Raw genomic sequence first — 72,089 nt, forward strand, 5'->3', positions numbered from 1 at the left:
ATGTGTGATATATCAAAGGTCGGAGGTCTCATTTATTGATATATCAGGTCATATAATAATATAACAAATAAATGTTATTCTTTGTAATCTTTGTAAAATTTCAAATTATTGTCATTGTCAAAAAAATTGTTTTGTGTATCAAAAAAATAAAAGGTGCATTCTGGTATCTCATTTGATGTCTGATGTCTCTGAAATCAAAGCTGATGTCTTTTTATTAATAATAAAGTTCCACACCTTAACAATTATAAATATTATTTTGTCCCTTTCTCATATTGTGATTTTTTTAAGATTTTTATAGATTTTTTTTTTAGTGAGATTTTAATTTTAAATTTAAAATCATCTCTTTTCCCATCTCTTTTATTCTTTATCTTTCAGCATTCTTTTTCCCATGTCTTTTCTAGCAGATTTCCCAAACTTTGCTTTGCATTTCCAAAACTACTGATCAAGTAACTCTCTCACATTGTCACTTTCTCTTCAAAGGTTCTCTAGACCCAGAGAAGTTCCTTGTTTTTTGTGTTTTCCTGTTTTTATTTTTGTACTGATCTCTGATCTCACTACAGAAATCAGTCATATTTAATTCACATACTGACTATCTAGTCTTTGTATATTGAAACCATTCTTTGTTTTGTATTATTTTTTTTTATATATTTTGATCAAAATATCAAAAAAATGCTTCCATATTTGTGAATTTAATACCTGCCCCCTTTTATCCTTTTTATATATATTTGATTATTCTCTTGTGTTTTTTGTTTTGTGTGTGGTATGTTTTGTACTGTTTGTCTTCCTCTCCCCTCACCAGTAGTCACTTCAGCTTATGCATTCTACCACTTCCTGTAAAATTAATAAATGTTCCAGTTCTCTGTTTAGCATGTTTATCTCTTCAGCCAGGATAGATGTGTTGTTACCCTCACTAGGGATTAGTTTATGCAATTATTTCCATGTGTCTTCCTTCTCCTTTACTATGTTGGACAGAATTCATGTTAGTTCTCATTCATGCCATGGGCCCACTGTGCTATTTTCACACCCAACACAACCACAAAAAACAATACACCCACCCCTTCTCATTGGTGCTATCAGATATTATCAAACAAAACTCATTCTTTAAGTGTCCCTGCTGTTTTTTTTCCTCCAGTTATACCAAGTCCATTTCCAAAAGCCTTATCTATCCTGTCTTTGGTCCACTCCCATTGACAAAATTACTAGGGTGTGTTTCTTTCTAATATGAGTGTCTTAGTCACTCTAATGTGCTGCACTGTAGCCAAACGTTCGCTTTCTACATTTGTGTGCCAACAATATTTCTCTTGCATATCCATATATGATTGTCTTGCTTCCCTCTATTGATGTTTATACTGTTCAGTACTGCACTGTATCACGACATGCTCTGTACAGGCATTACTCACTGTAATCACCATATCACTGTTGTTGGGAGAAGTGCCTGTCACATTCAGAGATGTCTTAGTTCCTGACTGTGTTCTATTATTTTCTGCACTCATTTCCTCTTGCTTCCATAGGCTGGAATTACCTGCATATGGCTTATTATGTGCATCTTTGGTTTCTGTTATACTTGAGGATCTCTCAGCCTTTTATGAGTGACGTCTTGCTGTATAATCTGCTTTTTCCCTTATGTGGCCTTTTCCCTCACAAACCATACATATGAAACCCCTTCTATTCTTTTGAGCCTTTTTTGTCTTACACTCCATTTCCTTGTACATTATAATGTGCTTCAACAACTTCCAGGAAGTTTTATCTCTTTTTTCCATTTCTTCTTTATAAAACTGCTATGCATTTCCTATGTCTATATATCCATTTATTGTATTCTAAGCTGTTACCATTAGAGTAGTCCTGTAAGCCACTGTCAAGGGGAAGCTTAGTTCTGTTAACCTTCACTTCAGGTACTCTGTTTTATTGTGATGTTGATACATGTCTGCCGAAAAGTCCTGCAGAAATTTAATATCAGATTGTTGCCATAGTAATCTTCTGTTTTTCCTGCTTTGTTGAATAATCCATTCATTTGTGATGAAGGAGGTAAGAGCCAGAAGCATGTCTAGGATTATCCTCCTCTATTTCCCTCCTTCAGACCCTTTAAATGCATTATGTTCTTAAAAGAAAGTTTGGTAGTAATCTTATCACCTCTTTGACCATGTTTTCCACACAATCTGCCTGTTGTTAAGTATTTACGCTGTCTGTGATTCAAATAATTTGCATTTTACATCTCTAGCTTGTATTTTATAACTCATCCACTTTCAGCTGCAGCATATGTTTTGGCACTTATTTCATTTCCTCTGCTTATTCTTTTTTGCACTGACCTTGCATGTTATTAAGCATGTCCTAAGTGTGCACATGCATGTATAGCAGAACGGTAGGTCTCCATGACATGGCCAATCACAGAAAGGAGCCCATACAGCGCTATCAGCTTCTCTTCAAAATTAGCCTCCTTAAACCAAGTAAGTAATTTGTTTTCATTTGTTGTAGTGCTGCTTCTTCTTTGTCTTCAGTTTTTGTTATCCAGCTCTATTACAACTACTGTTATTTTGAGGACTCGCTGTGATGGTGGTTAGAGAGACAAATGTATGCAACCATTTCATGACCATGCCCTTCCACATGCAGTTTAACTAGCAGAAGATCATCTTTCAGCTACTATAAGAATGAATACATGTGCATATTTATTATGTGCATTTGATTTATGGGCTTATATATAATTTGTAGATTATATTTTAGCAAACATAGAATCATCCTTTGCAGTCCTGGTATAACTTGACAATACTCTGCAGTCTCTTATGGTCACTCTCATCTTGCACCATTTTGTTAAAAATATTGGGTCTATATTATATGCTGGAAGAGACTTTTCTCCGAGCATATAATGATTGACACATAAAGAGCGAATGCTCTAAAGCACGAATGGCTACGTCCATGAATTTTTTCCTTGGGAAAAAATTAATTTGGCCGTTATCAAGAATTGCCCTTTTCCCCCAACATAGAGCGATCTTGGAGTTGGTATATTTAGTTAGGGGGGGGTTGAAGCTCCCCACTTGATTAGTGTTTTGAAGTTTGTGTTTTATGTGTATGTCCCCGGGAATTTTTTCCCAAGGAAAAAATTTGTGGACATAGACACTCACACTTCAGAGCATTCGCTCTTTATGTGTCAATGATTATATATTTGAAGAAAAGTCTCTTCGAGCATATAATATAGACACAAAATATTTATTTATTGGTTTAGTCATTCATTATTTTCTTTCAGTTATACATTTTTATTTTGTTGATTGAAAGAGGAGAAATACAAACTACACACAAGTCCTTTGTTGGGCAAAAGATTCCAACAAACCCTGTGACTAGACTGTCCAACACTTCACCTACCCCTTAAAATCACATACAGCCTGAGTTAAAAAGAAAGGTTACCCAAGCCCACAAAAGCATTTGAGGGATAACCAAACTTGCCTTTTAGCTATTTTATTTATGACATGGGTTCACAATCTGCACTTTCTAGAAATTAATACTCAGCGTCTTTCTTCTACAATGGGTTTTTGTTGGGTGGTGTAGTGGTACAGTGGTTAGTGTTGTCACCTCACAGCAAGAGGTTCTCCAGTCTGATTCTCAGCTAGAGAGCCTTCTGTGTAGAGTCTGCATGTATTCCTTGCACTCATGTGGGTTTCCCCTGGATGCTCTGGTTTCCTCCCACATTCCAAAGATATGCACCTGGAGATGTTCTCCTTGAGATTCCATTGAAAATGGGGTCTCTCCCAGTCAGACTTTCCTGGTAAACAAATATTAAACAAATAAATAAATAAACATCTGTGATTTGTATATGCTGGCACATCTGATCTTTTAATTCTGTCATTCTTTCTTTTGAGAACATCAGTCTTACTGTTCTTCAAATTCCAAAGGCCCCTCAGAAGACAGTATAATGTTTTTTTAAATTCATTTTCATTATGGGGAACTACTTTTACAAATTTAGAAATGATAATGAAAAACAAATCCTTTCCATCACAATAGTAATTGTTTTAAAACTGCCAGACTGCTAGTCCTACCCTTTTCTATATTCAATAATACCCTCTGTGGTAGGTGTCTTGGGAAATAACAGACCTTCAGGGTAAAAGAAGGCCTAATGCTTATGGATTTAGCCCTCATAGCACCCTTGGGTAGTCTGTTGTTTCAAAATAGTATCCAAATTGTTTGGCAGTATTGTTTATGTACAGACAGGGCCAACTACATTAAGCAGCAGAAAATTGCAAATTGCAACAAGATGCATGAAAAAGCTAAATATTTGGTGGGTGATGAAGGATTCAAGTGGGATCCTAGGAAAAATCAATTTGCTATTCATAATATCCTGGAGAGAAAGAAGTGTAGATTGTGCCTGGTATAGTTTGTGTAGCACTTTGTTTAGCTCATTCATTTTCTCACATACTCTTCACTAATTACTTACACTGTGGTATTTATTGTGTTACGTCTATGTCATCTTAGTGCTGTAATTGTCATAATCAGTGTGATAAAATAAACACAGCAGGAAATATGAAATGAGGAATGTACTATAAGTGTATACTGTCAAATAGAAATGCTTCAGTATTTTCAAGAACAGTATTGAGTTTTTGCTAAAAAAACCCTTCAACAAGTTAACCCATTTTAACCCATTTAGACTTTAACAACTACTGCAGACCATTATGTGTATTGTTCCTAGTCAGCCACTGTAGCTAGATTGCATGTGCATATAAGTACTGAACATGTGCAAGAACAGACCCATTTTTGTACAGTCAGCCAGAGTGAATACAGGCATGAATGGAGATACACATTCAAGTGTATTTGAAGTAATGATTGAATTAATTAGCTTAAATACATGTTCCAATTACATTTCTTGACATGTTTATGTACAATAAATATTTTGAACCCATACAATGCTTTATCATCTCTTTTGAATACATGAGACAAGTAACATGGTGCCAGAAGTGGGATCCAACTTTGAAGCAACACACAGGCCATGAGCCATGTAGTTAGAAGTGGAGGAATATACTGGAGTAAACTCACAAAGAGGTCAGCAGTTATCAAAGGTACTTAAATTTGTTTAAAAGATTTTCCAGTTGCCGAATGTGTAGGGAAGCATTTAAAACATTCAAAATAATTACAGAGACAAATGAAATGTCTGAAATTACAACATACTGATAAAAGTATTAGAAATATACTTTGGAAATTCTTTAAAGTATAATAAAAGGTAAAAACAATGTATTCCTTTGCAATGTACTACTTTTTTGCATTTATTAAAGCTATTGGAAGTGTCTGAAGTTTCTGGAAAGTTCACAGTGTCAAAGTGAAGCCTTTTCAAAGAGATTATTGTGCATTTGAGCATAATTACAAGTACCTGGTCTATGCTTATGTAAACATATTTTGCTGTGATGGCAGAGGGATTTCACAGGCATGGACCGCTGGTGTTTGATAACAATATTACTGGGAACTGGTTTGTGTTTGAACAAGAATATGATATGTTCATGCAGGCTGCATTTTCTGATAAAGACACATGTACAAAGATATTCATACTTCTTAATTTAGCAGGCTCAGAAGCCATTGAGAAGGAATGCTCATTTGTGTATGCACCTGCCATGTTTGCATAGGAGTGGGGACAGCCATATTGTGATGCAGGCTGAAATGCAAGAAGACCCTGAGTGCTTAATACGTAAATTTAGAGAAATGAGTAACCCTCAAACAAATATTACAATGGAAAGGCATATATTTTACACAAGAAATCAAAAGCCTGGTGGATCTATAGTAGCATATATTTCTGACTTGAGAAATAAAGCAAAAATGTGCAGATATGGTGATTTGCGAGATGAGTTGATAAAAGACAGGCTCATGTGTGGTGTTAATAATGATGCAGTGAGAAAGGTTTTGCTTCACGATAGTGATTTAATGTTGTGGAATGCCATAGAGATTTGTCAAATATATGAGCTTACAGAGAAGCACACAAATATGCTTACAAATGTGATAAGAATGCATACAGTGACTACCAGTATGAATGTTGATAGTGTACTTCAAAAAGCTAAGATGAAAAAGCAATATAAACCAAAGATAGTGCCACCACCTAACCCTAACCATAAATGAAAGATGTTGTTTGCTGTCCCAGATCTTATTGTTAATTGTCATAATTGTGGAGGTAACCATGAACCAAAATGAGAAAAGTGCTTAGCTTTTAGTCAGCAATGTCACAAATGTAAAAAGTGGAATCATTTCAAAAGGCTCTGTAAATCTAAAGTGGCACATACTTTTATTAAAAGAGAGCATCCAAAGAAGCAAGTAGATCAGATAGAAAGCCATGAACAAACTTTCTATGTTGATGGTGTCTCTGTGATTGATGAAATTGTTAATACATTAGACTATCACTTGTTGTTAAAGGGTGAAATATTTTGTGCTGTTTGGACTAATGGAAAACCTGTAGAGCTTAACGTAGATACTGGATCCAAGTACGGTGTAATATCAGCACAGATGTTTGCCAAAGTGAAAGCTGGTGAGAAACTTGACTCAGCAAAGTGTGCAAAACTTGTTGCTTATGGTGGTGAAGAGATTCAGACTGATGGTGCAGTAGTTTTCACATGCCATTCTGCTGGGAACAGCTATGACTTGCAGATTTACATTCTCAAAAGACACATGCAGTTATTGTTCACTCTCAAACATAGTTTGAGAATGGAACTCCCTAGAAACCTCAGCTTTGGCCGGCTAAGAACTAGCTGTATTCAACTGGACGTATAAGAGAATTTAAGTACCTTTATCTGCACTTTTTTTCCCAAAAATACAGTATTTAAATTGATTTTAACTGTGTTGCAGGAATATTAACTGAACTGGAAGTTAGTCAGTGTTTGCTAAATTTTGTTATTTGCTAGTAATTACAGGTGTGGGGGTAGCCACATTCTTTGATTTCCTGTCCTTGCCTATTTAAGTGGTACAGTGTGAAATATTTTCTGCCTAAAAACCTCAGCTTTGGCCGGCTAAGAACTAGCTGTATTCAACTGGACGTATAAGAGAATTTAAGTACCTTTATCTGCACTTTTTTTCAAAAAATACAGTATTTAAATCGATTTTAACTGTGTTGCAGGAATATTAACTGAACTGGAAGTTAGTCAGTGTTTGCTGAATTTTGTTATTCGCTAGTAATTACAGGTGTGGGAGTAGCCACATTATTTGATTTCCTGTCCTTGCCTATTTAAGTGGTACAGTGTGAAATATTTTCTGCTTAAAAAACTTAGCTTTGGCCGGCTAAGAACTAGCTGTATTCAACTGGACATATAAGAGAATTTAAGTACCTTTATCTGCACTTTTTTTTTCAAAAAATACAGTATTTAAATTGATTTTAACTGTGTTGCAGGAATATTAACTGAACTGGAAGTTAGTCAGTGTTTGCTTAATTTGGTTATTTGCTAGTAATTACAGGTGTGGGGGTATCCACCTTCTTTGATTTCCTGTCCTTGCCTATTAAAGTGGTACAGTGTGAAATATTTTCTGCTTAAAAACCTCAGCTTTGGCCTGCAAATAACTAGCTGTTTTCAACTGGACGTATAAGAGAATTTAAGTACTTTATCTGCCTTTTTTTCAAAAATACAGTATTTAAATTGATTTTAACTGTGTTGCAGGAATATTAACTGAACTGGAAGTTAGTCAGTGTTTGCTGAATTTTGTTATTTGCTAGTAATTACAGGTGTTGGGGTAGCCACATTCTTTGATTTCCTGTCCTTGCCTATTTAAGTGGTACAGTGTGAAATATTTTCTGCTTAAAAACTTCAGCTTTGGCCAGCTAAGAACTAGCTGTATTCAACTGGACGTATAAGAGAATTTAAGTACCTTTATCTGCACTTTTTTCTTCAAAGAATACAGTATTTAAATTGATTTTAACTGTGTTGCAGGAATATTAACTGAACTGGAAGTTAGTCATGTTTGCTGAATTTTGTTATTTGCTAGTAATTACAGGTGTGAGGGTAGCCACATTCTTTGATTTCCTGTCCTTGCCTATTTAAGTGGTACAGTGTGAAATATTTTCTGCTTACAAACCTCAGCTTTGGCCGGCTAAGAACTTGCTGTATTGAACTGGATGTATAAGAGAATTTAAGTACCTTTATCTGCACTTTTTTTTCCAAAACTACAGTATTTAAATTGATTTTAACTGTGTTGCATGAATATTAAAAGAACTGGAAGTTTTGACGCGGCTCTTCAGTTAGTCCCACCCACGCGCCCTGTTTTTGTTTTGGTGTTAATCTTAGTGGCCTTGAAACTGCCCGCCCCTCTTGTAAATTTGTGTTTAGATACTCCTCCTGGGCCCATCTCATTTGCTCACTCAACTAAGTGCAGTGAGATCATATTCTGATTTCAGGCACTCCTACTGTGTACAAAGAGAGCATCTGGGAAACAGAAAAAAAATTAAGCTTGTTTCCTGCCTTTCCTGTTAAGTGGTATAGACTATTTGTAGGCTTCTGAGCCCCCAAGCCCTTCTGTGTTGGAGGAAAGCCTTCTAGCTTATTTTTTTTCTTATAACTAGCCAGTTTTCTAGTTTCAGCACTGAAATCTGTTTCTTTGATCTCAGCACTTGTTCAGAAAAAAAAAATAATCTTCTTTTACTGTACTTGTGTTTCTACCTACTTTGTTTTACTTTTGCATCATCTTAAAAGTACTCAATTGTATTTATTACTGCTTGGTGTAACTCATTCTAAGCCTTTTGGTTTAAACACTTGGGCTTCGGACCAGTTGTTTTGCACTGAGAGGGTTTGTGGTCTGCACTATAGTGGCAGAACAGGTAGCTTACATCCTTCTAGGTTGGGAACTGCTGATTGAGGGCTCAGTGTCTGTTATTCTAAAAGTGTATTAATTCTGGTTTAAGCACTTGGGCTTTCAGGGCAGTTATTTTACATTGAGGGTTCGTGGTCTGCACTCTTGTGGGAGGAGAGGCTGGACTCTGCCCTTCTGAGCTGGGAATTTCTGGTTAAAGGCTTATAGTGCATGCATATCTGAACTGCTTCTTACTGAAGTTGGTGCGCCTTGTTTGCTGTGGCATAGACTGGATTCAGGCCTGCTGGATCTAGCTTTGTTTGTGTAACTTGAGCACTAATCCAGGCATTCTCTAAAGTATTCAATTGTATGTATTACTGCTTGGTAATAACTTGATTAAAGTGTAGCTATCATTCTAAGTATTTTGGATTAAGCACTTGGGCTTCAGACCAGTTGTTTTACATTAGGAAGTTCTGTGACATGCACTGTGGTGGCAGGACAGGTAGCTTTCATCCTTCTAAGTTGGGAACTGCTGATTGAGAGCCCAGTGTCTGTTATTCTTAAAGTGTATTAGTTCTGGTTTAAGCACTTGGGCTTCAGGCCAGTTATTTTACATTAAGAAGGTTCGTGGTCTGCACTCTTGTGGGAGAAGAGGCTGGACTCTGCCATTCTGAGCTGGGAATTTCTGGTTAAAGGTTTATAGTGCCTGAATATTTGAACTGTATCTTACTGAAATTGGTGCACCTTGTTTGCTGTAGCATAGACTAGATCCAGGCCTGCTGAATCTAGTTTTGTTTATATGCTTGTTGTTTGTTTGCTTGTTATTTCCCTGGAACGTTAATTCCACCTAATATGCGGCTTCTCAGTGCTTCTGTGGATCACTAGTGATATCTGCATTGCTTGCTGTACTTATTGCCTTGTTTCACTTGAAAGAAAGTTACTGTTTGTCGTTTTTGCATTTAAGTTACCTGTAACACATTGCACTTAAGTTAACTGGCACTTGCTCACTAAAGCAATTAAATAAGTCAGCACTAAAAATTAAAAGCACTACACCCTCACTCCCTACTGGCCCTTGTTTTCAATTATAAAGGAATTCCCAATATTATTCTAGCATGTCCAAAGGTCACTTGTCAATCTCCTCTCTGGTCCAGCTGGTGAATCTGGGAATCTTGAGGCAATGTTACAACTGCCTCATGTACACAGACAACCCTCTCCTCCTCCCAACAAATTCCAACACATGTGAGAGATGCAACCATATAGCCAAACTGGAGGCTAAGCTCTCTCAACACAGTACTGGCATAACCAATCAGGAGGAGAAGGAAATCACACTCACTACAATTCCAGTCTCACATAGACCTACCACGACAGCAAACCAAACACATAATCACACAAAAACATACTCGGAGGCTCTAAATAAAAATCTGCCTAAGCAGCAGAGACCTCCAAAGCAGACACCCAAGCAACCGCTACCCCAAAACAAAACACGTGCAACACATATCTCACAAAGCTAGTGTGCCGTACAGTCACAGCCCTTAAGACTAAACAACACACCTGATACACTTGTAATAGGTAACTCTATCATCAGGCACACTGACGTCCCGCTCACCAGGCTGAACAAGGAGAGGGTTACAGTGAGCAGCCTGTCGGGCGCTAGGATCCGTCACATAACACAAGCACTCAGGTCACTCCAAGGCAAGTACAAATATGACTCAGTCATTGTCCATGCTGGTGTGAATGACCTGAGACATACCTCCCTGGACTACATGAAAAGAGACATAGAGGAGCTCTCTGAGCAAGTAGCCCAGGCCGGTATGACCCTGACCTTGAGTAGCATCTTACCCTCACAAAGAATGATGCCACAATATGAAGACAAGATGATCAATTTCAACAATTGGCTTAAGTACTGGTGTCATTCAAAGGGGTCCAATGCCTGTCAGCTTGGGATGATATGCTCGACAAGCCACGATGTTTCACTAGGGACTGCTTGCACCTGTCACCCCTGGGCTTTTGTATATTGGCAAAGGCTCTTGCTACCCCCATAGTGCCTTGTTTAGGCAAGGCTCAACAGACAAACCCACCTCCATAGGTATCACAATGGATAAGAAACTAAGAGTAATGCTACTCAACGCCAGAAGTCTAAACCTCAAGATGCACGCACTCAAAACTCTCCTTAGCATGGAGAACATCGATATCTGTGCAGTAACAGAAACCTGATTCAGGGCTCCCGAGAGCACCCCAGCACCACCAGGTTATACCTCATACCATGCTTTTCTGCCCCAAAACTTGGACCGAACCACAAAAGGAGGGGGAGTATCGATATTCATCAAAGATACCCACACCTCCAGGTTGGTGGCAAAGCACAAAGCATCAGAGACTATCCATGTGCAACTAACAGTGGGTAAAACTGCCTTCCAGTTTATAGCCTGCTACAGACCACCCACCCAAACCCAGGAACCCTACTCGGCCTTCCTGAGAACACTGGAAAATATGAAGGTCTCTCCAAACACCATTATACTGGGCGACTGTAACTACACAAACATAGGCTGGGAGCATTACACTAGCTCCAACACCCTAGCCCAAGGGTTCCTAGAATGTATTAACTCAAATGCTATGGAACAACTTGTTACCACTCCCACAAGAGGAGAAAACATACTGGATCTGATCATCACCAACATGGGGACTCTATGCTCCAGACCAGAAGTGTATCTCTCACTGGTAAGATCAGACCATATACTAATCTCACTGGATATTCACATCCCTACCCCACCCCCTGCCCAGAAAACCACAGTGAAAAACTTCTCTAAAGCAAATTTCACACTCCTCAAAACCGAGATGGAATCCTTCAAAGCCCTCGGGCCTGTGGAAAATACGGCCCATACCGCAGAATCCTTTATAAACGCATTCTATGAACACCTTCAGGAATGCATGGATCATGCGATCCCAAATAAAACCAAGACCCAATCCTCCAAAGGCAGATGTCCTGTCTGGTGGACCCCAGCCATAAACAAACTATACAATAGAAGGAGGAAGCTACTAAATGATAGAGCAAAATCCTAAAAAGGGAAAGCATCACTGATGAGTATTAGCAAAAAACTACGGGCACTCATAAAATTGTCTAAGGCCAGCTTCAAGAGAAAAATTGCACAGGACACTAAGGATAATCACAAGACTTTCTTTAGTTATGTTAGGAACCTGGGTGGTAATTCCCAGATATGCTCAGAATTAGTCCAAAATGACAAAAAATACACCAAACCCACAGACATTGCCAACATCCTAGCTGACAGGTTCAGCGCACACTTCGCCCACCCCCCACCAAAAGGGCAAATATCTATCCCAGCAGAGTGCTGCCCCCCTGACATCTCAGATGCTCAGGTAAGAGCCGCCCTCTCCAAAGCAAAAAACACAGCATCAATGGGACCAGACAGTGTCCCGGGCTGCGTCCTACATGAACTCCAAGAAGAGCTAAACCCAAACATAAAACTACTGTTCAATCTCAGCCTTACTACAGGATACGTGCCCAAAGAGTGGCGTACAGCAACAGTGGTCCCTCTCCATAAAGGTGGTGCCTCAACTGATCCTGGAAACTATCGCCCCATAAGCCTGGCTAGCTTGGTCTGCAAAGCTATGGAAAAGATCATCATGGACCTCATAAATAAAGATATTGGGGACCTACAGACCCTGGATCCTACCCAGTTCGGCTTTGTTAAGGGCAGATCCTGCCTCTTAAACCTGGTTGATTTCTTTGAAACAGTCACCAAGGCCATTGACGAGGGGAAGGTCGTCCACACAGCCTACCTGGACCTCGCAAAAGCCTTTGATACAATACCCCACTCGGGCATTATAGATAAGCTCACCAGCTTAAATATAAACCCCTATGTCACTATATGGATTGCAGACTGGCTCAAGGACAGAACCCACATGGTTAGAATTGCTGGAGCCATGTCAGACTCCAAACCAGTTACAAGTGGTGTCCCACAAGGCTCAGTCCTGGGACCTCTCTTGTTCGGTATATATTTCTCGGAGGTACAGGCCAACACAGAAGGACTATGGCTGACCAAGTTCGCAGATGACTGCAAACTGGGCGCCATAATCGACTCTCCAGCTGACACAAGCATCCTACAAAAGGGCCTCATAGAAACAGACAACTGGTGCCAGAGCCTTGGCCTCAAGCTAAATGCCAAAAAGTGTATAGTCATCCCCTTTGGCAAAAACAAAGTGCCCACAAATTACCACATAGGAGGTAATCCATTAAGTACAGAAGAAGTAATTAGAGACCTGGGGACTCAAGTTGATAGCAATCTCTCATTTGACAACCACGTGGCCAATGTGGTTAGAAAAACATTTTATATAGCCCACCTAATCATGAAGGGATTCACATCTAGATCAGGGGAGGTCATCATGCCTCTTTACTCTTCCCTCATCAGGCCCATAATTGAGTACAATGCCCCTTTTGGGATGTACCTTACCAGACACCTGCAGCAACTGGAAAGACCCCAAAAGTACCTCACCAAGAGGATCAAAGGGCTCAAACAGATGCCATATGCTGCCCGGTTAAAGAAACTCCAGCTCTACTCAGTGGCATACCGCCTGTTCAGAGGCGATCTGTGCCTGATGTATAAAGCCATGTCCAACCAGGAATTAATGGACATGCTGCACCTCAGAAAATCCAAATCCCATCGAGCTACGAGCTCGAGAGACTTGAACCTCAGCACTGAAATAAATAGGACATGCTGGAGGGACAGATTCATAACCCAGAGGCTCCCTTCACTCTGGAATAAAATCCCAGTCCAGGTTAGGCAGAGTCCCTCATTGACTCTTTTCAAGAGGAATCTTGATGAGTGGATGGGAGATCGTAGGTTTACCCCGGGTATCACTTCTGTGTCACTGTTAGACAGAGACACAGTATACTAACCTCGAAAAAGGGCATAACAAAATAAATTTAAAATGGGTGGTGAAAGCCAAACACATTCTGGCTAGGCTTATAAATTCCCTAGGGCAGATAGCCTAGTATGAACCTATGAACCTATGAACTGATTTCATTTAAAAAAGAGTTCCACCATATAAGTCTGAACAACAGCAACAGTTTTACACAAAATATTTTTAGTGAATATGCTATTTTCAAAGACAAGTTGGGCAAACTACTAGTCATATATTCCATTAAGTTAAACCATGAAGTAAGCCCAGTTGTTATGCCAGCAAGAAGGTTCTAGTAACAATACAGAGCAAAGTAAAAGCAGCACTAGACAAAATGGTGAATTTATCTGTGATAACTCCAGTAAAAAAGCCAACTAAATGGGTATCCTCCATGGTTTTTCCTCATAAGAAAAGCTTAGATGATATTCGAATATGTATTGATCCATAAGATTTAAACAAAGCCCTTAAATGTCCTCATCATCCAATGTGCACAGTAGAAGAAGTATCAGCTCTGATGCCAGATGCCACTATTTTTTCAGTCTTAGATGCCAAAAGGTTTGTTTTGGCAAATTTCACTGGATCATAAATCTGCATTGTTAATTACTTTCAGTACACCATTTGGAAAGTACAGATTTTTAAGAATGCCATTTGGGATAAATTCTGCCAGTGCAATATTTCAATGTGTGATGGAGCTAATTTTTTCATGTTATTCATGTGCTACCATAGTAGATGACATTATTGTAGGGGGCAATGGTGAAAACAAATAAGATAGAAATCTCCAGAAAGTTCTAGACCATGCACATGAAGTCAATCTTAAACGGAATCCTCAGAAATATAAATTCAAGCTGAAAGAATCTAACTTTAGTAGGTCATTTATTTACCCATTCTGACTTACAACCAGATCCATCCAAGCAAGCAGCAATTCTTGAGATGCTGGTTCCAGACAATGCCAGTTCTTTGCAATGTTTTCTTGGTATGACCAGCTATTTAGGAAAGTTCATCCCAGCTTTCAGAATCAGCACATGCATATAAGTACTGAGCATATGCAAGAACAGAGCCATGTTTGTACAGTCAGCCAAAGTGAACGCAGGCAGGAAATGGTGATGCACATGCGAGTGTGTTTAAAGTAATGAGTGAATCATTTAGATGAAATACATGCTCCATTTCCAGATCCTGGCATGTTTACATAAAATAAATAACTTGAACTCATGCATGAGACAAGTGACAACTACTAAAAGACACCTAAATTAAACTAGGCACTGTTCCCGCACAACCCCAGGCTGAATTAATCCCTCCCTCCTTTCACCAGTAGCATACTTTGACAATATTCAGAAAGAAAGAATTAGTAAACCATATTTCTTAGACAAAGAACAAATATATTTTTGCCTAGGCTATAGTTTCTATAGTATCTCATGATCTATGTTTCAAAGAGTGTACTGAGTGTGTTTAATGTAATTTTTATGAACTGCAACTTGGGTATACTTTATCTATTGACAATGGTCTTTTTCAGCTTGTTACAGCTACTCTGAACATTTGCACTATGTATGTATAGGTTCACACTGTTTGAACTGAAGCAAAATGTTTACTTAGTTAATATGTCATTCTTCCTTATTTGGCTTTGTAATAACTTTATTTAACTGTAAGTATATTATGTCAATGTGAAACTTTTCTCCCTAGGCATCCATTGAAAATAAGATATTATCTCCGTCAGCCCTTCCCGGTAAAAAAAAATGTCAGATAAATAAATAAAATAAATATATCTGTGTGAGATCAAAGCCTTTTATAAGCTGCAAATCTGCACCAAGGAAATTAACAGCAATAAACACCAGCCACACAAACATGAAAATAGAAGTGGCAGTGCTAATATGCAGGGCTGTTCTAATTTTTCAGAAATTATCATTTTAGGGATTCCATTTCTACTTGATTCTATGTAAATACTGATAAATTGACATTTCATTCTTTAGGTAATTAATTATTTTTCAGATAAACATGCATGCTATTAAAATATATCAACTGCTTAGAGTAGAAAGCATTTCCAGGCATAGACTTTCTCCACAAGCAGTCCATACCGCCTACAGTTTATTTATTTATTTTTTGACATTTGATTAGTATGAAAATCCAACTGGGAAAGAGCCCATTGTCATCAGAGAGCCAGGGAGAAAAACTTCAAAGTATTACAAAATATTTAAGAATACTAATTTATGAAGTCTTTAAAAATAATACAGAAAAATACCCCGAGTTCAATAAAACCTGTGTAGGCTCCGTGAAGAGCCTACATGGAAAGTACCCACGTACATGGCCATCATTCCTCCTTGGCAGCATGGCATGCATATTAATTACGCCATGCTGCTGAGGGAGAGCACAGTAACATGGATGTGAATCCATGTAAACAGCACTGTCAAGGCTGTGCCATACTTAAGGACTCTTCAGAAAACGTCTGGAGGGTTGGTAAGCACAACACAATACCTGTTGGCCTGTTAACCTGGACAGAAAGGTGATAAACAGATATTACTTAATGAAATTGCAATTTTAATTTTTTTTTTACTTTAAATCCATATGCTTGTTTGCGCTGTGCAGTGTGTTGCTTAGCTATGCTTAGCATTGCTCTGATATACAGTAGATGTCTGCTAGATATCTAAAAATAGAAACCGGATATATTCAATGTTAATTGTTTTTTTTTTTTTATATTTCATTTCTTTTTTTCCCATGTGCTTGTTTGCATGATGAGGTGTGTTGCTTAGCTATGCTTAGCTGCACTGATATATACATCAGACATCTGTTAGACATCTAAAAATAGAAACCAGATGTATTCAGTTGTTATAGCTCTGCAGTGCTTAGCAACATGCAAACCTGCACACTGAAGCTGCATTACACTCACAGGCACATGTGTAGTACATGTGAAGATATATGATTTCCCTTCATTATCCCAGTAGATAGATAGGTTGAGTCGTAACCTCCATTTTAATAGGTCCCGGGTGTGAATCCCGAGCAGTCATATGTGTTATATTTATTGCTATGAAAATGAGTCAGGTGACTGAAACATCAGTTTAGTTTAAAATTAAACTAAATGTTACTTTTAGAAAATCTGCACAATGCTAAGCGACACTTAAACATGGTCAGCGGTCCGTTCCCTTTTGCACATTGCTAAGCTGCACTTACACATAGGGTGTGCGAGTTTGCACAATACTAATTGAAGTGGCACTTTTTTGAAAGTTACAGCATGACATGCAAGAGAGGGAATGCAGTCTATTTAAAGGCCAATAGGCAGGAATTTCACATAATTTACCAGAGTTCTTACTTGGCTATGGATATGCCTGGTGCTGCTGGAGAAGGAGTGTGCTTTCATGCAAAAAAGTGAGGAGTGCAGGAGTCCAGAATGTTTTTGGACTCCTGGTTAAGAATTTTGAACACCAGCTGCTACAGGGAGATTACCAGGCTCAGAGTGTAAGTCTCAGGTCTGGGATCAGTTGACCAGGGAACATACCAGTGCTACTGGTATGCCCCACACTGGTGAGCAGTGTCATCACCACTATGGTGACCTGAAGCATAGAAAGAGGGAAACTTTGGACACCTGGGTCCAAGAGGCTAAGGCTTGGCAAATCCCACAGATTTGTAAATATGTTTGACAGTAATTTAGAAATATACAACTGGAATTTGTGAAAATCTGGTATGCATAATGGATTGTTTCTCTTCCCACAGCTGCAGAAGATAGGGATCACAATGTCCAGTCCCATGTAGGGGGCCTGGCCAGGATGAGGCAATTGCGTGGTAAGTAGGAAAACATCAAAGTGATAACTTCACACATAGTGTAATTATACAATAAATGTTTTACAGAGTTTGCAGTCTTAAAGTCAGGTATGATATACCTGGGACATTCTACATATTTATTATGTCACTGCCTGCCTGAAATGGTAAAAGCAAATTAAAGCAAGTAAGCATGCAGTAATGTGTGGTATAACTTCCAAAGATCAGTTAATGCTGGGGTCTACTTAGATTAAAAGTCACTATTCTGGTCTGGTCATTGTCTAAAATATGCTGTTGGTTGCACTCAGTAAATGAACAGGGTATATGAGTTAGTTAACATAAGTCCTATATAGCTATCCATGATCTGCATGCCAGAGTTGAAGCAACAGTAATCAATACATTTTAAAGGTTGATGGTGCTTTGATAGCTAATGTTTTCAAATAAAGTGGTCACTGTTCCTGTATTCACTGCATGTGTGTTCTACTCTGACACCAGTCAAGTTTTACATGTAACTCGATAAAGTATGCAGTAAAAAATGTTAGAAATAAATGTAGTGCAATACCCAGAGTAAGGTTCAAGCCTATGTTCTGCTCTTTTTGTCTGAAATAATGCTATATTTCCACTCAGTAAATTAAAATGGTATATGGGTAAGTTAACTGAAGTCCTGGACAGCTTTCTATGTGTCTAGATGCCAGATGTTAAGAAACATTACCAGTAAAGTTTAAAATGAGATTGTACTTTGATAAGTAATCTTTTCAAATAATTGTTAATTATTCCTGAATCCAACATCAGTCAACTGTTAGATATTAACTAAAAAAACAGCAAGAAATTTCACAAAGAAATATAGTGGAATATCTAGATTAAGTGTCAATCTTCTGTTCTGATAATTTTCCCTGAAATATGTTGTTGATAGCACTTGGTAAATAAATGGGGTATGCAGTTAGGTAAACACACGTCCTACACAGCCATACATGTGTGTAACTGCCAGATTGCAAGTGACTTTAAGCATTACAGTATGAAAGGAGATGGTACTTTGATAAATAATGTTTTCAAATAAAGTGCTCATTATTCATGTGGTCACTGCATTTGGCTTCCATTCTGATAACACACACAGCTATGCATGAGTGAAAATGTTGCAATAAAAGTCTTATAGGAGATTTTTTTTGAGAATTCATTATATTCAAATAAAGTGCACATTATTTCTCTAGTCACTGCTTGTGAGTTCTAATCTCATGACAGCCAACTGACAAATGACCAGCTGTCTAGCATAATTAGTGTACACAAACATAACTCTCAACTGTCACAGTTTTTATAGAATGTAATCACTACTGCCCCATATGTTGGTCCTTCATTAGCAGATACATTATATTACTTGGAATGCAATTTATTGGCAAATCTGTTAGCAGAACACCTTGCTACTAATGTTTGAGAACGCTATAACAATGTTCCATGTAGTTGTGTCTTTGGACCACCATTTGGTAGGGCTTGGCCCACAATGTCCCATGCTAATAGGTTGAGAGCTATGTGTGTGCAACATCATCTATACAACATTTCCAGTCACTGTACAACCAATTGAAATCTTAGATATGTAGAAGTATGTAGTAGTAGTCTGTCTAGTAATATTACCTTTGAAGTTACTAATGATTTCTTTTTTCTGTCTCACTCCACCACTTCTCTTCTTTAATTTATTAATTTATATATATATTATTGTGATTTTAATATTAATATATTATTTATAACTACTTCTTATGTTGGCCTTATGTATAATTTCATATTGCTTTGCTGTTAATGTACTGTCATTTATGCTATTTATTGTTGTGTTCCGCAATATATTCCTTTATATTTCTTTCTATTAATCATTTTTGTCTTCTATTATTTTAATACTAACATTTCTTTGGTTATGTTTTTTTTACCTTATGCTTATATTTAATTTACTGCAGAGTGACCGGTAGGCCAGTCCCAGGTGATTCACCTACCGTGGCTCCCCCGGCCAAGACACTGGGGCCCAGCACATCTGGGCTGCAGCCTGGTGGTGACCCTGTGCTGAAGCTGCACTACCTGGACCCCTGGGTAGTTCTGCTCCACAGGCTGAGGTTGGTCCCCCCTCTGAAAATAAATGTGGGGAAATGATTAGGTCACCCATGTGGAACTGCTAGGCATGGTGCGTGGGCTGCTGTGCCAAACTCTCAGTGCACGTATATGCCAGATATAGAGCATGCTGTTCATCATGGTGGGGCATCCTCACCCCAGGCACCAGCATTGGCCAATGCCTCCATAGCAGCAGTGAAGGTACAATGCTAATAGTCCCATGGGTGTGAACTTGAGTCATACTGCTACTGTGTCTGACGTCCATAGGATTAAAATTCCACAACATTGTCCCCAAGCAAGGTGTTTAACCTCCTTTTGTGTTACACACCAACCCTGTCTTCTGTCTTGTCTACCTTATCTGCAAAAGCTTCCTCACCTTCCCAACCTCCCTCCCCTACATGTACCTATTTCCCTTCCCCAACATTCCACTCTCACCTTAAAAAAAAAAAATTGTTACCTGCCCCAAAAAAAAAAAAAAAAGAAAAGAAAAATACCATCCCATACATAGCTCTCCATTTCAAACATTGGTTCACTGGATACACTTAATCTGTTGGCTTGACAACACACTTATGTTGTCCTCACCCCTCTCTCTGGGGGTGACAGTCCAAATGCATCTAAAAAACTCTGCTAAAGTGCACAGTTGTTGCTGTACAAGAAATGGATATCTATGGTTCTTTCCTGCACCCTTCCTGAACATACCTACCTGCCTTTCACTATGTTTTCCTTCTGCTTGCACTCCACTTGACCACTGTCCTATCTCCCCATTTTTCATTTCTTTAAAGATTGTTTGTGCAACGCTGTGAAATGTGCAGCATCATTAAGCTCAGCTAAATGACACTATATTGATATATGTCTGTGAAATAATAATAATCACATTCAAAATGTACACCTACACCCTAGTTCGAACTCAGGACCATCACACCTGCAGACCTGGGCATCAACCCACCAAGCCACACAGCTGTTAATTAACACAGGTGGTTTAAACAAAATATGCCAATTGCTAAGTTATCATAATTAGACATGTTTAAGTAGGGCTGTGCTTTATGCCATGTTGTGCAAATCTGCTTAAAGAGTAATGGGAAAAAATGGGAGTGTAACCTGGAGTCCGGTACAGGAATACATCACTAGAAAGCCAGACACAGCTTAATGGATATAAATGAGGTGTCTAACAGTAAGTAAATGTGCATTTCTATTGCAGCATTTAAAAATACACCTGCTAAAATATTAATGGCAATATAGATGTTTAACAGGGAGTCTGATGGAGAAATACATCCCTATAAAGCCATGCATATAATAATGGATGTAAATGAGTTATGTAACAGCCTGTAAGTGTAAAATTATATGTTGAAAAATACCCCTCCTGCAATAGTGACTCGGTAGCTCAGTCTTTTAAATGCTTTGAAAACATTAATTTTGGGTACACATGGTCCTGGATTTAAAGCCAGTGGTGTGTAGCATTTAAAATACATGTATGTGTACACCACCATTATGATTTCTAAAATGAATGACCATGTCATCAACAGTTTATCCACCCAATGCATTTCAGATGGAATGTCTGCTGGTCAATGATGGGATTCAAAGGTCTGCAGATAGGAACATAGTTGACAAATGCCTATCATATTTCTATTGCAACATAGGTTCATAGGTTCATAGGTTCATACATTTACAAGCCTAGCCCATCGTTTTGTGGCTTACGCCACCAGTGACACTGAGGTAATCCCTGGGGTATATCTACGATCTCCCATCCATTGGTCAAGATTTCTCTTGAACAAGGCCGCGTAGTGCTCTGCCTCACATGTACGATGAATCCCTCTCCAGCACGTCCTATTAACAGCCGTGCTGAGCATGCGTGTTTACTGAAATAGAGCTGGAGTTCTTTCAGTCGGGCAGCATAGGAGAGACCCTTATCCTTTTATCCTTTGGTGAACTTTTGTGGCTCTCCAGCTGCTGCAAGTGTCGGGTCAGACATTCCCGAATGGCTTCTCCTGTGCTCAGTGGATTGCCACCTTTTGGTAGGCTAGGTAACCTTGTTTTTCCGGGGTATGACTATGCATTTTGGCATTTTTATTTTTAGGGCCGTGGCTCTGGCACTGATACCCGAAAAGGGCGCCTTAGCCAGATCGAGGTGTATGGACTGGTAGGCCTGCTCAATGGATTTGACAATGTGAGTCAAAAAGTCAACAACCAAGTTTAGGCATGATCTGCCTTTCACAAAAAGCCAAAAATCCTGATCCAAAGTGCGCGCACCCCTATCTTGTCAGCGTCCGGGGCCGGTAATTTCCAGGGTCGGTGAGGCACCGCCTGAAGTGGTATCATTAGTGCTGTTGCACGCCCCCCTGCGGCATCCAGAGGTAAGATGTTGGGGGAAGGTCGTTTGGTATAGATATCTATCTTTTGGGGGAGGGGAGACATAGCTAAAAGGCCTTATGATTGTCTTTTGAGTCTCTTTTTTATTTTTCTCTCGAAATTGTAGAGTTTGACCAGTCTGGACGCTTTGCCTTACAAAGAGTCTTTTTTTTGCTTGGGATTGCCTTATCCTGCAGCAGCTCCAGGTGCTGTAGAAGGCATTGTAAGTGATTCAGCTGCTTGAGCATCACTTTTCACCTCGCGGGGGGCCTTAAAGGAGACCACACTAGTTCTTTAGAAGTGTGGAAGTGCTTTTGAGAAGTTCTTTTCAGGTGGGGATGGGACCCTCCCCAGCGAGATTTTAGTTTGTGTCTGATCTCACCAGTGGGGGTACACCTCCGGTGTTGAACATTGCATAGAGTGCCAAGTCATGCATTACTAGGCATTCACAGATGGTTTTAAGTTATGTAATACAAAGGAGGACAAGTAATATCAGACTGCAGCACAACATCATTTGCTACTGATATTACAGCTATGAATAGCTGCACAACTAACATACATATGCAGGTCATGCTAGCAACAAGGATTGTCACCACACATGTTCTAGACAACTACCATAATGTAACACATGGCTTGGCAGTTGTCCAAATGGCTGACATATTTACCCACTACAGTGTTCAAAAACACAACAAACATGTTGCCTTTTTCTCTGTTAATAATGCCTTTGCCTAACATACTTACCTTAAACACATACCTCAATATCCTGTAGGATGGGTTCCTCCAATCAGGCTCTGGCTGTACACCAAGGCTGCCAGTGGTCACATCTTTACTCATAAGTGCTGTTGTCCTCCACATTCTGCAGCATCTCTTACTATGCTTATTGCCTGCAGCAGCAGCAGCAGTTGCAGCCTGTACCACACACATATGTGTAATAAGTATCTACGACAAACATCCTCTCTGTGCTGACATCATTTTTCTATCCAGCATTTCCACCCCATCATATGAGGAAGGGGATGGGTTCTACATTAAGGCCTTATATCTCCTTTAACAGTTGCATAGGAATGCCTGATTACACTGCAAATCAGTTGTGTATGCTTCAGTTAGCATTACTCAACCACGGATTGGTTCAGAGGCAATCACCTGCTAATGAGAACCATCTTAAGACAAACTAGTAGCCAGTGAAAACCATTGTATATGAGATTTACTTTCTGTGGTGAACTCGTTGTCACAACACATATATATCTATATCTTTCAAAAGAGGAGTATTGTAGTCCATCAGGTATGTAACCGTTTGATTTTCAACATGATACATATGTTTTAATATACTTAGGGGGAATGGGGTTTGCATCAGTAAGCCTTTCTTAGAACTGTACGGGTGATGCCATTGATCTACAGCTGTGTAACACCTACAGAAGATGTAGACTACAGCAAGGGTTTAATGCTGTCTGTTAACTAGGGACTCAGGTCTCCTAGATACTGCCTTTGATGGCAGTTGTAATACTACACAGCTATGTACTATAGACACATGTTATGGGGGGCTTTCCTGCTATGTGCCACACTACAGGTGGACTCCTGTGTTGGATGTGTGATCATAGATGTAGTTCACTGTTGCCACGATCCTAGCTGTCTCCACTCCCTTTGCATAATTGCTACATGAGATGTGTAATCAAGTGAATACTGATAGCTTTCCTTAATTGCTATATCTATATATACTGTACACCCACATATGTGATCCTGACATGTCTTCTCATTATTTTGTATTTCAGGTGATAACATGCACCCAAGATGTTGCCTGCCTTTCACTGAGGTGGAAAATGACCTCACATCTGAGTCATTTTGACAGCACTACCAAGTGCTGTTGTCCAGAATGAAGGCTTATAGGCAGCAGGAACAAGCCTTGATGGATGAACTGGTCCATAACATAAATGCTGTGGTGCATCAGAATCACACATATGAGCAAGTGCAATACCATGCCACAGACATGATCCACTCGGCACACAGAAGGGCAGCGGATATGTCCAGGGATCGTCAGGTCACTGGTGGTGGGCCTGCAGTGGAACAACCTCTGACAGCCACTGAGAAATTCCTGGTGAACCTTGCAACACATGACAACTCCCAGACTTCCATCACATCATATGTTGTGGATGTGGGTGCCACCATTTCCACCCAAGAGGAGCATCCAGTTATGTTTAGTTGAATCAGCACCAGGATACTGTAGCATGTAGTGTGCCAGGCTGTACATAGTTTTAAGTGCATGTTAGATGTTTTATGGGGTGGGGGGAACTAGGTTACCTGCAGTTTTAAGTTCACGCAGAGATTTTGACCCACATACCTATTATCATAGCAGCTAATGCAACTGCAGGATATTTGGATGTACAGCCAATGTTATACTGTGACTTGTGGTGCTGTTTACATTACCTCTCCCTCAATTGTTTTTCAGGACCATCAGAAATACGAAGAGGCCATAACCCTGCCGCTGGTAAGCACAAAACATTTTTGTCACAGATGTAGATTTAATTCAAGATATTAGCTAAAGTATCATCCCAGGACTGCTGGCTGGATACATGTGCTGTCTGCATGATAGAAAAATGTGGAGATATGTTCTGACTGCACACATTGTGGTCATACCTAGGCCTTGTAGGTGTGACCACAGTGATTGATTTCACAGTATTGATAGGACTTATCAGATGGCCATACTTGTAAACTGGTCAGACTTCTGAAGAATGTCAGCAGCGTACATAATTTATGTATTGCCCATGAGAGTCCAGTTTAAAGAGCTGCAATTCTGAAATATTTACAAATGTGGGTAAGAAATTAATGATCTCAGGTCCTACTATCTCAGATTGTGGGTTGTTCAAGTCTGTAATAGTGACAGCAGTGTGTACAGCTTAACATATATTTCAATATAGCATTGCAGAGCATATTAGTGCCAGTATTAATGTGATGCTTTCCTATTTATATCACAGGCAGGGTGGGAGGTTGGTAGTTGTCCCCTTCACAACCTGACGTCAGTGTCTCTTCAGACTCTGATGATGATGGTGGCCAAAGTGAGGCACAACTTGAGGTTGCAGGGGCTGAATCTGTCACAGAAGTTTACATCCCTCATATGCCCTCATTATCACAGTACACAGTCAGTATGCCTATGCATAACCAGTCCCCTAAGGCCACAGATATTGGGCAGTCAGAGGGCGGGGACATTGAACAGAGAAACATGGCTACTGTGGCTGCAGTGAGTGTCAACACTGACCATAGCCAAACAGTTGGTGAGATTCCACACAGGTGGATTGATGAGGTGCTTGTAGGAGGCCTGCTGTCCTTCTACCACATGTTGCAGGTGTCTGATTATGTGTCACTCAGAATATGTTTAGGGCCATCATGGAAGCACAGGCATGTCCCGAAATGAACTCAAGATGAATGCTCAGGGTTATGGATGGCACACAGTCTGACATCAGTGACTGTTTTCATCGCGTTGCTGATACCCTGGATCAGTTGTCTGATGCAGTGAAAAGATGTTGGCCTGAGAGATAGAGATCACACACTATCTGCCTTGGAATGTAAATTGTCTGTGATGAAGCATCTGATTGGAGCTGAGCATCAGAGTCATGGGCATAGGTCAACAACTGCATCTACTGAAAGTCCACATGGCCATGCGCAATCAAACTTCTGTAGTAGCAGTACATCCAGTGCTCCAGAGGGGAGTGTGCTGTCCACACCAAGATGTGGCCCGGGCAGTCCCATGGAGGACACAGTCTCAGCAGACAGCAGTCAACCTCAGGTAGTAGTTCAGCATCTGACCTTGGGCATTGAGGTGCCAGTGCATCTCCTGGCAGAGCCAGTTCTCATGTTCAGGGGCAGAGATGATGAACTGTCAGGTCTACCATGCATGGCTCAAAGCTGTCCAACATACATTCACGTAGTGCTAGCACTGAGCTTGGCTGTGTTCATGCAGTTACATGCCACTGTCACACTCAGGTCATCTACAGACACTCCACATTTACATGGTCTGTCTTGCCTGTTCCCCTTTCTGCCTTACACACACACATGCTTGCCAACCTGTTAGGCCAGCCTAGGCCTCCTGAACCCCCATACAACACCCTGTGCAAGTGATGATACCTGTGCCACATCCCTGTCATCATTGTCATTTATGTAGGAAATAAAGCTACGTGTCTGATGCAGATGTGACTATGTAAATTAATATGTGTATGTTTCATCCATTGTTGCATTTGACATGCTACTTGTAATGGTCAGTCACACAGTTCGAGAGCTGCCATTTGTAATGTGTAAACCACATTATGTTGTGTATCTTATGTTGGATGCTGTTGTAATGGCTGTATACTCACACAATGAAAGGTGCCCCATGGCACTGTTTATATTTCACTTTCAGGACTGTGTTGGACACACCTTTGGGTTCACATGCACAATAAACCCTTCAGTGTCAGAGCACAGGATGGAATGCAACACAGAAGTAAAATGTGATCAGAAAGATAAAACAGTACAGTTGCATGGCTCCATGGGTTCATATGTTTATAATAGGCTAACAAAAACAAGGGTGCCTTTCATCCTAGCCAAGCATCCCTAAACTCTGATAAGGTCTGATTCCCTTGATAAGTGTAAGCAGGGTTTTGGGAGTTGACACATGGATAAGCCAGAGTATGCAAGGTGAACCTTTCACAGTTTCTGTGTGTCCATTAAAGACATTTGTCCAAAAGCAGTTATAATTGTCGTGTTCCCCATCCTGTCTTGCAACTTGCACATGATTTGCGTTAGGGCGGAAATGTTCTTCACATGTATTGGGAGCCTGTTACATATTGGGAGTAATGCCTCGGCTACATACCTGTCTGCCCAGCATGTCCTGTTTATACCACAGTCAAGGTGTAGGTGTTCAAGTGAGGTAATTCTCATGCTAGTCCTTTCTTGGACATGCAGGAGGTACACAGTGGAGTCTGACACCCCCCTCCACATGGCAGGCATACACCTCCCCTCAAAAGCATGTCGGAGACAGAATACACAGTTACAGGCTTGATGTGGTCTGCATTAGGACATGTTATGTACACTGTGTATCAGTTTACTGTGGAACCTCTGTGGATGCCACATTTGTCAGATATGTCTGATTACTTACATACCAAAGGTGGCATTGCACTCAATGGTAGGTGTGATGAATGCCGAATGCAGTGGAACAATGTCTTGGATTTCCATGCCATACCTTTGTTTACAGGTTGCATAACATAGAATGCATTCTAAAATATTACCAGCCAGTATCACTATCTATGTGTCCGTATGTCCCTGACTACTGAGTCAACCATTGGAGCTGTGCAGTCAATGCATTAGTTACCAGGGGTGGATGACTTTCCAAGGGATAGTATTGTACACTCCTTAACATTTACTGTTAGTCCATGGCTCTGACAACAAATGAATGTCTGTATCAGCCCATCCTGGATAACTGATGAGTCAATGTGATTCAATGACAGCTCCTAATTTGAAATCTTCTGCAAATATAGTCAGTCAGTAGCCAATGACAGTGGTCGTGATTGCAGATAAGTAAGTGACTCATAGGAGCACATCCTACCCTACCCACAACCCACATCACACATACCTACATGTGTGGAGGTCTGTACCAGACACATAAGTAAACACCAGATACCTCAGAAACCCAAATGCAAGCTTGCTACAAGTAATCATACCTCTGGAGTACACAGTATGCATAATAGCTCACGCACCACTGTCTCACCGGTAAAACACCTAATGCAAACACAAAATCAAACATATTACTCATAGGTGATTACATTGTGAGGCACAATGATGTGCCTCTCACCAGGTTACGTAAGGGAAAGGTCACATTCAGCTTTTTGTGAGGTGCCAGGATATGCCATATCACACATGCTCTCAAGTCTGTCACCATAAGGTAGTGTTATGACTATCCAAAAACGAACCAGCACACTGTACAATACGGCTATGTAGTCATTTATTGTAAATTATAATTCCAAAAACATACCGGTTTTGGCTATATTAAGCCTTCTTCAGTGTAAATAATTACAATACTGAAAAACAACTCCATCCTGATGTGACCTTTATATAGACAAATGTGTTAATTGGACAAGATGTCTTAAAGGCATATCCCTTAGATTAAGACACATTCAATATGCATATATCAGAAGCAAAAATGAAATAAAATTATATTATAGGTCGCATATAATGCTGAAAACATTATTATATTCATATAAATGATATATGCAATATTAGATTTGTGATCATAATCCTATTATAATATATATATATATATATATATATATATATATATATATAAACACAATCTTAACACCACACCCATAAATTATCCAACAATCATCTAAATATCTTCTCCAGAAATTAATATCAGATTTATATATAATTCATATAACAATCATCTTAATAAATTCCCATAAATAAATATAAATAAAATATATAATTAAAATAAAATAGCTGTATGTGCTCCCCTTGATCTGCCATTAAATAAAAATAAAAATTTTTATTCAGTAAAGTGTCAAATTGTAAAAAATTAGGAAAACAGGCATATATAAGGTTAGTAACTCCAACCAGTAAACCAGTAAGACATTGCAGAAATACCAACATCATGGGGATAAGATCGTGTAAAGACGCGTAAGACATTAAAATACCTATGTCATCCAACTGAATCCCCAACAGAAGATGAAAGAGAATAATACAGTTGGAAGGATTGTACCATTATATTCATAGATTATTTCTTTTACATAATAAAACTATCTACTACAATAATATATGCTACTTTTCTTTATCACTTTACTGAATATGTTTTAAGAAAAACTTTCTATTATTATTTGGATGGATGGTCACATCACCCAAAACATTCTTAAATTCCAATTTTTACGATCAAACGATTTGTTTGATAGATGATAATTAGCTGAGTCACGACTCTTTAATAATAATACAACAGATTCAGGGAGATTATTAAACATTGGGACATTTTTAAAGGCTGATAGGATATCTTAATGAATTTACCAGATAAAAGATAAATGCGTCTCATATCGCAGGGCTTGTGGTCATTGCAGTGTCTGTGAAGATATATATTGATTGAAAACTAAGGAATAAAATACCTCCCTCCAAGGTTCAGATTTAATTTTTTGTAAACTGCAGTCAGATTGGGTCATCTATTTATCGACATGCAGTTACTCTTTCATTTATGTGGGCCAGACATCATCTCTGCATCATATTTTTTTTTAAGCAGGTTGGCGATATAGACTTAAATAATATGGAATCACTGGATTACCAGGTTAGTGGCTTTTTAGCCTGGATTAAATGAATTGGAATAAGTGTCAGCCTATTTTTCTATGCATTATAACATATATATATATATATATATATATATATATATATATATATATATATATATATATACATATTATATATATTATAATAGGATTATGATCACAAATCTAATATTGCATATATCATTTATATGAATATAATAATGTTTTCCGCATTATATGTTAACTATAATATAATTTTATTTCATTTTTGCTTCTGATATATGCATATTGAATGTGTCTTAATCTAAGGGATATGCCTTTAAGACATCTTGTCCTATTAACACATTTGTCTATATAAAGGTCACACCAGGATGGAGTTGTTTTTCAGTATTGTAATTATTTACACTGAAGAAGGCTTAATATAGCTGAAACCGGTATGTTTTTGGAATTATAATTTACAATAAATGACTACATAGCCGTATTGTACCATGTGCTGGTTCGTTTTTGGATTGTGTTTTGTGCTATTGTTTGAACCGTGCACGTTGTCCCACGTGCGTGCTTTTGGTGTTGGTTTAGTGTTATGACTATGTCATAGTTCCTATTGGTGTTTATAACTTGAGACATACCACTCTGGACTGCATGCAGACACATGACTGGGCTGACAGACTGTGTGTCTCAGGCAGGTATGCCCTTGGCCTTGATCTGCATTTTACCATTACTTAGGATGATGTCTCCAAACAAACAGAAAATGATTGATGTCAATAATCACTGTAGTGTGTGGTGTCAGTATAAGGGGGTGCACTATATGTCAGCCTGGGATTACCTGCTCAACAGACCTCAATGCTTTGCCAGAGATGGTCTTCATCTGTCACCCGTAGGCCTTTGGCCAGTGGCCATTGTTGATGTCAACCCCATACAGAACTTTGTAGGTGGTCACAAGGAAACACTTTTCAATTAGAATAATCCATATACTAACAACATCACAGTTATGCTGCTAAACACTAGGAATGTCACCACTAAACTTCACTCACTGGAAGCTGTCCCCACTTTGAAAGATGCACACATTTGTGCAGTCACAGGCACCCGGGTCAAGGCTGTGAAGAGCACCATGGTCATACCAGGCTACACCTTCTTCCACATGTTCAGACCTCAAACATAAAGTGTGCAAAGTAATGGAGGTGGTGTATCCAGATTCATTAAGGATAGATACACATCCATATTGGTTAGACAGTATGATTCCCTGGTGAAACTGTAAGTGCTATTGACTGCTTGTAGGGCACCTAATCAAGCCATTCCCAGCTACAGGAGTAACTCCATAAATCAGGGCAATCACTGCTTAAATGGATCTACTTGAGTCTATCAATACACATCAGAACAAGGTGGTTTTGGTTCACTTTAACTACCCACGAACTGGGTTGATTACTCATGCTCAAACTTACTTGCCCAGAGATTAGTCACCTTCCTTAACTACAATGCCCTGGACCAGTGGGTTGACATCTACACAAGGGGAGACAACATAGTGGATCGGGCTCTTACCAATATGGGTGACCACTGAACATCCTCCACTATGAGGTCCTCCCTGGTGAGATCTGACCACAAATCTGTGTCATTCAAAGTAAGCATTACAGCTGATACCCCCCCTTGCAGCATATAAAGTAATAAAGTTCAACAAAGCAGATTATAACCTACTATGGGATGGTATAAGTAGCTTGACTGTGCCACCCCCTCAGATGAAACATGCAACTATGCCAACCTCTACACCAATGCTTTATACAAGCACCTGTACAATTGTATTGACTCGCCTGTACCTGACAGGAGCAAAACAAGCTCCTCATGGCACAGCAAACCTGTCTGGTGGACACCTGCTATTAGCAGGCTTTACAATAAGAGGTAGACATTGGTGTCTCACATGCCCTCTTAAAATGGTGACACTCCCTCCTCAGCTTAAACAAGCAATTAAGTATTGTTGTGAAGTCCTGCAAAACAAAGTATGAGGCTAAATTAGCATCCTCCACAAATGACAACCACAGGGCATTATGCAGTTACATGTCTAACATAAGAGGAAAGGCCCACATTGTTGCCAAACTCATACATAATGATGCCACATATAATGAGCCTGTAGACATAGCTAACCTGTTGGCAAACAGGTTCAATAACAACTGCACTCCTCTGTCTCCACCACACATAACCATGCCATCCCTACAACCCATCCCATACCTTGCATCTCTAAAGAGCAGATACTAAATGGTCTCTTTATGGTGACAAACACAGCATCTATTGTACTTATTAACTTGCCAGGCTGCTTCCTACATAGTACCCAACATGGATTACCAACGCCATTGGAAACTCTTTGCAGTCATAGTGTAACCACCGACTGCATCCCAACTGACTGTGCATTTGTCATTGTTATTTCCTTGCAGAGAGGTGGTGCATCCACTTGCCACAGGAACTATAGACCTATTATCCTGGCTAGCCATATCTGTAAGGCCATGGGGCAACTCATCATGGACCATATCAACAAAGATATAGGCAATCTGAAAACACTTGACCTACACTATTTGGATCTATGATAGGGTGATCATACCTGTTAAATATCTTGGACATGCATGAGGCATTCACCAATGACCTGGATGAAGGGACATCTGTGCATGCAACCATTTGGACTCAGCCAAGTCACTTGACACTATCCCCCACTCAGGCATCATTGACAAATGCACCCAGGTAGCCATCAACACTATCATTAGAGGGTTCACTAACTGGCTCACTGATAGCAGTCATGTAGTCAGAATAGGGGTATCCACCTCCAATAGCAGAGCTGTAATATTTTGTGTTCCACAGGGTTCAATCCTGGTCCTCTAGGGTTTGGAATCCATGCATCCAATGTGCAAACATGAACTGAATGCCTATGGCTGACAAAGTTTGCTGATGCCTGCAAGCTGGGAGCAGTCATAGACTCACCAAATTACATCAACATCCTACAGGAGGGTCACGCATGACCAAATGATTGTTGACATAATCATGGTGTTAAACTCTCTGTAAATATATGTATTATAATTTCTTTCAGTACCAGCAGTGGCCCTGCTATGAAACACATCAATAGCAGCACCTTAAGTACATACTCAAGGGTGAAAGACCTGGGCGCACAGACCTGGCCAAACAGGTTTACACCTGCCTTACCATAGATCACCATGTCTCCACAGTGGTAAGAAGGGCATTATATCTTGCTCATGTCATAACTGAGGCACTGTCACCTGAATATGATTAGTTATAACCTCCATGCACTCTTCCCTCATCAGGCCAATATGTGAGTGCAATGGCCATTTTGTTATGTACATTTCCAAGCACCAGTGGAAACTGCAGAGACCACAAAGGTTCCTTACAAGCGAAATTCAAGTCTTCAGCATCTGTCCTATGGGGATCATCTGAAATAAATTTAACTTTAGTGTGTGTCATACAGACTACTCAGAGGTGATCTCTGCCTTGCATATGAAGCAATCTGTGACCCTGCTTTATTGGTAATGCTACATATCCATAAGTCAAATGGTACACAGATTACTCACTGTAAGGACCTTAACCTGGCATGTGACATCAATAAAACACACTGGAAGAATAGGTATGTCTACCAGGGTTTAGCAAACCTTTGCAACAGACTCCCACTTAATGTCAAACAACCCACCTAATTGGCCCTCTTCTGGTGCAATCTGTATGATTGAATGGGTGACAATAAGTTCAAAATGGGTGTACTGCGTGTATCCCCCCTGGGCAGGGGCAATAGATGCTGATTATGTAAATAAGGGTAAGAACTTGGCAAGGATTATAAGGGCCCTAGGACCATTAGACTATTAAGTTCCAATGATGCTATGATCCCATAGGCTGATGTAAAATGCTCTGACCAATATCCACACACACACAATGTGAGAACGATATCAGTACCAATTGATGTTTACAGGATACTGCAAAGCACACACACTCCAAGTTGGTTGCAATGAGATTAGAAACCCTACCTGCCTAGTCCTACACATTGCAAATCACAGTACTTAGCGCATGTGCTGCAGCTTAAGTCTGCTTTGTGAATAACTGCAGGTGAACTACATGTAGAGGAGATAGACAAGGCCAACATCATATATGTGTCATATTACAGCTTTAATCACCACAGTCTGGGTCTGCTTTTTGAATAACTGAAGGTGAACTACTTGTAGAGGACATACACAAGGCCAACATCATATATATGTCATAGTGCAGCGTTAATCACCACAGTCTGGGTATGTAGGGCAATGCAAACACACACACACACACACACACACACACACACACACACACACACACACACACACACACACACATACAGTCTGAGTATTATTTAACCCAACTGTCTAACATCTCCCTTATATGACGTACCAGTAATCTGTTGCAGTAAGACTGCATGAATATTCCATGAGTGAGGTCTGCTGAATAGAAATGGAAACATGATAGTGAAATGGGTATCTGTAGTCCCATGTGGATGTCATTTCTGTTCAGCTAGTCCACTATAGTTATTTGCATAATGTAGCTGGTCCGTACATTCACTGACATATCATAATAATCCAGTAGACTATGTATACGTTACGAACTTACCCTGAAAATGCAGAAGTTGACAGAGCTATAGTTCTGGGCTGACTCTGATGCAAGCAGTACGCAGCCAGTACATGGATAGATACAGGATGTGTGAGTTGCCTGGCATCAATTTTAGTATCTGTATGAGAGTAGGAGTAAGATGTTAGACCTTAGGTCCCTAGGATGTCAGTGAATGTGGTGTGTGTTGTCTCTTAACCAAAGCCAGGGCATACTGAGCACTACTACGTCTGCCAACAGGGACATCAGGAGGGGGTTCCTCCTCCGAGTCCTCCTGTGATTGTGGCTGTGGTGACCTAGGCACTGGTGGGGAACAGTGCATCCCTTCCCTTTGCTGATCCTGCTGCAGCTGTTTCTGCAGGATTAGATTGTGTAGCACAGCACATACTGTGAATATCTATGCACATGTGGCTGGAGTATACTGCAAGGCTCTACCTGATATATCGAGGCACAGGAACCATGACTTCAGAAGCCCAAACACATGATCTATGATGTCCCTAGTTTGTGCATGCACCTCTTTATGGCATTCTCCCATGGGTGTGTGTGCATTTCTGATGGGTGTCATCATCCACGGTTCTAGGGTGTAGCCAGCAACCCCCAGTAAATGGCCCTGTATGATGTCCTCCCTAGCAAACATCTGGTACAGCTGTGTTGGGTACCAGATATGGGAGCTGTGATAACTGCCAGGGTTGCCAGCACACACATTCAGGATTATCCCCTGGGCATTGCACATGACCTGGGAGTTGATGGAATGGTACCTATTGTGGTTAACATAGATTGTACCCTGCTCACCAGGTGGTGCCTTGATGTGTACATGAGTGCAGTCTATGGCATCCAATACTTCAGGGTAGTGTGCTACATGGTAGAAGTGTTGCGTATTGCTGGCCTTTTCCTCATGGCTAAGGAGAAAAGATATGTGCTCACTGGCATGTGGAAGCACAGCGTCCAGGAATTAGTGGAGTATCCTGGATGCAGATGCCTGTGCCACCCTCATTACATCCCCAGTTGGCCTTTGAAAAGTACCTATAGCTTGTACCATAAGGGCTACACATAGCTTTGTCTCCACTGGGATGGGTTCCACTCTGTTAGCTCTGACTCTGAGTTGAGGGCAGCAGAACTCAGAGAGTTCTTGTAATATGTCCCTGTCCACCCTATAGCGATCTACAATCTCCAGCTCATGTAGGTCCTGGAAGGATACCCTGGGCCTGAACGCTCCTCTCCTGCTCAGTCTAGACCTATTGTCAGCAGCACTAACAGTAATGACTTCAGCATCTAGTACATATGGATGTAGCATACTTGTAGCAGCCCATAGCATTATCCCACTTAAATTCCAAAGTCTCTACTCCAGTGGCCCAAGTTATTGAGGGAAAATAAGAATGCAGGGTGTATGCATATTTTATACAGTTCTGCTTTAGGGCCACCATGTGGTATTGGCTAATTATGATGCAGTTTACCTGACCGGGATTTAATTACCATAATTTAAAGGCCCTACTTTAGTGTGTGGCACCCCACAATGTGCCATGGTGTGCAGCATAGCTTATATAAAAGTCAAAAATATTTATTGAATATATCCGATTTTAATTGATTGCTGCCTACGCCATCACTGTCACATGGGTAATCTGTCTATGTGAACACTCTCAGCTATGTGGCGTGCAGTGCAAACATGTGCATCTGGGAATAAAATATCCTAAAAATAATAAGACATGCCCCGATTTCATCCACATCTTTTGGGAATATCAAAATCATGTGGGAGCCTACGAGATGGGGATATGTAGACACGGTTGCTCCTTTTATCAATTCAGGAAATCAATCTCTTTTGCATACATATCTGTGCTGACAGCTTAGGTAGTACATGGTTCATAGCCACGTAAGCTTGGTGACAGCATGTATGCACCATTGTATGGACCCAAGGCAAGGTCCTATTTATGAAAAACATAGTAGCAATGTCTTTTTTTTTTTACTGTTAAGCATGTTTTCACACTGCGATGCATAGGACAAACATGCTGAAATAATTTAAAAACTATATTACTTATTATACATATTCCCTTACTTTTGTAGACATCCACAATGTACCTTTTGCACATATATGTCTGTGCTCTAACATTTTCTGGGGAGTTATGTCCATATTTGTGGACTTTTACATCCCCTTCTATCCGTGTAGACTCTTGTACATGGAAATATTCTATGTACACTAGACACTGAAACGGACCCCCAGATTTATTAATCTTCCGTTCAGGACTAGCTTACTCCTGCATGGAAGCAACTGTTTAGGAGCAGGACAGAGTGCGCCATGCATATTAATGAGGCACGCTACCTGAGCTCTTGTCGCCTCACAGTAAGATGCTGTCCAGTTTAAATCTCAGCTTGAGCGTCTTCTGCATGGAGACATGTGTGAATGGGTGTACCTTCATTGAAGGTTGTGCATCAGGGCTGGTAACTCGGCACGTAAAAATCAACTACCAATCATTAGCGGACCAGAATTCTGCTGTGGCGACCCCTAACTGGGAAAAGCTGAAGGACACACACACGCTACCTGAGCTCTTAATCTTACATGGAGTGTGTAAGAGTGCAGGAGGCATGTCTGAGAGCAGAGCTCTCAGAATATACACGCCCCCGCAATGCAAAATAGCAGAAAGGGGTATACAATGAGCAAGACTGCTCACAGGTAACCGCATATCTCCACCAACAGTCCCCCTTCTGTACAACAGCAACAGTATATATGAATAAAATGAAGAAACCCTTTTTTTAAATAAATCTGATTAAAGCTAACTGTAGGTGCGTGGGTGTGCCCATCACTTACCTACGGTTAATGCAGCTTAAATGGCTGAAGAGGATAACAAAGAAGATATATGCAACTGAAGCAGCTTATTGATAGTGTAATGGGCAGCGCATTTGCCTGACGAGCAGGCATTCACGGTTCAAGTCCCCCAGCAGCACATTCCATTTTCCATGGCAAAGCACATTATGAGTAATATTTATGTTGCATAACCCACTAAATAACATATAGTTATGAACTGGAGTACTGCAGTAAATGCACATGTGAGGTGTCAGTGTCATAATGAATAAGGCACTAGTAAGCAGGTTTAAGCATAAATAAGCAGTAGTAAGCATATTTAAGCATAATAAGCGGGCTTAAGCCCGTTTGCGCGGTGGTAAGCAATGCCTACACTGACTAAGCAATTCTGAAGCTAACTCTCTGTAAGCAGATGTAACAGCAGGTTAGCAGTGCTTACCATCGTGCAAACGCACTTACAACTCCTCAAAAGTACATTAATCACTTTGTATCCAATGGCCCTTGTTCTGCCCGTCAACAAAGTAAACAGCTATGCAGGTCTCGAACCCAGGACTCTATACATCATAATCATAGTAGTTAACCACCAAGCCATCTCAGAAGCCCAAAAGAATGAGGTAGCAGCAAACAAATCCTCACCATAGTATAACCAAACTGAATCTGTGAAAGAAATCAGTATACAGTCATATGTTCCATAACTCACTACATAACATAAATATGTGAATTGGAGTACAGTAGTAATCCCAGAAGTGAGGTGTAATTGTAATACAGTGTTAAAATCCTCAATAAAACACAAGGACCCCACAGAGTGTACATACACATTAATCATGGATACCAGGCATACATATAAGGTGTAATGATTAATAACTCACTGCAAAAAGGCATTATAATGCAAAGTCTAATGTAAGCAATGCTAAGCATTGCACAGGCCAGCTTAGGAGGTGTAAGCACTGTGTAGACCAGCTAACTCATTGTGCCCAGTGGTATACCCTTTTAAACAATGTCAACCCTAGGTAAGCAGGTTTTCTCATAGCTTAGCCTTTTCAAAACTGGCCAATCATGGAAAAGTGTGGGAAATCATCCCTACTGAAACCCAAGAGGTAGGAATACATCTCATAACTGGTTGTAGCTTCCCCGTGCAGGTACTATGGCAGTAAGGGGAGAAGGTATGTGCTTCTGGGGGCAGTGCTAGTGCATCCAGGAATCCAAGGTCATGGCAGGACTCCTAGTTAAAGACCATGCTCAGAGACTGCTGCAGGGCCAGTACTAGGGCTCCCAATATAAGGCGGAGGCCTGGGACCATCTTGCCCATGACCTCACCAGTGCCACTGGCATACCCCAAACTGGTGAGCAGGTCAGGTACCACTATGCCAGTCTTAAGCAGCATAAGGGGGAGCTCTTAGAGGAGTGGCTCCAAGAGGGTAGAACATTAGGGGATGATCCAGCCATGTGTAAGTATCACCCCAGTATGTGTGTAATAACTGCCAGCTCAGGTATATAATGGATAGGTATGGCTAAATATTCCTCTTATGTCCCCCACAGCTGCAATGGAGTGGGCTGTGAACCAGGAGGTCCACATCAGTCGCCTGGTGAGGTTGTGATGCGAGGCATGTCAGTAATACTCATGCATTTACTGTCATAGAAAATATAAATAAAAGTAGTAGTAAATTAATTGCTTGTATAAAACCTGTATTGTTCAAGGCAAGTACTGCATACACTAGAGAATATGGCAGGAAGAGTCTCATATTGTTTGTAAGTCAATAAAAGTGTAATAGCCTGACAAAACAGGTTTAACTGCTGGACTGCATGTGTATATCCTGGTATCATATGGTAATGTAGATATTCAATCAAGTAATAGTACTGCAGTATTAAGCACTATTACCCACACCATGCACCATATATTGAATGTGTAGAAATACCTGTATATGGACACATAGACAGTAAATCAGGAAAATTCAGACAACAAAAATCGAATAGCACATGCAACTGAGATTTGAACTGTTGTCATTTTAGCACAAACAGCCACGGTTCGAATCCTGCTAGTCTTAGTAGTCTGCATACAGAATCATACCCACAACTGTACAGATATGTCCAGAATGTCAATTAAAGTGGCCCATATCTGTTGGCTATCAATCTGTCCCCCTGGGAAATCAGTGGGGTGATCCCAGACGTATACACAGCAAACAGGAAATACAAGTGATTGACACACAGCTGTGATAACAAAGCTGACACACAAGCAACTTCCCAATACCTTATGTGACTAACAAGCCACGTATGTCCCATTTACACCCCAACTTGTCAAGCTGTGGTCAGAGTGTGTACAGTAACAGAGTGAGGTGTATGTGCATAATAGTAATGTGGGATCTGGTACTGTGTGTGGGAACATGCAGGGAGTGCTAATAAACATTCCTCCCACAGGTCTGTCAGATACCAACACTGTGGCCAGAAATACAAGAATGATATGCAGTTGCTCTGAATAATGAGGTATTACACATACCTGTCACCCACACTGTCCTACAGCATATAATGGCCTAGGAAATCTGTATATGAGTGTTGTAATACAAGGTCAGAATGCAAAAGCACAGGGAATTAATAAGACAGAAAGCAGATTGGAGATATACAGCAATAACTATATAGCAGACACAACTGTGATGGACAGTGTTTAAGTTGTAGCAGATACAGCCATGGTCTGAATCCTAGGAGTGGAATTAGACTGTATACAGAATACAGAGACATACCCCACAACTGTACAAGTGAGGCCAGAATGTCCAGTATATGTGCCCATATCTGCTGCCTGTCCCCCTGATAAGTCTGTGGGATGATCCCAGATGTTTAGCCAGCAAACAGGGAATACAAGTGATTATCAAACATAATGAGAACACACATGTCACTGTAGCAACCCCCCAAACTGCTAGGAGAGTAATATTTCAAGTATGTCGTATCTACACTCCCATGTTGTCAAGCTGAGACCAGAGTGTGTACAGTAACAGAATGAGATGTATGTGCATAATACTAATGTGTAATCCGGAACTTTGTGTGGCAACATTCAGGTAGTGCTAGCAAACATTGCTCCCACAAGTACGTTGGATATGAACACTGTGCTGAGAAATGCAGACCATTATAACCTGTACTGGTACTGTTCACTCTGGTATTTTAGGGAATTGTGAGTGTTGCAGTTTCTCTGAATAATAAAGTATCACTATGGGAAATAGGAAATACACCCCAGGGATCACTTCTCTATCTCTGCTTGACAGTGGCACAGGAAAATAACTTTCTTGGGTTGTGTAAGCCAATGAACCTTGTTGGCTAGACTTACGTAGGCCCTTGGGCCAGTAGCCTAGTACCTACCTATGAACCTATGAATCACTGGTCACTATCACCCACACTATGCTACATAATATAACTGTGTAGGAAAGCATCTATATATGTGTGTCAGGTCATTAAAGGTGGAAGAGGGCAATATTCTAGATATGTCCTGGCACACAAGCATGTGGTCAACACATGGCCAGACTCTGTGCAGAAAGAGTTAGATAGCTATGTGCAAAACAACAACCCAGAATCCGGTAGTATGTGTAGAAACAGTGTTAACAAACATTCCCTCCACAGGTATACCAGGTAAGAGGTGTATATTGCAGGTAAGTCTGGTTCATGTGTAATGATGGCCATATCACTGTCCAAACTAAGGCTATAGTGTAGTGTAGTAAGACTTGTAAGGTACAGATAACAGTGCTGTCTAGGAAGGTAATGTGGGCTACAGAAATATACTAGTTGTTAATTGACATCTTTCTCCCCCCCCCCACAATATCTCCAACAGTAATCAACATACTCACCCCAACCGGTATGTAATGACTCTGATAATGTCCAATTGTTTGATAAATATTTTCATGGTTCCCATGCAAGTGCTATATCGAATAATTCCAACATTGCTGGCATGGTGCCATCAATGTACCTGCATGCTGTTCTTATTACCACTGTGGTCCCATATATACATGTGTTCTGTTTGCTATGCAACTGTTCTGTGTCTGGTGTCTGAGTTAATGGGAATATCTATGCATGCTGTTATACCTAACTCGGGAATGTGTTGACTATTACTAACACACAAATGATGATGAAATCTAAACACTATAGCACACTTGGGAAGGCTGGTCCCAGCGGACCCACCTGTCCCACCACAGCTGGCCATGGCACTGGGCACCAGCATTTCTGAGGCCCAACCCGGGACCTCCCTGTCCGTTGGTCTTGCACCACCTTCGGGTGGAACTGCCTTAGGGGATGGGGCTTGCCCCTGGAGTGGGTGCGGACAGGCAACTGTCACCTGTCACCAGGCTGGGTTCGTGGTGTGTAGAGCGATCAACGGGCAGTTTGGTGATGTTCTACGCCAGCTCAAGGGCCGCGTATCATGATTAGAGAGTCAGCCTGGCTCTGAGACTCAGCCCCCAGCACGGCCACCTTCGGGCCTGTGAAGGTGCAGTGGTAACTGCCCATGGGTGGGGACCTCAGTCCCACTGTTACCACTAGGAGACTTGTGGGCTTCCGATATCACAACCCCCCTCTCCATCAAGGCGTTTACCGCCCACATATTTCATATACCACCCCTGTATGTGTCTTGTTTGTCTTGTCTGTTAACTTACCCAACCTACCTCCCCAAATATACCTACTACCCCTCCCTAACATCCCACTCTAAGCTGAAATAAAAGGGCAATCTGTTCCAACAAAAAAATCTTGCAGCATACATAGCTGTCCATTTCACACATGTCCACTGGACACATGTAATCTGGTCAAATTGGCATCACAACTTATTATTGTTGTCCTCACAGCTCTCCCAGGGGTTTGAGTGTCCAAATTTACCTCCAGATTCAGTGTATATGCACAGCTGTTGCTGTAGAAGAAATGAGCAGCTATGGACTTTCCCAACACCCTTCCAGCACATCCCTGGCTATTTTCCCTACTATCTTTCCCTCTTTGTGCCCCTTTTTTACCACTTTCCTATCAACCCCTTTTTCTTTTCTTTTAAGAAATTAGCATGGGGTAAGTGGCAGTAAGCACTTTTAAGCAGCAGTAAGTGGGTTTAAGTCTGTTTACGCAGGGGCAAGCAATGCCTACACAGGTTAAGCAATTTAGAAGCTGAGTATAAGACACTGGAACCAGAGGTTAGCAGTGCCTACCTCTGTGCAAACCCAAGCAAACCCACTTACAACTGCTTTAAAGTGTTTTAATCACTCTGTATCCAATGGCCCATGTTCTGCCCAGCAAAATAATAAACAGCCTCTGCAAGGCTCAAGCCCAGGACCCTGCACACAATAGACAAAATGATTTACCACTAAGCCATGCCAGATATACATAACTCTGATGTTTTCAGAAACATATCATCCAGCCCAGTCATGCAACAGTAAAGAGAATGTATTACAACATTTAGATGTATATGTGTGTGCAAATATATTAATATCTAAACAGATACAACATATCTATCTATCTATATATCTATCTATATATATATATATATATATATATATATATATATATATATATATTTAGAAATATATACATATTTAGAAATATATATGAATATATATACATGCAGATGTCTACATCGACACATATATATGTCTACACATATATGTCCACATATACACAGCAAATTTCATATATGTACGCAGATATATATCCATGTCGGTATATACGGACATAGTTATATATATATGTAAGCAGATATATATATATCTATATAGGTATATATGGCCATACATCTGTAGATAGCAATGGTAGAGTAACTAAAACATATATGTCCATGCACCATTAATGGGGTTGAGAGGCCCCAAACAATACACGTCTTGTACGAATAGGTATACCCCCCCCACAGCCAAACACGTCCGCCCTGCAATACACTACCAAGTGTTGCAGATCCCATAACCAGGACCTGACACAACATGGGCACAAGATGTTAACAGTATTACATCCCACCTGTATGATGTCAGGCTGGTATCGGTAACATATCTTGCAGTGCAGTCTGGCTCCCATAAGAAATATAAAATGTGGGAGTTATCAATATCCCCAAGATACATATGCACAGACCCATATATGCAGATACAGATATACATATATATATATATATATATATATATATATATATATATATATATATATATATATATATATATGTATATACATGTGACTACACATACACGCGCAGAGATACGTACACTAAGATACATATGTATATAGATTTACATGTGACTACACATACACACGTAGAGATATGTACAGTAAGATACATATGTAGAAGGTGCACACAATATGGATTAACCTATGCCTACAGTTAACACCTTCACAACTGGACACTGTATGGGCCACCCATACAAATCACAATCATTGCCTGCAATATATACCCACAGAGAGGTCATAGGAAAAACACCACACACAATTTTGCAGAAATGGAAAACCTTTATTTGTGTACTATTACAATTCTCTATGCCATGTCATATAGCTATTCAGACTCTGACATCCATATAAACAGAGTAATGTAACTGTGAAACACCTATACTAATACAGTAGTCTGGAAAGGTTCACAACTGTTGCTGTCCAGGCCAAGCCCTTCAAATTGTACCATAGTAAAGACAGACTTGGCAACAGGATACTAAACAATCCACAGTAATGCAGGTGTATAGTTCAGCAGCCTCTATCTACACTCTGTAGAAAATCACAATGTGGTAAAGACTACAGTTGACCAAATGGGATGTAACTGTTACATAACAAGGCATAACTGACACCATCACAAGCACACTGACAAACAGAACAGTCTGTATGGTAGGAGGCAGTAGGCCTGCATTAACCCAGTTTATGTAAGTAATGTAAATATAGGTGATGTGTATGGTACTGTACATCCAGATAGCTTAAGGCAGCTCACCCCTGCTACCCCCACATTTTGTAACAGCCTAGGTTATTTATGGTGCTTCCCCCCCTAGACTCAATAATACAGGGCGATATACCACTGCTACATACACTGGCCTCTGGAATGCATAAGGGCACACATGTATTGTATAGGTGAAGCCCAAACATATATGGACCCATCTCCAGCGTAGGTGTAGGGGATACAACAGCAGTAAACTAATGGCAGCAATGACAGTGTAATATACTCACAGCCCACTACAGAACAAGCCCCAACAGCATGACAAATGTGCAGAGCTTGGTATATAGGTGGAGGACAGAGGCTGGAGCACAGGCCCATATGTGGGAAACTGTTGCCATACACTAAGCAAGTCACTGGTGTTACAGGATAGTCTGCAACATATCCTTAGTCAGGGAATTGAGGATAGAAACATAAATGGATGTAGCCATGTATTAATAGCACTTAACACACACACTGCCAGTTTAATATCTGATACAGGACCTATATGGTGGGCAGACAAAACATGATAAGCACACCTCTGGTCACCAAGAGGATAGGCCCACAGCTGAGAGCTATGCAGACAGACTGCATTCCAAGATAAACTAGTATATACACAAACACCCTGTAACACCAGTACTATACAAAGTATAACACAGCTCTACTCACACTCTGTCTGTAGTTCTGGAACCACCTACAAATATGTAGCTGGCCTGAGTGTGCCGGTTCTCCTGTAAGAGGTATTGCTACCTGCTGTCTGTAACACTGATGTCCACACACAGGAAGGATCTCCATCACACAGGAAAGGTAAAAGGACCATACCCACATGATGTAGGGATTTATAGTAGGTGGTTGCCATGACAGTGGTAACTGGAAGTACTACATAGCAAGCTGCATGCAGTTAGCAAGTAGAGGACACTGACTGGTGCAGAGGCCATCACCTGATCATGTGCATCACCTACTAAAGCCAGGCTGCAATCTATTTAAAGCAGCTCAATCCATTTACTGGAGAGAGAAAGAGAGAGAGAGAGAGAGAGAGAGAGAGAGAGAGAAAGAAGAAGAAGAAGGAGAAGAAGAAGAAAAAAAAAACTAAAAGCCAAAGTCACAGGCATTTTGCCAGCTGCCATTCAACAATACATCATTCCCACAACAGGTATGTGAAGTATATATACATGTAATAGAATGTAGTACCTGGTCCATCATAATGAGATAGATGATGTGGAATGAGATATATGTGCCATCAGGTGTTGTTGTGATGATGTTTAACTGAACAACTGTTATAGACAATAGTGTCTGTCCCTGTGGGTAGTGGGCCATAGCCATTAACTGTGCTTGTCAGCACTGACAGATAAGATGTAAGCCATCATAGTGTGTGTTGTGTAATGGGAAGTATGTATATTATGTGGCCAATAGCTGGTGGTGGAAGTAATGCCATTATGATGGACATGTGGGAGCCACAGCCTAACACTGGCAGGATACTCAGGTGAATCTGTAATGTAGCATGCTGGAATGCCATAGGTGTGTAATAGGGTTACCTGCAATTGGGTCCTACATATACCCCCTGATGTCAGGCCATGTCCATATGTTTTACCTGTCTGTGTTGAAGCAAGGCAGAACAGTGCAGCTGTGCACAAAAGTGTTGTGAGATTGTGGAGCTGATGTCTAAATGTACCCCATGTATAGGTATGCATATGTGTACATATATCACATATATAATATATAAAGATATATATGTATATCAACATGTATGTCCAGAAATATACATATACCCATGTGTAGACATATTTATGTGCACATATATATAACATCATATATATCTTCACATATATAGATATATGCAAACACACACAGACATATATGTATGCAAAAACATGTCCCCTATATTAATTCCACAGTGATGCATGCTATATGCGTGGCAGCAGCACACATAGCAATACACACAGATATCTACAGCTGGCAGTGTGTGCTCCATGGATGGGTATGTCACATGTTAGTCGCTTATTGGCACCACATTGCCCCGTGTGTGAAGTATGCAATGGAAATATGGGGAAGTATGGCAGGTACACATGGGGAGGTGGTCAGGACTGGTAGATATAGAGGACAGTCTACAGGGGTGATATGTGACACATGTGGTGAGTAGAAACTGTGGATGGTGTGTGTGGTCTGTGATGTGGATTCCCCATGGGCCCCAATATGGGCACAATGGGAACAAGCCTCTCACCCTCTGCTACTCACAAAAGCTGTCCACATCCTGAAGGTGCCTTGTCTGGAGGCTGAGCAGGAGAAGCATGTTGGCCCTGTGAATGTGTACTGGGTGCCTCAGACTGATGTAGCACATCCCTCATGTATCTGTGGAGCCCAGTATGAAACAGACCCTAGACCTGAGCTCAGGGGACAGGAACATGTCTGTGTGCACCCTGAGGGCAGGGGGACAACATCCCTTGGGTGGTTCCACCTGATGGTATTGCTGTAACAGTACATGAGGAGGCCCCAGGTTGGAACACACATGTGATGTGGCCAGGTATCATGGCAGATGGGTGTGGAGAGGTGGATCTGCTGGCCAATAGAGCATATACATGTTATTGTGACACTGTTATAGAACATATGTTGGTAGTAATAGTTTACACAATCCTGGTAAATGTCCGACAGCATGCATAGATATCCCTAATAACACAGACTGTCAGATGGGCAGCAATCTCAGAGCAGCCATAGCACTGGCATATATGTAACCATAGTGGCATTGACAATGGCATGCAGGTGAATAGTCTGTAACAGGCCAGCAATGATAGTGTCCACACAGGGGACATGGCTACAATCACATAGCAAAAGGTGTGGTACAATACAATATCTGTCCAACCAGTAGTTACGCTGTAGCCATACCTAATGAGTTGTGTGTACAGCCTGTTGAAGCTGATATGGTGGGGGGGGGGGCGTGACAAAGATGTGTATTAAGAACTGTGGTAACCTTGAGGTATTAGTTGCTCAGACCTGTTTCTATCTTTATGTCTTTTAGCAAAGATGGTACATGCACAGTTGCCCACCTATTCCAATGCTGAGAATGAAGTGTTGATAGCACACATGATCCAGCACTATCCACTGCTGTTTGGCAGGTATGTACATGAGCATCAGGAGTGGACCACCCTGTGGAATGACCTAGTCCACAGTGTCAATGATGTCATACTGCACAACTGCAGTTATGAGCAGGTCCAGCATCATTGTACTGACCTGCTTCACAAAGTCCGTCAATGTGCTGCTGCAGTCCAGGGAGATCACCTTGCCACAGGGGGAGGGCCATTCCATCCATCCCCCCTGACACGTGTGAAGGAGCTCCTGGCCAACCTCGTGGCACCTGCCCGTCTGGACCGCCAACAACCACTGGACTCCTTCATGGAGGTGGGTGTCACCCACACACCAGCCAAGGAGTGTGAAGGTAAGGACACAGGGCACATCAGTAGACCACTGTTGTGTAAACATCCGCATTGGTACAGGTAGATCATGCATATCTGGCATGTCATAGATATATTGTGTTGCTGCATTGTATTGATAAACAGATGTCCAGATGTGGTAGTATCGTGGGAATGTCTCGTTGATGTATGGTAATACTGCACCCAGCCTGTAGCACTGCCATAGCTGTGGCCACTGACATTGCATCTCTCACCCTCTTATGTAGGTCCCTCCAAGATAACAACAAGGGAGCAGCCTGTAGCTGGTGACTATGTTTTATGTAGATGATTTCCAACACACCAGGCATGTAACGGTGATGGTATATTCCATGCACACATCTAACACACCTACCCTGAATGCATGCTGTACATGTGCATGTATTGTTGCTGTGAAATGCACAGTCTCAGAGGGGTGACCATGATGGGGTATGGGAAGAGTATGTCAGACACCTGCATAATAACTAACATCCTGTCATTGCGGAATGTGTCCACAGGGAGTACCATACTGGTGGTAGACATGGCCTGCAGTAGTGGCATGTTCTGAACAACACCCATATACAGTGCAACACCAGTGTATATACCTTTAGGACAATGGCAACTGCTGCAGATATACACTATGACATAAGGTATTACAGTAGTCCACATTATCAGCTGGGTCTAGGCTGCAACATGTGGAGTTCAGTGTATGGGACACTGCAAAATGCCACACATGTGTAGGGCTTACTTGTCATGCATCTGCATAAAAGCTGAAGGGAGGGGTCTCAGCATGACACACCAGTGCACTGCAGCAGGGATCCTAAGGATGGTAGGAATGGCTCTATCTGCACATAGTCAGGTTCAGGACCTGTGGCAGCCATAACCCTACCCACACATCAATATTGACAACAGTGTGTGAACACCGTGGGATGTGCACATGAGTAGACCTTGAAATCATGAAGAATAGGGGGACATGTGTAGGGCAGACTGAACATACACTGGCAAATGCAAATGGCCCATGCTGGTATACCCCTGCCAGGAGCAGTGACTGCTGTAGTGCACACAAGAGGTGTGATAAACCGTCATGATAAGGGTGTGCACACATATGCCCACATGGTATGTATGCATTGCGGTCAGCAGCCGTATACCTAACACAATCTGTAGACACTGCATGTGAAAGTACAGGACATATGTCACATACTGGGCTCATGTACTGCTAAGATATGCAGTGATGTGGTCCCATGGCAGATCAAGGATGTGTGTGTAAAATCAGTAAAGGTGTGTACACCTCCCATAGTCACGGTATGCTCTGATGGTTGTCAGTGTAAGAGTATTGCAGTGGTCATACATGGTCTGTTGATGTTGACAGCTGTAAATCAGGCATTAGGCATTCACCAATGACAACTGCCCACATATCATCCCAAGTATGTGTTGTTGAAAATCATAGCGGCTGTGAGAAGTAAAGCTGACATAACTGACACAGTACTTCACATTCCGCAATGGGTTGTACACCTGTGAGTTGTGGTGCACAGTACATGGCAGGGTACAGAACAGGTGCACAGCAATACTGTGTACATGGGTGCAGTGGTATTCAGGGGAAGGGGTATCACCTAGTGACACAGCACATGCATCACATACATGTATACTGTTGCTAGCATGGCTTGACTATAGCTGAACTGCATGCTGTTCTGTACCATATGTTCTGCATGTTGGCAGATGGGTAATAGGAGGACTGTGTGTACTATCATTGTGCAACCTCACCTGAATGTGTGTGTGTGTGTGTGTGTGTGTGTGTGTGTGTGTGTGTGTGTGTGTGTGTGTGCGTGTGTGTGCGTGTGTGTGCGTGTGTGTGCGTGTGTGTGTGAGTGCATCCTGGTGGTTAGTTAGTTTGCCTGCAGGGTAACTCTGGTGAAGTGGAGGGAGGTAGATGCATGTAGGGTGTGTGTGTGTGCATGTGTGTGTTTGTGTGTGTGGCCATGTATGTACATGTGTGATTGTGGGGTGTTCATATGACTGTACCTCCCTTTGGGATCGTGCAGTGCATGGACATGGACTGCTACATTACACACCAGGAATACCTGTCATGTGTGTAATCACAGGACAGCAAATAGTATAATATGGTCTGTAGCATGGAACAGGCATCCAGAGGGAAGGTAGACTCCAGGTACACACTTAATATTGTAGTCAACAGAGAGGTCACCTATAACTCACGTATGCAGCTCTACAGATGCATTGGGGAAGTACTAGTCAACACCAGGGAGTGTATCCAAATATTACAGTTGTCACATGATGGGCTGATGGAGCAGAATATCTGGCATGTACTGAGCATTACATACACATGACACACCAGTGGGAGATATTATGAATACAACATAGTAGCCAACACATATGGGGGCCATGCACATAATTTCTGGGCATACAGAGGGTGCATACCGAATGACAGCAGTAAGGCCATGTAAATCCACTACACACAGGTCAGGCAGGTAAAGTAGCAACAGGCCTTGTGTTGTGGCTACTTGTGTGGGCATTTAGAGGACTGTGATGTTAATGAGTGGTATCAATATATGTATGTTAACAAGTGTGATGCAGTATGGAGCAATACATGGACATATATGTGGGACTGTCTGTAAAGCCATGGATGGCTAGGTATTATGGAAGTGTGTGTGTGTGTGTGTGTGTGTGTGTGTGTGTGTGTGTGTGTGTGTGTGTGTGTGTGTGTGTGTGTGCTGTTAGACAATGCTGTACAGTCTTAAAGTGCTTTTATTGTTTTCCCCCACAGGTGGCGAGGTGGGTCAGGGTCCCTCCTGCATGCAATCTGATGTAGGTGTCCATACAGACACCGATGATGATGATAATAATGTTGAGACACAGGTGGGGTTGTCAGGGGCTGACACTGTACCAACATTTGACATCCCCCTTTTAGCCACCCCACCCCCGCACACAGTTTCAATGTCTATATGCACCCCATCACCAGTGGCCATAGCGGAGGGACAGATGCACAGGAAAGTGTGGTAACCATGAATACTGTGTCCGGTCGCAGCAGGCATAGCCAGATATCCGGCAGGCCATCACATAGGCAGACATCCCAGGGTGCTCATGGTAGGGCTGCTGGACATTATGCCTCTGGCAGAGACGACATAGCTGCTACCAGCAGAAGCATGTTTTAGGCTGTCATGGCAGTGCAGGCACTTATAGAATGTTACCACAGACAGGGCCTGAGGCTGCGGAGGGCTGCTCTCACATCTTCAAATGACAGTGCCCGTGAACTGGCTGGTGCCATCTGTGGATTAACTGAGTTAATGGATAGATGGTCTGGTGAGATGATGGCCCTCATCAACCATTGTCTGTCCATGCTTGAACGTGTGGTGAGAGTGTGGCGATGTCCACGTAGACGTAGGCCAGCAACGCCAACAGCTGGTAGTCAACATGGATGTGCCAGGACACCAAGGGGCTCCCATAGTAGCAGTAGCAGCCTCGGCAGTGCAAGGGGGGTGTGCTCATCACACCACAGCAGGCCATGTGCACATGGTCCTGGCCAGTACCAGGAAGGACCTGGTACCAGTGGAAAATATATCATTAGCAGGGGAGAGTAGCAAATCAAGGCCTGTATCTGGATGTGCCTGAGGAACGTCTGGCAGGCACAATCCACATGATTGTGGCCGGAGGCAGTGAACTGCACACCCTGCCAGGTATGGTTTGCAGCTGTCCATAAACACCCACATGGCAGAACTGTGTGCATGCATACCCTCACACTATGCAAACACACCTAGGGCAACCCCATACCTACACACACCACATCACCTTGGCCAGCTGTTCAGAGTACACCCGTCAGCCACACACACATGGTGTCAAATGTATGGCCCACCCTCAGCCTCTGGCAGACGAATACCACACCCTGTGCATATGAAGATACCTGTGCCCCATCCCTGTCATCCATACCATCGATGCAGGGACAGGCTGATATGATTCTGATGCACACGGTGAATTTACAACAGTGTACTACAGTACTGCAGTGTAACATGTTGTAGGGAGTTGAGTGTGAGGCATATTTGACAGGTGGTGAAGCTGTCCAGCAATGATGCATTATAGCTGTTAGTAACACTGGTTGATTGCATTCCCTATAATGTTATCCATTTGTGTTGTAGGTGTACATGTGTCAGCACAAGGATGGTCTGCAGTCATATTCCACAACGGGGTATGTCACTGTGCTAACACCATGGCTGTGGCATATCTGGGGTACAGTTGAACACATTTTACAGGTTACTAAACTGGTTATTGCCTGTACCACATGGACAGGTGGCCTGCTGAGGCATGTATACCCTGCAACCTGATGTAGACCCATCCACATACATGCACACTTTTACTTGTCAGCACTGGGACTAGACCCATAACTACCTATGTCATGATACTGATGTGTGTGGCTTACATTGCGCACACCGCACAGCGTTTAGGGTGAGGTGTGTCCCAGGTTACATGGTACATGCAGAACATACCCCAAGTACAGTATGCTAATGGGGATGTAATGGGTGTATCTGGATGATAAGTAGTGTGACATACCATCATATGCACATTTGCAGACACATAACAGCCAGACACACATCTGAGATACTAGGGCCTATCACTGCTAACTAACTTGACCGTGTCTCAAATGTATTACATGTAGGCTGCACACATCACATGCATTACTGGCTTGGATTGTGGTAACAGTTACCTGTATGATTGATGGTGACAGTGGTAACCATATCGTGGCACATGGAACCTATACCTGGTGTACCTTGGTGTAATAACAGGGTGCACAGCACCCACATCCCCCACTGCATATTGTATTCCCTGAAACCCATGGTGACACTTTGCCATACCCACCATCACACATTGGCAGTGACTGTGCTACAACCCATAGTATACCCCAACATTGGTACTACAGGGATAAGCATCTCAAGCACATGCCACATGCGTAGTAAGGCATCAATCAAGTGTAAGTTGCCTGTACATATTCCAGCTGGATACCTGCCATCTGCAGATCTGTACAGGGACTGACAGTCATCAGCTTGGCAAGTAGCAATGCAGTAGCATGAATGCATTGACAGGCCAGTAAGGGGTATATACTGTGACACAGCTCACACACCAGGGATACAACAGGGGGACCTCTGTGTCCAGCCATGCTTGCAAGTGTGCTTGTTGTCAGTACTATATTAAGCACTCTGCTCTTGCCTGGGTTAGCACTGTCAACAGTAGTACTGCCATGATACAGTACATGTCAGTGTGACAGCACATACCCTGGGCTACTACGCCTGTATGTTACACATTCGCATGGATAACAGTGCTGTACAGGCCTCATATATGTCTGTGTCCCACACATGACACTTACACCCCTTGCTACTGTAATGACAGCACACAGGTGCATGTATTGCACATGGCATTACATACACTTATCACAGGTTATCAGACTGGGTTGTGTGTCCTGGTTACCAGGGCTAAGCTATGCTTAGCAAGTATCAACATTGCTGCAATATAACAGCTAAGCTGATTTGCGCACTGGTGTAAGTGCTTGTGCATTTACCCATAGCTTAGCATTGCTTAGCTTCACGCAAACCCACACAAACCCACTTAAATCTGCTCAAAACTGCCTTAACCACTCTGTATCTGACAGCCCTTGTCCTGCCCAGCAACAAAATGAACAGCCCTTGCCGGTCTTGAACCCAGGACCCTTTACACTGAAGTCACAACACTTAACCACTACACCATGACCACTGTGAAGACCACTGTTGTTTTATCAGTATAGCTGTCAATACACATATTGAGTAGTATTGAACATTTGCCTGTAGTTCCTAACTTGTGTAGTCCTTGTTATTAGTATGACTGTTGCAGCACATATTTTGTTTTATCATAATGTGTACATAGCAGATACATACAGTGAGATACATGTGGGAGGGTATAAATAACTGTGACGTTTACTCATGACAGGAATATGGTTACATACATATAATAGGTCTATATATGTCTACATATACATACACATGTATACTCATACATATGTCTGTATACACATATGTATAGTGCTACATATATATGGCCATGTGTACATCTCTTTGTATGTACATATGTATATATATATATATATATATATATATATATATATATATATATATATATGTATATATACATATATGTATATATAGGTATACATATGTGTATATATATAGGTATACATATATATATATATATATATATATATATATATATATATATATATATAGCTATACATGTATGCACATCCTATGTGTACAGATATGCTAGTTATGATGGTATATATGTAGATATCTATAACTATATGTGCATACATATCTATTCTGATATACCTACTACTGTCACTATATCTATAGATGTGCATATGTATCACTATCTGTATATGTGTAAACATATATTGCTCTTTATATGTATATATCTTGATGTGTATATGTATATCTATGTACATATACATACCCATTTACATATGTCATGTATATGTGTAATTATATATATATAGATATCTAGATAATTATATGTACATATATTTTCACCATGTGTCTTGAACATGGAGCCGTTATAGTCCCAACTTCATAGTGCAAGGGGATGTCAGGTATGTATAGCAGGTATATTAGTAGACTATTGCTACTGTAATAGGGATTGTCTTTACAGACATGGTATGTGTAAGGTCACATTTGCTTTTCAGATGTGCACCATTGGCTACTGATAGACATCCTAAGGACATCATAGTACAGTACCACTGCTAGCACGTAATGGTCCTGTGGACTACAGCAGAGATATTGGCCAATATATGTGGACATTCTGATACACTCTGTACAGTCCATAGGTATACACCGAATCCCTTAGTGCAAACATGTGGACCAAGCCTGACAATAGGGATGTTAACAGCCATGTAGATGGGTATAACACATAATGACTGGTATACATTTGCCCCCCCCCCCAGGTTATGTATTCACACACCCCTGTCTGTTCTGACACATAACTGCTGGTACAGGGGTGCCATGGCCACATACTACCCACTAGATATTGACATACATCTGTACAGCATCCCACTGCTCTGTCTGACATACATGATTGTTAAGGGAGGCCCGGTAGCAGTACATCTGGCAAGTATCTGGACATAACATCTCACTGGGTAAGTGCACTAAGAAGCTAGGCATGTAACAAAGGACTGTCCAGGCTACAGGCAGACCGGCTCAACACTGGCCTACATCTCCTATGGGGGAATGCACACGTACCTGCATATATAGCAGGCTCTACAGGCATGTCACAGCACAGGGTAAGATACACCTGTGTGAAAGTGCACAATCACAACCAATGTGAACACAGCCACATATGGTAAGCTAGCATAATATTACAGTATCTGGACTATCTGTTCAACACCATCATCATATGTGCCAATCACACACTGACCCTACTGGGCCACTACACAGTGTAGTCTGATGCTTTTCTGTGGTATGGGACATGTGTGTGTATGGCTCTACAAACATGTAAGCCAATATGGTAACATACAGTGGAGCAGCATGTAATATCAGATAGGATAGGACCTAGAACAATGACATATACCACAGTCTGTACACAGGCCAAAGTACATATTAACAATACACACACTGTGGACATTCACCATAAGTGCACAGATCTCAGTACTGTACAAACAACCACATAATGTCCAGGTTATGTCATCAAATATAACCCCTACTGTACATAACATGTGTAGCAATCTGATATCTCACTGGCTTGTTATCAGATATGATGACACTAATTATAGTGTACAGCACATATGCACCTCTTAATGCATGACATATGTACAAAGATTGACAGAGTTGTGGCTGGAAGCAAATACACAGGCTCAAAATTGACATGTTGCTGTGATAACCTCATACATTTACTGTTGTAACATGGTTTGTTGCAACATATGTCCTATGAGGGATATAAAGTCAGTAACTGTCACTGCTTTCACCATCTACAGACTGCAATCCTCACACTACCTTCTGCAGTTCACAGATAGATGCTCTGTGGGTAACACATGATATCAAAGGCACCACAGACTGGCCAGTCTGCAGATGACCCTACAGATAGAGATTCCTCATAAACATAGAACTGACATGGTATGTATTAAAACATGAAGGACAGCCATATCCACACATGCACTGTTTACTCCAAATGCAGTACAGCAGCACTTACAGTTTGTAGTCAGGTCAGGCACATCCCTCTCCTGTGTGTTGCCCTGTTTTCACAGTGTATGTTGTTAGAGGTAAATCCCCAGTCCTTTTGAGATGATGTTTGCCAAACAACAGATTGAGTTCCTGCTCACAGTGAATGAAAAGGCCCAACACCAACATGATGTTCATAGATATTGGAGTGTGTTTCTATGCAATTGGCTATGGGAATGTTACCACAGCTGTTCCACATGCAGTCAGCTTGGGGAGGGCTGCAATTCATGCAGAGGCCATCAGCTGATCACGAGCATCACTTAAATACACATGCTGCTGCCTAAACAAATCAGGTGTAGGTTTCCACATCCACCAGAGAGGGAGTGAGAAAGGCAGACAGAGGCAAGGGCAAGTCAGGGAGGGGTGGGAGAGGAAAACTTAAGCATGTTTGTGTCACACACCTACCAGCACAGGGTATCAAACCCCTGGCGACTATGTAGTGCTATCACATTTCTATGCAATTATTGAATGCACCACATAGGTTACATGTTGTGGAGCCCTCAAAATGTATATGCAGTGGTGAGTGACATCTGCAACAGGGATATAGTAGCTATACAGTAGGAGTAGTACACATGTCTGTCCGCATAAACAGGTGCCAGCGACAACACAGCCACATTCTCACAGGGACGCACACACATTGACGCACTTGGCAGGGCCAGGAATACAACCCATCACTAGTGAGATTGCCACAACACATTACTGTGCAGGTATCACATGCACCTTAGGGGTCATACAGAGGTTATATGGGCAAAGGTTATGGGGAGGTGTCTGACATCAGACACCATGCTTCAGTATGTCAATGCAGGTTGTAGTGAGTGGGAATGTGAACATACGCATCATACACCACACACACACACACACACACACACACACACACACACACACACACACACACGCACACAGGGTGCCAGTATTGACATGCATGGGTGCATTGATTCACGAGTGTGTAGTGGTCAACTGTGCCAGATGGCTATACAAGACTAGGTGATAGGTACAACTTGGCATCAGGCCACATAACAATGGTCAGCATTGTGGCTCAGGGGTGTAGTTTTTGTATTTGCCCACACAGGTATGTATTGTATTCACCATCCAGTCACCTGAGTGACTATTGTATGTGGCCAATGCTGTGCATTGCTTGCCATGTATGTGTTCCTTAGTTCGTGACATGGACTGTGTCTGTGATATGCACACCTCCCACATGCATGTACAGTGACATGTGGAACTGTACCTGGGGTGTCTGACCCATGTTGTTTATGCAGATTGTCATCAGATGTGACAGTCCTGGCCTCATGTGGTGGCAACTGGTAATGGACAGCAGGTTTACCCTGCACCTACATTGATAACATGCTCATGGCATTTCCTGGTGTCTGTGCCATCTGTTCATACAGAGCATGCTTTCAGGCATAGTATGTCCTTTGTGAGTCACATTTGATGGCACCACATGTGTTGCAGGTGTCCAGTGGGGAACATGGGGAAAGTGCACTGTCTGCATGTATGTGCCTATTGGACAGATGGACAGGGTGCCATGTCCTCTGTAGGCCACTGCAATTACTCCATAGTTACTATCAGTGAGCAATATGCAGTGTACTACCAACATAGTTGCTGTTGCCTAGGCAGGTGTGTGTGTGTGTGTGTGTGTGTGTGTGTGTGTGTGTGTGTGTGTGTGTGTGTGTGTGTGTGTGTGTATGAGACTTGGGTTGAGAGTGTTCTCTGGCTAATACTAGGGTTGCTAACTTTGTTTGCCTGGCCTTGATGTCACATGTATAGGTATGAATCTGTACCCCAGCCTCTCAGCTATTTCACATCTGTTATCCCTGTATGGTGGACATTGTGATATATACTAGGGCCACCATATAAAAAATTTGCAAACCCACTCCACATTGGGCACAGTTGTTACACACTCACAGCCACATCAACACAGGATATGAGTTACAAACACAGACACAGACACACACACACACACACACACACACACACACACACACACACACACACACACACACACACACACACACACACATATGTCATGTCTGGAATTAGAACTCCTACCTAACTAGTTTATTACACTACATCAATACGCAGTTGTATTGCACACCATGGAGATTACTGGAGTATTTCCTTCCCCAAAGGTGTATTTCACATTGGATGACATTAGCAGGATTGCCAAAGTAGGGCATTCGAATTGTACTAAGTGTGGCTAGGCTAAAATGCACTGCTCCCTACACAAACATTGAAACACACAAAAAACATCCACAACCAACATGTGTGGGTATAGAACCCCTAACAGAGGTCTATATCACACTACAGCATGAAGCTGTTATATGATGCACCATGGAGATTACTGGAGAACTACTTCCCCAAAGGTGTATTTCACATTGGATGACATCAGCAGGATTGCTAAAGTAGGGCATTTGAATTGTAGTGAGTGTGGCTAGTCTAAAATGCATTGCTCCCTACACAGACATTGAAACACACACACAAAACATTCACACCCGGAATGTGTCGGTATAGAACCCCTAACAGAGGTCTATATCACAGAACAGCATGAAGCGGTTATATGATGCACCACTGGTATTTCTGAAGAACTCCTTCCCCTTAGGTGTATTTCACAGTGAATTACATCAGCAGGATTTCCAAAGTAGGGCATTTGAAATGTACCAAGTGTGACTAGCCAAAAATGCATTGCTCCCTACACAGACATTGAAACACACACATAACATCCAGAACTGCCATGGGTGGGAATAGAATCCTACCAGAGTTCTATATCACACTACAGCAGTAAGCAGTTATGGCACACACTATGGAGATTACTGGGCTACATCCTTCCCAGAGGTGTATTTCTAGGTGGATGACATCAGTAGCCTTACCAAAGTAGAGCATTCAAATTGTATGTAGTGTGACTACCCTAAAAAAGCATTGCTACCTACACAGACATAGTCAAACAGACAGAAATGCAAACACACACACACACACACACACACACACACACACACACACACACACACACACACACACACACACACACACACACACACACACACACACACACACACACACACACACACACACACACACACACACACACACCTGCCATTTCTGGAATTAGAACTCCTACCTAAATAATTTAACATATTACAGCAGTACACAGTTATAGGGAACACTATGAAGATTACTGGGCTATAGCCTTCCCAGAGTGTATTTCTAAGTGGATGACATCAGCAGCCTTGCCAAAGTAGAGCATTTGAATTGTATGGACTGTGACTGCCCCAAAAAGCAATGCTCTCTACACAGAGTCAGACACACACACAAACTTGCCAAGTTTGGGTTAGAACTCCTACCTAGCTAATTTATTACACTACAGCAGTACACAGTTATGGCATGCACTGCGGAGATTACTGGGTTACAACCTTCCTAGAGATGTATCTCTAGGTGGATGACATCAGCAGTCTTACCAAAGTAGAGCATTTCAATTGCAGGGAGTGTGACTACCCTAAAAAGCATTGCTCTCTACATAGACACACACACACACACACACACACACACACACACACACACACACACACACACACACACACACACACACACACACACACACACACACGCACACACACACACACACACACACACACACACACACACACACACACACACACACACACGCACACACACACACACACACACACACACACACACACACACACACACACACACACACACACACACAGTTGCCAAGTGTGGGATTAGAACTCCTACCTATTTTATCACACTACAGCAGTACACAGTTATGCCATGCACTGCAGCGATTACTGGGATACAATCTTCCCAGCGATGTATTTCTAGGTGGATGACATCAGCAACCTTACCAAAGTAGAGCATTTCAATTGTAGGGAGTGTGACTACCATAAAACGCATTGTTCTCTACACAGACAGAGACACACACAAACACATGCAGTTGCCATGTCTGTGATTTGAACTCCTAACTAACTAGTTTATCACACTACAGCAGTGCACAATTATAGGGTGTGCCACAGAGATTACTGGGTTACAACTCTCCCAAAGGTATATTTTACAGTGGATGACCTCAGCAGGCTTGTCACAGTAGGGCTATGGGGAGGGCAGTGTGTGTACAGGGGCCATAACCCATTCATCTAGAGGTTGACATGCCACATGCGGGCACACACAAGGTCATAATTCACAGGTATGTGTATACAGCTGCTGGATGACTACTTCCTTGTACAGTCATGTTGCACAGCTAGCACATGTGCCACATAGTCTGTAATGCTGACAGATACTAGTGGCTAGTATCTGCAGTGAGTGACAGCTGAACCTTATGTGGTTGGGGCCCTTTGGCTGTGTGCTGGGTGAGACAGGCCCGGATGGCTTCTTGTCACAGTCACCCTCTTCCACACATCTATGTATGTCTACTTTTGGCTTATTATAGTGTGTTGTCCTGACATATATGTCTATATTCCTATCCACTGTGTGTGCAAGGCATGAGTGGTGCATACTGATGAGTGTCTGCACCAACAACTGCAACTGCCAGATATGTCTGGTCCACTGGTGTTGCAGACATGGCATTCATGTATTTAAGTGTGTGAGCATGCCCAGTATGCCCATCTGTATTTAATGTGTGGATTGAGTCCAAGTAGTTTGTACTGCAGTGCTGAGCTTTGTGTTGTACACCTACAGGTAGCATGCTGTTTCCACAGGGTATCTGTCGAGCATTTGGCATTGACTATTACTACATTTCTGCATAGGATGGGGGCTCACCTGACTATTTCTACATTTCTACAAAGGATTGGGGGGCACACCTGACTGTTACTACATTTCTACATAGGAGGGGGCACACCTGACTATTTCTACATTTCTACACAGGATTGGGGGGCACACCTGTTATTACATTACTGTGTAGGGTGGGGGGCACACCTGTCTATTTCTACATTTCTACACTGGCTTGGGGGTACACCTTTTATTACATTACTATGTAGGGTGGGGGTTACACCAGTCTATTTCTACATTTCTACACAGGATTGGGGGGGCACACCTGACTGCTATTACATTACTACGTAGGATGGGGTGGCACACCTGACAATTTTTTTTTCTATGCAGGATTGGGGGGCACACCTGACTGTTATTACAATACTACACCTGTCTATTTCTACATTTCTACACAGGATTGGGGGGCACACCTGTTATTACATTACTATGTAGGGTGGGGGGCACGCCTGTCTATTTCTACATTTCTACGCAGGCTTGGGGGGAACACCTGTTATTACATTACTATGTAGGGTGGGGGCACACCTGTCTATTTCTACATTTCTACACAGGTTTGGGGGGCACACCTGACTGTTATTACATTACTACATAGGATGGGGGGCACACCTGTCTATTTCTACATTTCTATACAGGATTGGGGAGGCACACCTGACTCTTATTACACTACTACGTAGGGTGGGGGGCACACCTGTCTATTTCTACATTTCTGCAAGGATTGAGGGGGCACACCTATCTGTTATTACATTATTACTATGTAGGGAGGGGGGCACACCTGCCTATTTCTACATTTCTACACAGGATTGGGGGGCACACCTGACTGTTATTACATTACTACGTAGGATGGGTGGGCACACCTGACACTTGTACACATTTGCTGTGACTGCACTGGTATGTCAGGTACTCCATTTCTTTCTGTATTCTTACCTATCATGCTGACTAGAGGCATACCAGTGTACTACAGATCTTTGATTTGGTTGCCCTACATATTAGTGTCTGATTTCCTACACTTCAGAACTAACATCCCACTGCCTGACCTGCTGTAGTCTGTCTGTGTAGGCCTGGGGGGGGAGGTTAACCATAGCCATCATTCAGGGGCCATAGCACAGGCTCTGTTTGGGTTTGTCTACACCTGTCCTGCTGGCTGAGACTGTTGTTGGGTATGTGAACCGTCCTGACTGGATTGTGTGAGTCATATGGACACACATGTCACCCAGCACATTTTCTGCAGTGGGTTTTGTCACCCTTTGTAGTACTGGCTACTGTGGTGACTCCAGTATGTGTTACATATGTCACGGTGCCACTATAGGTGTCTACTTTCTGCTGCCATAACATTCAGCCACCCAATTGCCTTGCCCCCTCTCATCCATACCATAGATACAGGTAATGACACATTCTATTCCATTTGGCAATTGGTAGGTTGATTGACTTACCTTGAGGGTGTGCCAGAATTGTAGATGGTGCTGGAGGGCTGCCTATGTCAGATGTACATGGTACACTCCCTATATATGGTTGAGCACAGGTAGTGCCATATTTGGCATCCCTTTTACTGTATGTGCAAGTCAGTGAGAGGTGTCATTCCCTGGGACCCTACTGTGTCAGTGTATGTGCTATGCTTGTCTCTTTGTTGCAGCCTTGGCATGCTGGGCACGCCTCCATCTGCCTACTGGGGCAGGATCAGGTTGTTCCTCCTCAGAGTCATTCTATGCCTATGCAGGCCTTGGCATTGATGGAGAGCTGTGTGGCCCTGCCCCATGCTGTTCCTGCTGCAGCTGTTTCCACAGGATCATATTGTGTAGCATGGCACATACCATAACAATTTGGGTACATGTAGCTGGTGAGTACTGCAAGGCTCCACCGGATGTGTCCAGACACTGGAACTGTGACATGAGAATCCCAAGCACATGCTCTATTATAAGTCTGGATTGTGCATGTGTCTCATTATGGCTTTCTTGTTCAGGTGTGTGTGCATTTCTGATGGGTGTCATCAGCCACAGCTCCAGTGTGTAACCTGCATCCCCCACTAGGTGACCATAGGGGATGTGCCCATTGGCAAATCTCTGGCACATCTGCATCAGATGCCATATGTGGGAATCATGATAGCTTCCAGGGCAGTCAGCACACACATTCATTATAATGCCCTGGGCATCACAGACAACCTGGCAGTTGATGGAGGGGATGCCCCTGCAGTTGATGTAGGCCCTACCCTGATCACCGAGTGGTTCTTTGATGCATATGTGGTTGCAGTCCATAACACCCACTACCTCAGGGTATTCTGCTATTTGGTGGAAGAGATGCATATTGCTGGCCAGCACCTCATGGGTGTTAGGGAAATATACGTGCTCACTGGCATGTGCTGATATGGCACTGGTGGAATACTCTGAATGCTGATACCTGTGATATCCCATGATATCCCCAGCTGAGCTTTGGGAGGTACCTGTGGCTAGTATTCCCAGGCCTATGCATACCTTGGTATCCACTGAGATGGGTTCCCCTCGGTCTGTTTGGTGTGTCAGGTGTGGCCAGCACAGCTTAACAGTTTGCTGTAGGATGTCCCTGTCCACCCTATAGTGCTCCACTATCGCAAACTCATGTAGCCCCTGGTAGGTTACCCTGGGTCTGTACACTTTTCTCCTTCTCCTCACTGTGGCGTGATCAGCAGCATTCACATCCTCACCACCCACAGCCTCTTGCACATGCTGTTCTATGTTGCCTGCTGCAGCCCCTCTCATTTTATAGGTTTGTTTGTTAAAATGTCCCCTTTTGTATACACCAGTGGTGTAGAGTGTGGGAAAAACCAGAGTGGAAGGTGTTTGTATAGTTTATAGTAGTGTTCTGAGCTGGACTGGTCTGCTTCCTGTGTAATTGTCTGATTCTGATACATTTCACCTGCCAGCTATGCTAGTTCTCTTTGATTACCTTCCTACTGCAGTTTTCCCTTCCCATTGCCGCCCTGTTTAAGTCTGTGGTTGTGCCACACAAACAGAGTGCTCAAATGTGCACAATGATGCTATTTCCTGGTTTAACTTTTTTTTCTTCCTTTAAAACCCAGTGCCGCACACCAGCTTAGACAATGTAAAGAGTGCTAGGCAGGTTCAGACACACTCCCTTGCTTAGCTGTGCTAAGCTAGGAGCAATCCCTAGCCACAGGGCTCCAATCCGCTTATAGTATGCCTGACACCCCTAACATGATGTCACCTAACTCCTAGGCTTGCACCAGGGTATTCCTCCTCTTACACTCTTGGGACCGACTAGCATGCTGGGGAAAACTGGGATTCACTATCATTCCCCTCATTTGCATAGGTTTGCCTGCTAATGCATAGTTGCATTTCTCACACTGAGCCTCCCCCTTAGCAACCACTACTCACTGGCCATGTTGTCTTCTGCCTGCCATTGACTTGCATGGCAGAATTGTGATTTTTAGTTAGAATGCTTTATTTAGGTTTATTTTGTTATTTTTTCCCCCGTTCCCGTTTGCACGCTGCTTCCCTTCGCGTAAACATCTGAGATCGGCTAAAAAAATATGAAAGTTGATTTTTTTTATTTTTTAGCATGTTTGCTATCCTAATGACCTTATGCTTGGCCATTGGCATTCTTCCTACATGATATGCAGCCTTTATTTGGAGCTGTCACAGCTCTGTTTTGGATTTTGCAGAAATGTACTCGGTTACTAACCGAGTACATTTCTGCAGATTGCACTAGTCCTGCACGGCTGGTTGCAAGCTTCCTGGATCACAAATTCACCTCATTTTCATGGATTTCTCCTGCAAATGGGGTGATTTGCATACAGGGGCTTAGTCTGTGCAGGACTAGTGCAGGAGCGCTCGTGCATGCCCCTGCAGGCTGTTCCTGGATTGCAAGGCAGACATATTGCCTGCTAGAGCTCCTGCACTGATCTTGCATGCCATGCAAGGCATAGAGAATCCGAGGAGGTGTCTACACAGATGCCTTTATGCTTGTTGAATCTCTCCTCCTGGGTCATTTGCATATGAGATCATTTGCATTCCACAGAACTTTCCCTGTTTGCATGTGCTTACGAGCCCCTAAGAGACACTTATTGAATCTAAAATTGTACATGCTCATGTATGCATCACACTGCAATGTGTACACTCAAAAAAATGTGTGCAAGCTTTACTGAATTCCCACCATACTTCAAATAATTATACCAAATTAGACATCATATGAAAACATTGGTTAAATATTGGTTAAGAATAGATATGACAATGATTTCATAGTCAGAGAAATTTTAGCCAGTTTATAGGTTAGTATAATACAAACAGGAATTGCAATACAAAGCAAGAGACAAGGCTTATGTTATATTTAGAGAGAAAGACAGGGGAAAGATATGGATAGATATAAAGAAGTGACTGAAGAAGGGAGACTAAGGAGATATACGTTGTTATGAACAGGCATTTGTGCACATTTAGAGATATAGTTTTTCTTGGCTTCAAGCAAGAACAGAGTCAGATTTTGGCTAGGAAGTGTTTCAGAATGATTTTGAAGGTTGGAAGAGAGGGTATTGAACTGATGGATAGAGATAAGGATTTCCAGGCCGTAGCAACATGATACAAGCACCGACAATGTCCTTCAGATTTGATATGTTTGTAGACAGTGAAGAGGTTTTGGTCACTTGATTGTAATGACTGACTAGAAACACAGTTGCTTAGAATTTTATTTAGTGCTAAACAAGTTGATGGATTTTGGATAATGTTACAGGTGGCAAGAACGTGTCTATATGTTAGTTGATGGAGTAGTTCTAACCATTTTAGGCTTTCTTAGTGGTATAAAGTGGTGGGTTCTGGAAGGTGTATTTGCTACAAATTTAGCCACTTTGTTATAGCATTGTTCAAGTTTTGAATTTTCTGATGCTTGAATGTTAGTAAGGATGGGAGCACCATAAAGAAGTCTGGGGAAAAGATAAGTAGTGGCAAGTGTAGCTTTAGTTGTGTCCTGAGAAAGTTGTGGGCTCTTTAAAGCATCTCCAGATTCTGATGAATTTTTCTTATGCAATTTTGTATTTGCAGGTTGAATTTAAGATCATCATCCACTATCATCCCTAATAATTTGCTTTGAGAAGAGACTTTGTATTATCAAGAGAGAGGACGTTAAGTTTTATTTTTCATGGGAGAGGGATTAGGGAAAAAAACGTAGTCGTTTCTTTTAATTTTGGTTGAATGTGAGTTGTGAGTTACAAAGCCATGTTTCAGCAGCTGTTAAAGCTTCCGGATTATTTTTTGGAGATGTGCCAGGTTATCTGATGTGCATATATATGTGAAGTCACCCGTGTATTATATTGGAGAAGCGCTTTGTGTGGATGTGTTGACTGTGTTTGTGAGAATATTAAAGAAAAGGGGACCAAGGACAGAGCCTTGTGGTACATAGTTATGGAGAGAGGGTGAGGTGCCATTCTACTGACTGATACGTATTAAATAAGTAGCTTTGAACCAAAGAAAGGTTGGCTGAGACAGAACTAATGAGGACATTTTGAAGTAGAAATTTGCTGTGACAAACTGTGTTGAAAGCTTTAGGCAAGTCTAGAAATGATGACGAGACTAGACTGCCATTATCTCTAGCTTTATTGACAATATCTATAAAGGTTAGAAGTGCAGTGTTAGTACTATGGGAAGGAAAGTAGCCATGTTGTGTGGGGGATAGGAGTTCTTCCTGTAGGAGATAGTTTAGCAATTTTTTGAATACATTTTTCAAGTATTTTGGAGAGGGGGATACAATTTCTATAGGCCTAACATTAGTAATGTCTGTTGAATTTCCCCCTTTGTGCAGAGAGATAATGTGTGACTTTTCCAGAGAGATGGAAAATGGGATTCCTGGACAGATCTGTTTATAAGGAATGAAACAGACTTGCAGTGTTATCAGCTGCTATTTTAAAGTATTCACTTGGAGGGTCATCATTTGAGATAGAGCATGGTTTGAGTTTGGTTAAGAGTAGTTTTCTATAAGATATGGGCACAGGTTTGAAGTTGAAAGTAGATATGGTGTTACATGGTTGCTGGGCAGAATTAGGTTTGGATGTTGGGAGAACCTTGGTTAGAGATGTTATACTATCTATAAAATAAGAGTTAAATTGTATTGTGGTTTTGAGTGAGGAGTTATTGGGAGAGGGGTTAGGGTTGAATTTATCGCAGGGATGCAAAATTTCTTTATAGCTGTCCAGAATGTTTTAGGCTTGTGTTTACTATTATTCTGAAAGTTACAGTATAGTTTTTTTGTCTTCATTAAGTTGCTTTTTAGTATGATTGTGAAACATTGTGAAGTTTTCTAGATATTGTGGTGTTTTATGTTTTTGACATTCCTTTCATGATTTTTCTCTATTCTGCATTAGCATTCTACTCTTTTTGGATAGTCAAAATGCATTATTTGATTTTGCCTCTGCTTTCTAGGATATGCAATGTTATTTAGGATATTCTGGAAAACTGTGCTGAATTAATTTACAGCATCATCTACAGGAGGCTTTTTAGGAAGTTCTAGTTAATAGATAAATGTAATGAACATTTCTGGGTTAAACTTGGAAAAGTTGCATGTTGTTCTATATGAGAGTTCCCTGGTTAACCCTTTTTTGTAACTTCAGAGCCTAACACTTATGGCTTATCTCTCTGCATTATCCATTCTGTGTTGAGGAAGTTACTTATATCAATGTATTTTTTATGTGCATTATTTCCTTCAAATACCCAATATTATTTTATATGACAGTCATGATGCAGAAGGAATAATTAAAAAGTACTTATTGAATATGTTATTATAGTTGAAATAAACTGAAAAATGATCACATAAGTTATTTTAATACAAAATAATTAATGCTCTATACGTACTTAATCTTCATTTTTTAAGAGTGACTGTTTTTAAGATGCACATGGAATAGTTCAAATACTTAAATGGCAAAGTCTAAAAAGTGCTTAAACTTTTTTTCCCTGGTTATCTGTTCCAATAACAGATTTACCATGGACCTGAAGTTAATGACTTGTATGTAGCTTTGGTGTTCTTGAAGCCAGTTAGGATTATTTATTTTTGTAATGAAGCAACTTTTGAACTTTCAGAAAAAATGGATTTGAAAAAATACAGCTTAGCTATAATAGTAATGAACTGCACAAATATAGTTGTAATGGACATTATTACTGAAAAAAAATGTCCATATGTGTTTACAAGCAGTAGAGAGAAAGAAGTGAAAACATGAAAATTAGAACTCATAAAATACTGTGTTCGATATTTATTATAATGCAGCTGACTTTACCATTTTTTCCTAAGCAGGGAATAGCTGGTGAACGAACTGATGAATGAATGAATGAATGATTATAACAGGCAAAAAGACAGAAAACTTCTGCTACAAGCAGACAAAACAGACAAAAGTGAATGCACTGAGGATCAGAATCCCCAAACTGCATTCACCACCCCCTCAAAAAAAAAAAAAAAAACCTTCCGAAAAACATGTTTTTAAGTGTTCCTGGCAGAGGGCAAGTTGCCCTTCCTGAACTTATATAAACCAACTCCATGGTTGCATCACCTCGAAAAAGGAGGATATTGTCAATGGGGTGAACCTTGGGCAACTGAAGTTGAAAATTCAGTCTTTCTCCACCAGTAATGAAATAGATCAATTTAAATACCAACTATATATGGCAATTTACAAATTCTATAGCTTGCAAATTGAGCCAAGACTGAAGTAGTGATTTAAAATATTCTTTGAATAGGAAGTAAGGGAATACATTGTCAGAAGCTCATTTAGAAATGCAGCAAGATAAATCATTTACTATAACCTTCAGTAAACCTGTTATTTCAGCTAGGGTCCTTACTGGTTTCTTTGACTATGTCAGACAAAACCTCTCTCTCTCTCTTTCTCTCTCCCTCTCTGTTCTTTAACTTGTTTCCCTCTGGTACTTCAGCAGAGTTCTCAAGTCATTTGTTTGACATTATTAACTGAAGAAGCTTAGGGAGTTGTTTAAACTGCGATAAGAAGAGATGAGATTGTGACCTCTGCTGACTCTCACCAGGTGCAACAGCTGTTGGTTTTAATAGGTGCTCTCTAGAAATTTAACAGCACAATGAATTTATTTTGGCACAGTTTCAGAAATAGCTGCTTACTTGAAGAAAAGTACAGAGACATGAGCTGAAGCTATTTAGCTGATGCTAAAATCAGTAATCAAATTCCTGCCACAAACTACAACCTCATAAGGTTTGATTATGTCTGATACATTATTTTGTTTAAATCATTGGCAAACAGTGTACTCAGGATACAGAAGATGCTTCTTAGTGTCATGTAGATGTGGTTTCTACATGTTTAAATACCAAAGGACTATGTCAGGGAATTAGTTCACTTTAATTTATCAGTATGAATGCTTGACACTCATAAAACAAATGAGTAGACACTGTCTGTTAATTCCCTTCTCTCAACATTTTCTGCTTCTGCAGCTCCAGATCATTAATTTAACATGGGTCTTTAAGAGCAGAAGCAGGGTTTCATCCCCCCCATCCCAGCCAGCTGATATAATACTAGCTTATACTCAGTGCTTTATTCCTCAAGTACTACTATATCAGTCCTAAAAGCTCAACACTCATATTCCATGCTGTGCAAATTTCTTTTCTTTACAAGACTGCCCGTTTTAGGACTTCCTTCATTGAAACCTAAAACGTTCATGTCATGGTCAAAGATGTAATGTGGTATGAAAAAAAAATGTTTGTGAAATTATCCATATTATCCATAATTTATTTATTTATGTATTTGCTTTTTGTTTACTGGGAAGTCCATTGGACCAAAAGAACCCATTTTAAGTGGAGGCCCAGGGAGAATAGCTCTGCAGTACAAAATATTAACAGCTAAAATTACAAAGTTGAAATTACAAAGAAGTTACAATGAAAATTGCAAAGAAATTACTAAAATATTACAAAGAATAAGTATATACAAGTTGTTGAGAAATAACAGAAGTATGTTGTCAGCATTAGTACAATCTTAAACAATCAGCATAAGTATCTCCATAGCTTATTGTGTCTTTAAACTCTCCTTAGAGTAGTGCTGTCTTACACAAAAAAGTGATGACAAGAAATAGGGAGTCATACATATTCTGCAGGGGTTTGATGCAAATACACTTCCAACAGGATGAAAGGTGATTATGTAGGGAAGTTCTGAAATGGGAGGGATTTTCTGTTGTTCTAATGGATAGAGGCAGAGCATTCCATTTGTCTATTGAGAATGAGTAAAGAAGCTGGCTGGGTAGGAGGTTAGGTTTGTGAATGTGTAAGAGCTTCTGATCCCCTGATCTAATGGGCCTGTTTGGGTGGTAGTAGTTGAATGTAGAGCTCAGGGCAGGACAGTCTTGGGGCTTGAAGAGTATTTTGTGAGCTGTGGTTAGTTGTAAGTAGGATAGGTAGTTTGGTAGTTCTAGCTTTCAGACAATGATTTCACACAACATTCTTCCAAATTAATTTCCAAATGATCAAGTTTTGTTATGACCTTAAAGGCTGAGTGTAGAATTTTAAAAAATACAATTGTGTAAGTTGAAATTAACATAACAGTAGATGATCAAATGACTACTGCTGCAGTAGTTTTAGCTATATGGGTTATAACATGCCAAGGATATAACAGCTGGCCAGCTTTCAAAGCTTCAGGGCACCATGCATGCCCCTAAACTGTTAAGCACCTCGAGATGAGCTAACTAAAAGACAAGTTTGGGCATGAAGCCTTTCAGAGTTTTCCTGCCAGTAGGGAGAATGAGGCTGAGACCTGAAGGACAAGGCTAGGAATAATGAAGCATAAATGTCCACATGCTGGCATAAAAAACATACCAGAAAACATGGGGGGTGAAGGGAGGAAGCAGTTACTGCAGCAGTGATCTTTCAAACATTTACTGTTATGGTATGTTTACTTACACAACTGAACTATTTTGTTTTCATATTGATCACTGCTGCAGTAGCTTTAGTAATATGGGTACTCCAGGAGTCCCTGGAGAATGGCCCTAGCAAAACTTGATCTAGACCTAGAGAAGGAATTAAGCTTATTGAGCTTGGTAAAAGTATGTACAAAGGATTAAACTGCAGCTTCTAGAATACTTCAAAGATTGGACCCTTTTCAAAAAGACATAGATGAAGTGAAGGCCCTAGTAGAATGGGCCTTGACCCTGCCTGGAATAGATTTGTTATGTTGAGTATAACAAAAAGTAATACCCTTAGAAGACCATTTTGAGATAGTCTGCTTTGATAGATAAATGAACCTTGATAAAGAAATAAGAATGGTTACTGGATAGCAACTCACACAAATACTGTAAAACTAGAGAACTAGCCCTGAATGGGTGATGGTTATGTTGCTGGCACCAACCAGAAAGCCTTTTCCATTTGCTAATATATGATTTTCTAGTAGAAGGCTTTCTTGCTTCCATTAGTACCTGCTGCACATCCTCAGAAAATAGATGCCTAAAAGGAATTATTACCCTATTATCCAGGCAGTCAATTGAAGTTGATTGATGTTGAGGTGTGTCAAAACACCCCTGTTTTTGTATGAGTAGATGCATTCTCTAAGGAACTTTGTAGAAATGGTCTCTGACCATTTCCAAAAGAAGGGAGAACCACACTTTTCAGGTCCATTAGGGAGTCAGCACAGTGATCTTGGGGTATTCCTACTGAATCTTCAGAAGTTCCCTGGATATTAGTGGAAAGGATGGAATGGCATGCATGAACATTCCTAGCCAAAGAAATGGTATCTATCTTCCAAGCCTTGGTGCATGGAGTCCTGTAACATAATTTAACTGTTTAATTGTTCAGAGAGGAGGCAAAGAGGTCTATGTAAGGAACTGCCCACAGATGAATCAAATCTTGGAAAAACACCTGATCTAGCTTCCATTTGTGTGGGTCTGCCCTGGTCCTGTTCAGCTTCTCTGCCACACAGTTTTGCTCTCATGAAATATGGAGTGCTTGTAAAGTGAGATGGTGCTGGGAAGCTATACCCAAGCTAACATAGATAGTCTGCAAAATAGGTACCACCTGGTACCCCCTTGCTTGTTGATGTCCCACATGACTGTGATATTGTCTGTAACCACTTAAAGAGGTTCCGGTGACTAAAGAAGGTTCAGAGAACTGAGTGTCTTGATCAGGGCAAGTAGCTCCTTGATATATATGTGCTTGCATCTGTCCTTGGTTTTGCACACAGCCCCATGACCTTTTATCCCTCCTGAAGCTACTCCCCAGGCAACATCATAACTGTCAGTGGTGACTGACTGCTTTTGAGCAGGGATGGAGAAAGGGAGAAGATCTGGATTTAAGGATATCCATTGTCTCCAACAACAAATTTCTCTTATGCCAAACCCCAGTCCTAGCATCCAAAAAGATAAAGGGTGGACCAAAGAAAATTCAGATACTACTGTATCTTTCTAATGTGGAGTTTTCTAGGGTTGATATTATAACATTGAAGTTGTAAAACTTTGAATGTTATAATATCAAACCCACTACATCGAAGGATGAAAATAGCGAAGCCCCGGAACATCGAAATCTTACCTAGGGCAAGATTTTAGTGGGCTGTTCCGTGGCTTCACTATTTCCTCCACTGTGGTGTGATAGTTATGGACCTTAGGGTTAGGGTGCGGGTTAAGGTAAGTGGATAGGTAGGAATGTATGTATGGTGTAGTGTAGGGTTGGGTTTTGTTAACTGTATGCTGTATGTGTGTGTATTAATTAGTTTGTTTGTGTATAGCTTCGTAGGGTATACGTGCAATAGTTACGGACCTTAGGGTTAGGGTGCGGGTTAAGGTAAGTGGATAGTTAGGAATGTATGTATGGTGTAGTGTAGGGTTGGGTTTTGTTAACTGTATGTGTGTGTGTATTAATTTGTTTGTGTATAGTTTTGTAGGGTATGTGTGCAATAGTTACGGACCTTAGGGTTAGGGTGCAGGTTAAGGTTAGTGGATAGATAGGAATGTATGCACGGTTTAGTGTAGGGTTTGAAGTAGGGTTTTGTTAAGTGTATGTGTGTGGTTTATTTATTTTGGTGTGCTTGTGTTGTGTCTATGTTTCTTAGAACAGCAAATCTTTTCCCTGGGAAAAAATTCGCTAGTCTGAGTGTTCGATGTTATCATATTTCGAAATTCCAAGTTCGAGCTTATGGTGTTTGATATTTTGGAATTTCGAATATACGATATAGACCCTTTTTCTAGGAGATACCATGAGAATAAGATGCCATGAGAACCCAAATCTTGAGGTATTCACTTGCAGTGACTGAAGTCTGAGTGGAAATCCTTAGAAATAGATGTAGATAAAGATCTATTTTTTTCCTGTGGAAGAAAAACTCTTTGA

This window comes from Protopterus annectens, chromosome 10.part0 (genome assembly GCF_019279795.1).
Source record: "Protopterus annectens isolate FY-2018-M chromosome 10.part0, PAN1.0, whole genome shotgun sequence".
Taxonomy (NCBI): domain Eukaryota; kingdom Metazoa; phylum Chordata; order Ceratodontiformes; family Protopteridae; genus Protopterus; species Protopterus annectens.